Source organism: Meles meles, chromosome 9 (assembly GCF_922984935.1).
Source record: "Meles meles chromosome 9, mMelMel3.1 paternal haplotype, whole genome shotgun sequence".
Taxonomy (NCBI): Eukaryota; Metazoa; Chordata; class Mammalia; order Carnivora; family Mustelidae; genus Meles; species Meles meles.
In genome coordinates, this window is record NC_060074.1 from 49436188 (window position 1) to 49508276 (window position 72089).

Genomic DNA, 72089 nt, shown 5'->3' on the forward strand with positions numbered 1-72089 from the left:
GGAGACCGGCGACAGTTTTTCAGGTCCTGTGAAGTTTGGCTGTACCCCTCAAACTTTGTTTCTGTAAGATGAACCATTTTCTTTATGATAAGATTCCTTTACCTTAACAAGCTGGAATGGGTCTCTATTCCTTACAACCCAATGATTCCTGACCAGAAGATCTCTGCCCATTCTGTGAAAATGTACAAAATCACAGTAGATTGTAGCTTGAAGAGATGAGATTCCAGACCCCTCGGTCAATGTATGATCGATTTCAACGTTGCCCAGAGAAATTAAATGACTCACACTGAGTCCCATATTAAACAAGTAATAGAGCTAGTCTACAGCATGCTTCAGCTGGATCCCCGGTAGGGCCATGCCCCTCGGCAGTTCTTTAGTGGTATGCTTTCAGTTTTGGACGGGCAGCACACTCGAAATCCTCTTGAGAGTGATACATTCTCAAAGACCAAATCTCAGTGTCTCTTTTTATGGATAAGGTCAGATAGAACAGAGCAGAGCAAGAAGTTGGTCTACTGAGAAGCAGGGTTAAAACATGGGCTTCTTGATTTGATTGGCCCCTGTTCAAATCCTGACAAGCTATGGGACTATGGGAAAGAAACATGGCCTCCCTAAGCGCCAGTTTCTCCTCTGAACAATGGAGACAAAGAAAATTATCGAATTTACAGAGTCATTGGAGGATTAAATAAATGCATGAATGTACTTAGCATATTCCCCCACCCCCCACCTGCCATGTAGTAAACATTCCCTAATGGTAAGATCGTTCTTGATCTTACTACTGTCATTTGGGCAGGTAGGAGTCAAGAACCAAGCCCAGTGGGTTCTGTGTCATTTTACCTTTGGATGCAATGATTTCTTTCCTTAACATAATGATGTAAGTTTATATAATTTCCATGACTTAAAGAGGTAGGTGTATACACTCAGCAACATTGTCCACACATGCATATTTCTACCTGATAAAAATCAGTCCTTCAAAAGTAGTTATTTAGTAAATCTTTTCTTAAGGATGGGAATGACTTCAATCCAGAATAGCGTTGAGATTTAATATGCTTTGAAAATGGAAACTTTTACACTGGGTGATTAAAAATGTAGCACTAAATGTAATAAACCATGGATGCTAAGAGTCAGCATTAAAAGCAAGAACTATGTTTCTTAGCGCTCCTAGGAGGCAGAGCTAACAAGAATTACTAAGCCAGCAGCTCAAATCAGGAGACAGTATGTAAGCACAGCCACACTTCATTAATGCAGAAGCACCAAACTGTTTTCAGCCAGAAGCAATGTAGAATGCAACGTAATTAAACAAGTGGAGATGGATCAACCTAGGAACTTTACAAGTCACGATTACAGCTTTAAAATTCCAGGATGCAGTGTTTATTAGCAAAAGCAGGGTAATCTAGGGCAGCAATTCTCGAGCTTCTGTGGCATAAGAGTCAACATGAGGAACTTGTAAAAAATGTATTTTTTTTGGATCCAACTCCTGGACGTTCGAGTGTAGTGGATCTATAGTGCTGAGCAGTTACCTGTACTTTTTATTTATTTATTTATTTATTTATTTTTAAAGATTTTATTTATGTATTCAACAGACAGAGATAACAAGCAGGCAGAGAGGCAGGCAGAGAGAGAGAGAGAGGAGGAAGCAGGCTCCCCACAGAACATAGAGCCCGATGTGGGGCTCGATTCCAGGACCCTGAGATCACGACCTGAGCCGAAGGCAGAGGCTTAACCCACTGAGCCACCCAGGTGCCTCTTACCTGTACTTTTTAATTGAGCCCTCTGAGTAATTATAATCCAGCTAATCTTAGCATAATTCACTCTGAGAAACATTCACGAAGAATCTTAGATAGAATAACTTATTTTAATTTATTTATTGGATAGACTGAGAGAGAGAGAGACAGTAAGTAAGAAAGCACAAGCAGGCAGAGAGAGAGGGAGAAGCAGACTCCCCGCTGATCAGGGAGTCTGATTTGGGGCTCGATCCCAGGACCCTAGGATCATACCCCAAGCCAAAGGCAGATACCACCCAGGCAGCCCTCAAGTAACTTTTTTGACAGGAAGGAAACAAAATTCTGCATCTTCTCAGCAGTCCTAGAATGGAGGCAGATCAGATCCCTAAAAAAAAAAAAGAAAAGAAAAAAAAAAAGAAAAGAAAAGAAAAGAAAAAACAGAACAACTCAAACTATGCAAGTCTTTCCAATTAGCTGTACCCTGACTCTCACTGAACCTTAGAGGGCAGGTTCTGTGGAAATACCAGGTGTTAGCAATAGCTCAGTCTGTCTCAAGGGAATCAAATGACTCATGTGGAACAGCAGAAGCATAAAGGAATCTGAAGTTCAATGAATCATCCAGTAGACAAGAGAGGTATTTTTCAATAACCTGAAGATATAAATAACCGAACATACATTTCTGCAATAGTGATTACAAGGGACTTATTTTAAAAACATCTCAAACATGAAGGGATTCTAAATTTTAACAATAATATGCTTCGCCTGATAGACTCTTGCAACAATTACCCAGCTAAAGAACACAGCAGCAAAGCGGGTCTCCAATGGTCTCCCGATGGCTATTTCGGACATTCGAATTCTAATCTCATCTCTGATGTCAACTCACTCTGCAATTTGCGGCAAGTCATTTCACTTCTCTGGATCTCAAAGTAGACTTTATATGTCAAAAATTCCTTTCTTTTGCAACGATCCGTAATAAACCGTTTACTGTGTGCAGGAACTGTTCCCCATTCTTCACTTAAAAGTCAACCTAGTTAATCCTCCCAGTCATCCTGTGAAGTCTGTGCCCAGACTTGAAGGACTCCTCTATTTTATGGGCAAGAATACTGGGGCACAAAGAGGTTAAGTAAGTGGCCTAAGGTCACCATGCTGGTTTATTTTATTTGTCAGCTTGGTTGGGCCACAGTTCCCACATATTCTGGCCAACATGACTGTTGTTTCTGTGAAGGTGTTTTTGGATGAGATTTACACTTGAATTGGCAGACTTGGAGTAGAGCAGATTACCCTCCCGTAATGTAGCTGGGCATCATCCAGTCAGCTGAAGGACTGAATGGAATAAGAGCTGATCTAGAAGTCCCAGGCTGCCAGCAGACAGCCTTCCGAATTCATCTACAGCACTGGGTCTTCTGGGAGAGCCAGCAGAGACTGCCTTTGGACTTGAACTGCAGCTCCTTCCTGAGTTTCCAACCTGCCAGCCTCCCTTATCAGATTCTGGACTCTGCAAGCCTCCAAAATTGTGTTAGCTAATACGTTAAAATAAATCTCTTTGTATCATATGCACATCTGTCCTATTGGCTCTGTTTCTCTGGAGACCCTGACAAATACAGTCATACACTATGCTGCTGCTCTTAATACTACTAGTGGTAGAGCCAGGTTGGGGCCCCAGGTGGCCTGGCCCCTCAGAGGGAGGATAACAAAAATTCTAGAATGTCAGAGGTTGGCCAAGCGTCCCTTCTATGAAGCCAGAGCTATCAGTGAACACGGACTCGTAAATAAATTTATTCTTAATGGTTTTGCTCTGCATGTCCACACTAATGACCTCATTGAACTGGGCATAATAAACCCATGAAATAGGAAGCTCCAAGCAGTGATACTGAAGAACCTAACATCAAAAATATTTGATTGCAGAAAATTATGTGTTTGGGGCACATCCCTAATCTCTCAGAGTTTGATTTTAGCAAGTAACTGCCATCTTGCAAAAATTCCCTGATTAACAGGAAAAAACAAACAAACAAAAAATTGGCAGAAGATAGTCTGACCCAAAGTGGCAATTTGGGTTTTTTTGTTTTGTTTTCTTTTGTTGCATCCGCCCCCCCCCCCCCCCGCCCTTATTTGTTAATCTTGCTCTCTCTTCAGTAGATGCTGTCCTGGAAGATTCTTGGACTACTTGTAGGTGGTAGGTGAATTTAAAACTGTTGCTATAAAATTTCAACTCATTTAGTTCAATTAATTGATAGGAAGCCCTTACACTTTCTTTGTAATGGGTACATATATGGTAATAATTGTTTCTCTTTTCAAGACCCAAATTGAACTCTTGACCCTTAAATAAAGGTCACCTTGGAGACAGGGCTTCAAACTAGTCCAAGAATGGATATCATTGACCAATCAATCATCACCACTATCCAAATATCTGGTAAGGAGAGAAAAAGCCATCTTCTTTTCACTAGGAGTTAGTTTTAGGTTTCTAGGGAGAAATCAGCAGAAGTTTCAGACACTCAAGAGAAACCCCTGCCTTCAAATGTGCTCAGCAGTAAGGCTCATGGGGCTTCACTGGTGGGGGTTAGCTGTCTCCACCAGGCATATCTGGTTCAAGCACCTGAAGGCTGATAGCTCAAGAAAGACCGGGCACTCCTAAATGAAGGAAACATTTAGCTAAGGTTCAGGATCACTGGGCTTTTTTGGTTTTTATACAGGAATCAAATGTTGTCTATAACTATACCCTGACCCCAACTATAAACTCTGAAACTTAGGTAGCCACGGAGAAAGAGGGAGAGGAAGCATGAGCTGTTCTGCTTAAGGCAGAGCCTAAGCCATTGTGGCCAAATTCAATCACTGCAGGAGAGACAGGTTTGGAACACTTGGTGTTTCCTTCCTTCCAAATGTCTAGGCACCCAAAAAGGTGTGCAGACTTGCCTCTGATCATTCTCGTTAAAGGCCTCTCTTCACGTAAGATGTCACCAGTTGTAGGGGTTTGTTTGTATTATCTTTGAACTTGATGTGTATTATTCTACCTTTTTCAACATCCATTCCCACTTTCTATAAGCTTTAAAACTCTCCCAGATGCTGAGCAAATGTGAATTCTTTGGAAGGCAGCAGGCCTCTGTAATCTAGTGGCACAATCACTACTCCCTCTCCAAATTCTGTTACTGTCAATTTTAAGCATGCATTGTCTGGGGCATTTTATATGCTGTAGTTGAAGACAGACGCCAAACGTGTAAAAATGTAACCTTGACCAACCGCTATCGGCGTCTATGTTGTTTAAAAGGAAAATGGACTCTCAAGGCTGAATGCTTATCTGCCTTTCACAATCGCTTTAGTGCTCCAAAGTGTATGCTCCGGATGTCAGCTCTTTAGTTACCTGTCAAGGAACTTCCCACTAGGCATGTAGCTTCCAGTATATTCTATACAGGATAGAGCCAGATCTTTAAGGATGTTGATATGGATATTAAATAGAGGAATCAGGATCAAAGCCATGTGTTGCTCACTTTTCCTTGGCACAATAGTGTGACCAACCTCTGCACAGACATGGTGTCTTGCTTGGTAAAATTCTGTGTAGTAAAATTACAGCCCAAACTGACTGCCCCATGCAGACTTGACATGGGCATAAAACAAAACAAAACAAAACAAAAAACGCATGGCTCACGTGACTTCTGTGGAGATTTTGACCTGCTTCCTTATCCCCAAACCTCTGCTGCACTTCTACTACTACTATTATTATTTTTTTCTTTTTTATCTTAAGCTCTAAACATGAAAGGAGGAGGGATAGTCACCAACAAATGAGAAGAAAGAGAACAAAGCTAACACAGAGAAGCAGTTTCCTGGTCTCAATAGACATTTTGCAACAGGGTTTTGTGTATTATTTATGAGGCTATATTAACAGACCAAGGGAAGAAAGAATATTTTTAAAAAATAAATCAGATAATTTTAGAATACATAGGGTGGGCCTAGGGAAAATATTATCAGCTTTTGTCCAAAAAAAGATCAATATCCTCCTTTTAAAGGAAGCTTTTGGAAAAAAAAAAACTCTGTATGATATATAAACTTCCTGAAGCTTCCTAACATCAATGACTCTGTCTCTAGGCCGGTATTTGTACTGATTTTCTCCCATTCTTTGTTTTTCTTTTTGGGGGGTCTTTTTAATGAGGAATTTCGTGCAGTTTGGCCATGTAATAGATCTAATTCTGCTGATAAAGAAGACTAAAAATAAATATGTTTCTAAAAATCCAGCAGAAACTATTAAATCATTGATTAACCAAATAAAAACCACATCACATCATAAACATAAGTTTAACCACTTGTTTAAGTTATGTGTGAGACTTACTTCTATAGGGGTTGAAAAACTTGATTAATGAAAGCTGGCCTCTGTGGAAAAAAAGAACTTAGCTGTTCCATATGTCATAAAAAGGCTTGATTGGAGACTGAGCAGACTATAATTTTTCCCTTCCTGGAGAAATATGTGAAATTCTTTCCACAGATTTTAGACTCTGATCGTGAAGCTAAATGAATTATGCTCACCTTCCGGATTTTTCTTCATGTGAGCCCAGCCGTTTCAGGGTAGACTCATGACAAGTGGAGGCAGGCAAATGCAAACAGTATAAACTTCAGGCTCCTGAGCTTACCCCACTCCTCTGAGTAATACCCCACTGGCCTAATACACCATTATTAACAAGGTAGTGGGTCTTTAAATCTTTTGAGTCTTCAAAAGCTGAAATCATCGGTTAAAAACTAGTTTGATCAAAGCTTTGTGTGAAAGGAAAAGGGTGTTAAAAAAGAGAAAACTTTTTAGAAAAATATCATTTTGCCTTGGGCAAGCTCTGGAGCACTAACCTGCTCAGCTATCCTCTTGGAGTTTAGGAAATGGCTAACTATGTTTTCATCTTGGATACAGGCAAGTGGTGGACTGCATTTGATCTCTCCATGTCCTGATTGGAAGAAAGCAATTTCGAGAGTCTATTCCAATTGTAATCCAGCCAGTACCCAGGAAGGAGATGCCCATTGAACTCCTCCACGTTCCGGATTTCTTCACTGCCCATTACTGGTTTGTTGGACCAGGAGGTGTAAAGTTGGGAGGGGTGGCAAGCAGGATTGTATTTGACAGAGCAGAGGGTTGTCTATCACTGGAAGAGAGATGATTAGTATTGCTTCTAAGTATCTTCTTATCCCAAAACACTGCGATGAGAGAGTGATGGTGGATGGGGAATGTGGCTGGGAACATGGAAGGTAAGACCTCTCAAGACTTGAGGAAGAAGGGGCTCCTGGGTGGCTCAGTGGGTTGAGTGCCTGCCTTTGGTTCAGGTCATAATCTCAGGGTCCTGGGATCGAGCCCCACATCAGGCTCCCTGTTCAGTGAGGAGTCGGCTTCTCTCTCTCTCTCACTCAAATAAATAAATAAGATCTTAAAAAAAAAAAAGGCATTGAGGAATGGATCTAAGGAATGGATCAGCTACAGCAACGCTTCTAATATTTGCCAAGCATTACACTATATACTGGGATAAAACGATGAGTGGGCTTTCCTGCCTTAAATAGTGACAGTATTGTCAGAGAGACCTATATGCAAATAGATAACTTTGCAAACATACACAATGTGTGTGATAATATTTAAACTACAGAAGAATGACAAAGACAGGAGTGATCACTTCATTTCCTTGAGAACAAGTTCAAGCTTCTCATACTTAAGGTAAGAGAGAATCTTTATTCAGAATGTACAGTTGACAAAAGATCTTAACAGTAGATATGCTGCAGCTTTTATCTGGACACCAATGTCCTCATTTTCAAGGAGTAAGTTATAATATTGGGGGGGGTGTTGTGCATGTACTAAGTGAAAATGTTGATTGAGCAAATGTTTTTCTTCCTCTGCTTCTTGTTCTTCCTAAATGGGCCAAATTGTCCTTAGATCTCTTTGCAATTACTTCCATTTGTGGGTGAAATCTGACTTTTACAGGCTTATGCTGATAACTAAGCTGGGATAAGTAAAGTGGGAGCCATATGGATTCATAACTAAGATATGTAATGGATTTGCACAAAGTCATACAATTTTTTGTTCAATTTCTTGAAGAAAATATCATATGCAAGGGAGTCATTTTTTCATCATCCCAGCTGAGAAGAAATTGAAATAAATTCTGAGAACATGGAAGAAATCAAGCCAGTTTATAAAAAGGTCTTTGAAAAATCATTTGCTCCTTGTTATTTCTGATGTAGCACAAACACCAGAACTGACATTTGTAGAAGCAAGTGAAAAGAAATGACAAAAACGCCAAAAAAGAAATATAAGATGTCCTTAATGAGGAATGTGTTATCAAGTATATCCTACAAAGGGAATAAAACAGTGCTGTTGAAAAGAACTTTCTGTGATGATGTAAGTGTTTTGTATCAGTGCTATATCATTGACTCTGTTCCCTATGCTATGCCTTTTATTCTGATGATTTATTCATGCCACAACTGGAAGCCCGTAACACACACCCCCTTTCACACATTTTGCCCACGTTTTCCCACACCTCCCCTCTGGCAACCATCAATTTGTTCCCTGTATTTATAGTTCTGATTCTGGTTTTATTTGTTTATTCACTTGTCTTGTTTTTCTGAATTCCACACATGAGTTAAATCATATAGTATTTGTCTTTCAGTCTGATTTATTTCACTTAATAGAATTCCCTCTAGCTCCATCCATGTTGTCGCAAATGACAAGGTCTCATTCTTTTTTATAGCTGCATAATATTCCATTGTGTATATGACATTTGAATAGTTACATTTGGCTAGTGGCTTCTGTCTTAGATATCCCAAGTCTCAAAAATAGCACTAACAATGAAGAGTACTGAACTCTATTCCAAAATCTTTCACAATTTTATTACTTTTCACCAAATATTTACTCTGTATCCCTATTCTCTTACCTCTAAAATGGTGCTAACAATTTACAGTCCCAAAGTAAAGATTTCAGTGACAATATGATTTGACCTGAGCTCCATAAATATAGAAGTCTTAGTGATAGATTTCTAGTTCAAGATATAAGAGATTTTGAGATTGGAAATTTTATAGAATTACTTTAAGCAACATAGTTATAGAAATGATTATGAGAGGTTTCACTGATCAAAAATTCTGAAAAGTGATAGAAAGATAGACTTTTATGTGATTTCAGCTAAATATAATGGAAGATAAATGAGAGAGCAACACACTCTGATTGGGAAAGGTCCAGGGCACTGGATTTGGGCTGACAGGGATGGGGTAAGGAAGGAAGGCCATCCTGAGCACAGCAGCACAACATGAACAAGACATAAAGATTGGGACAGGTTGGGGCCTTCAGGGTTTTTGAGCTCATCTGGCATGACTCCAGTGTAGTCCATTATGATTAGGACTGATGAGAAAGGAAGACCGGCCTGATTCTTCTGAAGGTCCTAAAATGCTTACTCAGGACTTGCATTGTTATTCTACAGGCAATAGGGTTTGTGAAACTAGAGTTTCTGAGTAAAGGAAAAAATAAGACCAGATTTGAGATTTGGAAAAAATATGGTGTCAGCGCTAATGAACTTGCAGAAAGATGTGAAGGAATGAAGACTAGGTAGAAGGTTGGAAGGGGTCAGGCAAAAGGTGAAGATGAACTAGGATTCTAACAGAGGGTTGATGAAAAGGGGAGGACTATGGTTGAATAGAATGCACAAAATTTGGCGACCTGACAGATGTGGTTTCTTAGGGAAAGACAAAGCTAACTGAGAGGCTTTACATCTGAGAGAATGAGTGATAATATTCATCAAGCTATGAAAGGAAGACTGGGCTTCTGGGTTTTCAGTTATTAATTTGACATCCACTTAAAGATGAACCAACTAATACAGAGATGAGTCTGAAGTCTTCAAATGGGTATTGGGTCAGCATCTGAAAATCAACACGTCCAAGCCTAAGCAGGCACTGATTGGATGTCCAAATGGGTATTGGGAATGCAAGTCTTGAGCAAAACTGAGAGGTCAGCAAGAGAGACATGATTCATCCGAAAATAAATGATAGTGAAAGTTGTAAAGGCATAAGCTTGGTTGGGAAAACACTGTGTATCTCCCAAAGAAGGATAAAGTGAGATAAAGACTCCTACTTGGGGTATGAGTCAGCAAGGGAGACTGAAAAGTCAAAACAGAGTTTGGAGAAGAACTCAGAAATAACATGACCAAGTTAAGAAATAAGAGGTCTCGTGTACTGGAGTGTACCAAAACAAATTGTTAATTATTCTCCACATGAGTAGGACAAAGATGTAGAAGCCCCATATAAACAGGCCCTGTTTGACAGAGAGACCAATGTCTGTGGTTGGGCAGGTGGGCAAAGTTGCAGATGCCGTGGACACAACAAAGGAAGCATTCCCTATGGTGTGCATTACTACACACTGAGGGGAAGAATGAGGAGTGGAGCCAAAACTCTACAACTGAGGTTTGGGATGAGCCTGTGATAGTTACCCACAGTGAAGTATGATCTAGGAACTGCCACTTCTTTCTATATAGACCCTGAACAAGTAGCTTCAACTCTCTGAATCTCCATTTCCTCTCATCTGAAAGAGGTACGATTATAGGATTCATAGGACAGTTGTATTGAATGAGATGATGCATCTGGCATGACTGGGGTTTGGTAAACGTTAGTGTCCTTCCTGTCTTGCCCTCTTCACGGTTTGCTCTCAGGTGTGGCCAGCCATGATCTTAATGTGTCATTTGAATGCATCTCAAGGTACTTGGACCAGATCCCAAGCTCCTGGAAAAGGCCAATTTCATCTCATCCAAGGCTTACCTCACCACAGTCCTTATACCCTTAAATCATTTCAATTCCCTGGAAATCAAAACTGTTTGACTCAATGTCACTGTATCCAGTTTGAACCTTGTCAATTCTGGCTTTTAGGACACAGAATTTTTAAAAAAGGGGGGGAGGGATGCCCCAAATAAGTAATTATCCATATCAGAGAAGTTTGAAATTAATCCATCTTGGTATCCATATAACAGCAAAGCTATCAGTGACTATTTTCCAGGAGAATAGTAACAGGATGGGGGTGTGGGCAGAACTGAGAATCTTTTTTTAAAAATTTTTCTTGAGTGGTCATGCAGCCTGGATAATTCAATGAGGAAAAATATAGGGTGTCTGGGTAATCGAAGCTGATGCCTGGTTGGCGGTTAGGGAAGAGAGGAAACTTATGGGTTGGGTTGATCTGTCAGTCTGATTTGTATTTCTCCACTGAAGGTTAAATATAAGTATAGACTTAAAAGGTATGTTCAAAGCTTATAGCTGAAATTAGTGCTTCTCTGTAATGAGAGAATGAGCTCAAAATATGTGACTTACTTCAGAAAATTGACACATCAGGACCCTAAACGAGCAGTCTTGATTGGATGATTTATTGATTCATTCATCCATTCATGCAAAAAAGTATTGAGCCATACTGTGTTCCACTCCACTTACTAGGTGTGGATTAGATCCAACAGTGTCCCTGTTCTCATGGAGTGTACATTTGAGTAGGTAAGATTGGCATTGCACAAATAATGATAACTAAGAGAAGAAAATCATCATGGACACACACCAAGGGGGACTATCAATCTTGTGGGTGTAAAAGCGATGATAATAAGAAATAGCACTTGTAACAGGGTACACTATGGACTGCTCTAAAAACACTTTACATATGTCATTTCATTTCATCTAATTACTCCCACTTAACAGGGCAAGAAACTGAGTCACAGAAAGTTTCAGTAATTTGCCAAAAGTCACACGGTCAGTGTTGTGGTAAAGGCACGATTTTAATTCGGGATGTAATGCCTAAGGGCCTATGAGCTTAATAACTGCAAATTAGAAAAACAGATATACCTAAGTAGCCTACAAAAGTGATCTATTTCTTCTTGTTTTAGGCCAAGAAAAGGCACAGAAATCCACTTTTTAGTGACTTTTCACTTTAAGTCTGATTTATGAGGTTGTAATTGGCAATACTTTGACAACCACAAATCTGGTATTTTTTGACCTGTGTTTCCTAGACTGGATCTAGTGTTGGTGTCTGTCTCCAAAGTCAGGCTGCTCGTCGGGCGCTAGCGTGCTCCATTACCAGTCTCTGGCCTGTGTTGGTTCTCATGGGAACAAGAAGAGCAACAACAGTAGCTGTAGCTCAGAGCACAAAAGAGAAGATAAGCCAGAAAGATAGACGGTGTGAACTTTTCATCCTTTTCCGGCCTTTCCCACACCTGGCTGGTGCCATAGAGGGGATGCAACCTAAGGCTCAAGTATAATATCAATGCCCGGTTGATGCTGCGGAAATTAACACCCACCCTTCCAGAGACGCCGCAACAGGTGCTTCTGGGGCTTAAGTCACATCCCAGGACCCACTTCTGATTCTAGGGCAGTTGTATGGGCAGCTCAAAGCACGCTCTTCACTTTTTTGCCTCTGGGCTTCCATCAAAGTGAAGGAAGCCTCCTCAACTTAAAAAGGAAGCTGCAGCTGGGGAAAGCTCCCAGGGGCAACATTCAACCCATGCGGAGTGCGTGTGCAAGTTTATTTAAGTCTGCACAGGTAAGTAACAGAGAACGATGCATATTTAAAGACATATGATCATCCATTGGTCATGCCAAGAAAAGGGGATAGGCAACAGAACAATACCTATTCTGACATTGCTAATGCGAGGGAATTAAGAGAGACTTTCAAAAGGAGTAAAGGATTAAGGACATTGTATAAAGCTATATAATGGTAATCACACAGAACAAACATGAAAACCTTACAAGTTTTAAGAATAAAGGTACACACATAGCAAGGGAAATACAGATTTTAAAGAAAACCTCATTAAGTAAGAAGGAAAAGAGAGATGATCACCTAAAATGTTACACACACCTACAATCAAACATTATTTTCATATTAGTAAATGTACTAGGGGGTAGATTGACCTATTAAAAGAAAAAAGGCTTTTATTGGATTACAAAGCTAAACTCAATTATATGCTTTATATAATAATACTTCGAATGATTCAGAAAGGTTGACAAGATATGGGAACACGCATGTGAGAAAAATGTAAATTGGTAGAAAAGCAGGGATCACAATCTTAGTATTTGAGAGAATTGAGAGAAAACTCATTAGATGACAGAATTATGGGCAACTTAAGTTAAAAATGAATTTTGCCACTATTTTAGCAGTTATGAATACCCATATACCAAATAATCTAGCATTAATAATTTCAAAGCAAGTAGTACAGGAACTGCAAATAAAAATAAGAAGAATTACATTAGGAGAAACAGAATCTGATTTAGTATCATTCTATAATACATATCTTAAAGAGAACCATATGAAGTAAGAAAGAAAAGAGAGATATTCACACAAAATATACATATCATTCAATCCTTAATCAAGTTTAACAATTAGAGCCCAGATGTCCATCAACAGATGAATGGTAAAGAAGATATGTATACATATACAAATGGTAAAGAAGATATGGTATACATATACAATGGAATACTATTCAACCATCAAAAAATGAAATCCTGCCATTTGCAACAACGAGGATGGAACCAGAGGGTATTATGCTAAGTGAAATAAGTCAGAGAAAGACAGTTATTGTATGATCTCACTCATATGTGGTATTTAAGAAACAAAGCAGAGGACCACAGGGGAAAGGAGGGAAAAATAAAACAGGACAAAATCAGAGAGGGAGACAAACCATAAGAGACTCTTATTCATAAGAACTGAGGGTTCCTGGAGGGGAGAGAGGGGGAGATGGGGTAACTGGGTGCTGGACATTAAGAAGGCACTTGATGGAATGAGCACTGGCTATTATATAAGACTGATGAATCATTGAACTCTATCTCTGAAACCAATAATATATGTTAATTAATTGAATTTAAATAAAAAATAAATTTTTTAAAAAGGGGCAAATAATTAAGGATACGGAAGACCTAAATAACATAATTAATAAGAGAATTCTACCCAACATTTAACTTTGAACACAGACCATATTTTTCAGGTCCTCATGGAACAGTCACAAAATCTAGCCACAAGAAAGACTGTATAAATTTGTAAAAGTAAACAATAACAGAGGCAACATCCTCTGATAACATGTAATAGTACTTAATGAACAAATTAGGTAACAAACAAAAATATCATGCTACTTCTAAATCAGAGATCTCTTCTTAAACCAACACTTGGAGCAAAGATTTGAGTACATTCTACAACTGTGGATTTGGTTAGATGGCAGTGAAATCTTAGGTCAACCAACAAGAAAGAATACAAATGCGTAAGTTAAATATCCAAATAAAAAAGCTAAAAAACAAAAACAAAAACAAAAACGAAACAAAACAAACGAAAGCAGAAATAAATAAGGGAGAGACAAATGTGAAGGGGATTAAGAGGTACAAACTTCCAGGTATAAAATAACTAAGACACATGGATGAAAATTATAGCATAGGGAATGTAGTCAATAAAAAAAATAACACAAGAAAAGCTTGGGTGGCTCAATTGGTTAAGTGAACTCTTAAGAGTTGAGTTGAACTCAACTCTTGGTTTCAGCTCGGGTCATGATCTCAAGTTCGGGAGATTGAGCTCGCACTGGGTGTGGAGCCTGCTTAAGACTCTCCCCCTCTTCCTCTGCCCCTCACCCTCAGCCCTGCTTGTGTGGTGCAGGCACACATTCTCTCTCTAAAAGATAGTAAGATAAATGCAAACACTTCTATTAAAAATTATTAATAATAATTATAAAGCGACTGGAGCGCCTGGGTGGCTAAGTGGTTTAAGCCGCTGCCTTCGGCTCAGGTCATGGTCTCGGGATCCTGGGATCGAGTCCCGCATCGGGCTCTCTGCTTGGCAGGGAGCCTGCTTCCTTCTCACTCTCTCTGCCTACCTCTCTGCCTACTTGTGATCTCTCTCTGTCAAAGAAATAAATAAAAAAAATTAAAAAAAAATTATAAAGCGACCAAATTCATGAGCTGTTTCTTAAAATAGTCTATAAAATGTGAGTGTATTAGCTAGCATAATTATTAAAAAATGGAGAACGTAAAAATACATGAACAAAAAACCACAATGTGGGAATAACCAAAGAGTTTATTAAAAGAAACGCTAACACAACTTAAATGTTTTGCAGTTCAGTTTGAAGAGGTTAAGGGAATAATGACCATCCAAAACTATCAAGTTCAAATCCCTGGAATTTATAAATGTAACCTTATTTGTAACAAGGGTCTTTGCAGATATGATTGAGTTAAAGATTTTGAGAAAGGAGATTACCCTGGATTATTCAGGTAGGCTCAAAATCCAATGAGAAGTGTGCTTACAAATGGAGCACTGAAGAAGAAGGACAGAGGGGAGAAGGCAATGTGGTCACAAGGCAGATATTACAGTGACGTGGCCACAAGCCAATGAATGCCTCTGACCAAGAGAAGCTGTATGAGGTGAAGTGCATGTCTTCCCCTGGAGACTTCAGAGGGATTACCGCCCTGGGGCACCATGCTTTCAGACGTCTGGCCTCCAGAACTGTGACAGAGTAAAATTTATGCTATTTTAAGCCTCCGAGTTTATGATAATTTGTTACAGCCGCCCCAGAAAATTCATATGTGTAGAATTCAATGTATGAACCTTAAGTGCACAATTCTCAATTCATTTTTATTGTATTGTTCCCATCTCTTCCATTCCCTCTCCTATGCCATCTACGGCCATGACAGTCTCACCTTTGAGCCCCAAAAGATAGCACATGTCAAGGCCCTGGGGCAGGATAGAAAGTGTCTGGTTCAAGGAACTGGAGGAAAGCCAGTATGTCAAGAGCCTGGTGAACAACATGGCACCTAATGAGGCTTTTTCCTGATAAAAGAGCTTCTACTTTAAGAAGACTTCTGGTACCAGCTATTAAGATAATATATATTTTAAGTCATTTTCACACCTTTCATCTGAAGTGGTTCCCCCAAGGTCTGGCTGAGTTAGATCATGAAAGAATCAATGATTCACACAAAGGAGGAAGAAATAAGGACAAATTAGCCAAGCAGAAAGACTTTTTAGGTATAGAACAAAAGTAGCTATATTGACTTTCCATTCTTTAGCCCCCAAATGGAATTAAAACACACACACACACACACACACACACCCCAGTGCTACAACAGTGCTGATGATCTCCAAAACACTAACAGTTATTTTAGCATCTCAACACACTCAGTGTATTCAAATAAAATGGAAGGAGTTAGAGCAAATGATTGCTTCTGCCTGTTTTCATTTCATTATTTGGCTGTTTGCATTACTGTACACTCAATATTTTTGTCATGGATTATTAAAAGAAATCAGGAACAGCTGCTGTCGGCTGTAGGATTATTTGTTTGAAGTACCATACCAGTCCTCTTAAAACACTCTCTCTCCCCCTCTCCCTCTCTCTCTCAAACACACACACACACACACACACACACACACACAATTAGCAATAAACCATGGCGGAATAGGCAATATCTAATTAGAAAATATCTAATCAGAAATGATCTGCATCCCAATCTTCCCCTGACTCCAAGATAAATACATCAAGTTTCTAAAGGGCAAAGAATTAATAATTGTTTCCATCTCCTTCCATCCTATGCTCTCAAAATAAAGGATACCTTTATTGTAGTCTAAGATTTTGTTGAATCTGGAAGAGCACCAAGCCTGCTTCTAAATTAACAACCCAGAAATCAGTTGCTTTCTTATATACTAACAATGAAAATATAGAAAGAGAAATTAGAGAATCAATTCCATTTACTAAAGCACCAAGAGCCACAAGATGCCTAGAAATAAACCTAACCAAAGAGGTAAAGATCTGTACTTGAGAAACTACACAATACTCATGAAAGAAATTGAAGAAGACACAACAAGATAGAAGAGTATTCCATGTTCATGGATCGGAAGAAAAAAAATTGTTAAAATGTCTATACTGCCTAGAGCAATCTATACTTTCAATGCCATCCTGATCAAAATTCCACTGGCATTTTTCAAAGAGCTGGAACAAACAATCCCAAAATTCGTATGGAACCAGAAGAGACCCAGAATTGCTAAGGAAATGTTGAAAAAGAAAAAAAACTGGGGGCATCATGTTGCCTGATTTCAAGCTTTACTACAAAGCTGTGATCACCAAGACAGCATGGTATTGGCACAAAAAAGACACATAGACCAGTGGAACAGAGTAGAGAGCCCAGATATGGACCTTCAACTCTATGGTCAAATAATCTTTGACAAAGCAGGAAAAAATATCCAGTGGAAAAAAGACAGTCTCTTCAATAAATGGTGCTGGGAAAATTGGACAGCTATGTGTAGAAGAATGAAACTCGACCATTCTCTTATACCATACACAAAGATAAACTCAAAATGGATAAAAGACCTCAACGTGAGGCAGGAATCTATCAAAATCCTAGAGGAGAACATAGGCAGTAACCTCTTCAACATTAGCTACAGCAACTTCTTTCAAGACATGTCTCCAAAGGCAAAGGAAACAAACGAAAATGAACTTTTGGGACTTCATCAAGATCAAAAGCTTCTGCACAGCAAAGGAAACAGTCAACAAAACAAAGAGGCAACCCACAGAATGGGAGAAGTTATTCGCAAATGACACTACAGACCAAGGGCTGATATCCAAGATCTATAAAGAATCCCTCAAACTCAACACACACAAAGCAGATAATCACGTCAAAAAATGGGCAGATGACATGAACAGACACTTCTCCAAAGAAGACATACAAATGGCTAACAGACACATGAAAAAATGTTCATCATCATTAGCTATCAGGGAGATTCAAACAAAAACCTCAATGAGATACCACCTTATACCAATTAGAATGGCCAAAATTAATAAGACAGTAAACAATAAGTGTTGGAGGGGATGTGGAGAAAGGGGACCCCTCTTACACTGTTGTGGGAATGCAAGTTGGTGCAGCCACTTTGGAAAACAGTGTGGAGATTCCTTAAGAAATTAAAAATAGAGCTACCCTATGACCCTGCAATTGCACTACTAGGTATTTACCCCAAAGATACAGATGTAGTGAAAAGAAGGGCCATCTCTACCCCAATGTTCATAGCAGCAATGGCCACAGTCACCAAGCTGTGGAAAGAACCAAGATGTCCTTCAACAGATGAATGGATAAAAAAGATATGGTCCACTGGGTGTGGTGCATAAACAATGAATTTTGGAACACTGAAAAAAAAATAAAATAAAGTTTAAAAATAAAATAAAATAAAATAAAAAGAAGATATGGTCCATATATACAATGGAGTATTATGCCTCCATCAGAAAGGGTGAATACCCAACTTTTATATCGACATGGACAGGACTGGAAGAGATTATGCTGAGTGAAATAAGTCAAGCAGAGAAAGTCAATTATCATATGGTTTCATTTACTGTGGAGCATAAGGAATAACACGGAGGACATTGGGAGATGGACAGGAGAAGTGAGTTGGGGGGAAATCGGAGGGGAGATGAAGGATGAGAGACTGTGGACTCTGAGAAACAAACTGAGGGTTTTGGAGTTGGGGGTATAGGGAGTGAGCCTGGTGGTGGGTGTTATGGAGGGCACGTATTGCATGGAGCACTGGGTGTGGTGCATAAACAATGAATTTTGGAACACCCACACACAAAATTTAATTAATTAATTAATTAATTAATTAATATCTAGTATTATTTTTCAGTGTCTACATCTGCCTTTTGTCAGTTAGAACTGTCTTGTTTTAAGTGGTTGTTTAATGAGACATATAATAATTTATCTGGGACAGACTATTCCTCCTACATAATTCTGCAGGTGTAACTACTCCCCCTTCTATTAAGAGCTTCAGCTTTTCAGATCCAGAAGTTTCAGATCAATAATATCTTTTGTGGTCTGGAATGCTAGGATGTAGTTCCAGGAATTTGTTACTTATTTATTATAGTTCTTATCATTTTGAAGGTGTATTTGGAAACCTAGATCCTTTCCCTTCAATACAGTTTGATTTTGATTATAAGTATGTATGGGAATATGACTTTAATTAAAAAAGAAATTGACAACATAATTAGATTCTATAAGACGTTCCAGACAACCTTCATCTTCATCACCTTACTTCTGATATGATTTTATGAAGAGGTGAAAGAGATATTATCTCATTTTACAAATAAGAAGTGTAATACACATTGAAATAAATTGCCTTGGGGAAAGCCACCGACCTGGATGGGGAGCCTGGAAGAGAGCAGGGTGTCTTTGCTCCTTACCCAGGCCTCTCTCTACTTCATCATGAGGCTCTGCTTACAGCTCCCACACCAACTGAGTAAGAAATATGTGCTTGTGCTCATTTCACATTTGAGAGAAACTGGTCAGGTAGCACAGGGCATGGGACTCATTGGACAAGCAAATGAATTGTCAATAAGAGAAGACACAGGGGATCAAAGTGACATCTTCCTCTTTTATTTAAGTATTTATTGAATGGTTTTATGTTCCACAAGCTTGGCTTGGCACTGGGAATTGAGAACGGAATAGGCAGACACAATTCCACACCTAAATGAATTGAGAAGCTTGTGGGAAGGGTATGAAATCACAATCACACCAGTAACTAAATAATTAAAAATAGTAAGGAATTATGTCAAAGAAAAGTGCAGGTTTTACAAAAAAAAAAAATGAGAAATCAAGTCTGCAACCAGGGGCAATTTCCCAGAAGATGTGACATTTAAATTGAAACCAGGCAGCAAGTTGGAATAAAGGGACTTCAGGCAGCTTGTGCAAAGGCCTGCAGGAAGAAAGAAAGTTGCATGGGCAAGGATTCAGAAGAAGGTAAATGTGTAGAGAGCATGGGGGACAGAGGTGGGTGGTTCCTGATGAGGCTTCAGAGGTAGACCCAGGCCAGTCCATATGGAGCCTTGTGGGCATGTTACAAATTTTGTGTATTTCCAAAGTGAGATGGGAAGCCACTGGAGAGTTTCAGGTAGGCGAGTTATGTTTCCATGTGTAAACCAATCATTATAGCTGCTAGGGACAGAGAAGGATGAAAGTAAGGAAGAGGGTGAGTCGGGGGTTCTTTCAGTAGAAATACTGTAATGATGAAATAGGAACACACACACACACACACACACACACACACACACACAGAGAGAGAGAGTTCAGTGGCTGGCTCAAACTAAGGAAGCAATAGATAGCTAGTTTCCCTCTTCCTTTCCCACATGACTTAATCTCATTTTGCTAACTTTCATAATCTGAGCTCTCAAATACCTTGAAAGATGTCCGTTTTGTCCTTTAGCTACAGCTGATCTCTTTATTAATGTAAAGCCTCAATCCAACTGGGTTTCACAACCATTCCAAGCTCATTTTTTTTTTTTTAGAAAACACGATGTTTTTTTAAAAGCTAAGCTGTACATATCACAGGGACATTCATATCACATATGATTTATGCAGAGACATTTTGGTGGCTGGAGATAATATCCATTTGCCAGGATCTTTGATTGACTTAAAATGATGCAGGACTCACATTTTCACAGGATCCACACTTCTTTCTATTGTACATTTTCTCAAGAAGCTGTCTGGTAACTTTGACTCCAGATCAGTGACAAGGATGACAAAGATTGTTGCTATGGTAGTTCATGCATACACCAGATGAAACCAGCAGGGAAGAGGTTCCCAGAAAAATAAAATGTGGCTTAAGAAAATAATTCTCTTTCCACTTTGAAAATGACATGGAGGAAATCTGGTCTCTGATTTTAAGAGGTGGGATTTGTAAGAATCATTATTTTAAAGCATCCCACCCCCACTCCCTTCTTCAGGGTTGAGTGGATGGATATGGCTTGATCTACAGCATTTGAGCTTCCACAGTGATCCTTTTCTCCACTGGGTGTCTCCTCTGGGAATATGACAGCTTTGGGCCAAAAAAGCAGTAGCCATTAATTGGACCTTTGGTTACTGAGCACACAGATAAAGAAAAACATAGCTGGAGATTGTGTTTGTTTTCCTGATACATGCCAGGTAAGATAATTGAGTTGACATATAATAAAAATAAAGTGTGGATTTCCCTGGAAATACTTATTATTTACAAAGTTCACTCGAATGGGCATGAAAAAGCTTCCACATGATGCTCTCCGCCTGGGAGATGAGATTTGTTACTAGCGATTTAGTGGAGAAATGCATACCACACAGATTTAGAGGAGCAGTGCCTCTCCATCTAGAAAAGAAATCTTCCCTTTTCTCTTCCGTTGGCACAAGACGAACAGCGGGGTGTGTTGGCTTTGTTTGAGCGTTTGCTTTCCAAATGGTTGTCACTCAAAGAAAGTCTTCCCTTTCTCAAAGAAAGTCTACTTATACATGACCAGCCTTCTCACTGGAATTCAAGTTCACAATCTCTTACTCAGAATTCCAAAATTGAAAACTCAGAAACTATACGTGTTTTTGTAAGTTTGGCTCTAAAGCTCACTGAGTGTCAAAGTCTGACCTGAGGTTATTAATAGACTTTATCCTACTAAAAATATTCATTTCATTGCAAAAATATTAATAGATTTGTTATGTGGCACTACTAATGTTCATGTACATATATATATCTACTTATATATATAGTATTCAGAATATACATTATATTTTTTTCCAAAACCTAAAATATTTACAATTTTGTCCAAGAGTTTTAGGCAAGGGAATGTGGATGTATGCCACAAGGAGCAGAAAATTCAGCTTACAACGTCTGACCACTTCCTAGCATCTATCATTTCAGACCAGTCCTTATCCAAATGACCGGAATCATTTCCTTGCTTTTTCAACCAGTTCGATTTGCTCACAGGTTACTAAAAACAAGAGTCAAAGAATCACTATGTTTTAGAACAAGAGTGCTAATCTGAATTTTTTAGACTCTAAAATATGCCATCTTCATGAAGCTATAACGTCCAAACAAAGACAATAACAAGAAGACTTATTCATTCAATGAGTATTTATTGAACACCTATAACAGAATTGCAACATGGAATGATAGAAAAAGAACAGAGATACAGGTCGGGGGCTTGGGCTCTAACTGGTTTAGCCATCTAAATATTGTATACAGTTTGGCAAGTTATTTAACTTCTTTGAGTCATTTAATGCTCATTTTATAAAAGAAAAAAGAAATGTCTCCTCTGACTTTCTCTTCGGACATTTGTAATAAAAAAAAAATCTTTTTTTAAAAATTTAAAACGATATTTGTCATAATTAAATTTAGTAATATACCAAAGAGCACATTTGCACATTTCATTGATCTTATTTACCATACAAAGAATTACTATGCCCAGGGCATGAGATTATATGAGAATGCTAGGATGGGTAAGACATATGACCTATCCTCCAAGAGCAAACCAGCAGAGGAGTAATGTGTGAAGTTACAGGATTATTGCAGACTTTTTTTTTTTAATCACTCATATCCAGAACCAAGAAAATTAGGAAGAGAGTCCTTGCAAGAAAAATATAGAAGGGGGAAGGGAGAGAGAAGCATTTGGAAAGAATTTCATTTAAAACAGCTGCCTCGCTAAATCCCTGTTTCAAATTGCCTGTTAGCTGATCTGACTTAAGACTTTTTTTTTTAATCAAGAAACCAAATCTGTGGGGTTTGCTAGTTTAATTCATTTGCACATTCCACACAGCTACATACGGCAGGCCTGGAATGATCAAGTTTCCTTCAGCTTTATCGTAAATCACAGAGATTCCAATGTGTCCTTCACAGCTTTAAGTTTTCAAAACCATCATGACTAGTGAAATATTTATTCTAAGACTTACAGCCACTCGCAAGGAGTCACGTTCCTCAGAAGGGAGATTCTGACAGAAAGCCCATCAGGAAAGCAGCTGGAGGCCCCTGGCCCCCAGCCCCACCGCCACCCTCCACTGTTGGCCTTCACATCTGCCACCTTCAGGTTACCAAATGGCATCCCTCATAAACTGTGAACACAGGCTTTTTGCTCAACTTGACAGCTTTCAGTTGGAAACTAATCAAACTTTAAGGATTCTACTTAAGAGCAGAGAAAGGCTTTCTCGAGGTTTTATTACTTTGTAAAGTGTATTAGGTTTCAAATCAATTTAATTTTAAAAGAGAACCTAGTTATTTTTACTAGATGGTTTTAAAGTTTTCGCTAATCTACAAAACCAAACAATCACAATTAAGAAGCTCTTTCTCTACAAATGGGATGTTGGCCAAGTGTTTACAGACAGACACGGTCACACACATTCTCTGTGAAAGCAGCAATGATCCAGATGGCGAGGGGGCTGGACTTACCCAGAATGTTGTCCTTACCTATGGAAACTGACAGCCTGGTGAAGTGCCCTTTCGAAGATGGCTCTGGCAATGTCTCCCACCTCCTTGGCAATGGGACTCGGCTATTTCTCCCATTAAGAAGTGAACACATTTCTCCTTCTTTTCCCTTATCTGTCCCTATAGCTAGATTTGACCAATGGAATAGGACAAGAAAGACACTGCTATCTCTGAACCTAGGTCTTAAGAAGGCTTGCAGCTTTGGCTTTCGCTCTCTCAGACATTGATTGAGATTGTCATGAAAGGAAATTTTTCCAGCTCCTTTGATAATGACAAGCTACACAGATCTCAAGTGGCCCAGCTGACAACCAGTACCAACTATGAGGCAAGTGAGGAAACCCATTGTGTTCCATTAGGCCCACGTGACATTGCAGCTAAATGCAACTATGCATGTAAGCCCAGATGAAACCAGCAGAAAACCCTCCCGGTCAACTAAAAAAATCATGAGAAATAAATCATTGTGGTTCTAAGTCCCTAAGTTTTGGGGCGCATTTTAAATCAGCAATAAAGAGATAATGGAAATATCTCCATTCTGGTCTGGGCCTCGCCCTAATGAGTTGTGTGATGTGGACAAGATCTTTGATTGAGTCTATGTACTTCAGTGACCTCACATTTAAGATGTACAAATGCTCATTACGCAAAGCGGAAATCCCTTCTTGCTCCAATGTTATGGGAACTTCCCTCGAATCTGCTAGCTTGAATCCCTGAGCTGTGAAGTTGTTTCATCAAGAATGACCAACTGGATTCTGATAAACGTTTGTTATTATTTGGGGCACCTGGGTGGCTCAGTGGTTTAACCTTCTGCCTTTGGCTCAGGTCATGATCTCAGGGTCCTGGGATTGATCCCCACATAGGGCTCTCTGCTCAGCAGGGAGCCTGCTTCCCGCCCACTGCCTGCTTCTCTGCCTACTTGTAATCTCTCTCTGTCAAATAAATAAAATCTTAAAAAAAAAAAAAAAAAAAAGAATGACCTACAGGACAAATCTTAAAGATGGATAGACAAAGTGGCTACCTTGGGGTAAAACAATATGCTTCAAACACACGCAGGCAAACAAATATAACAGTTCTTTTGTGCCTCATTGATATGTAAATTAGAAATTTGTATTTTGAGGAAAAACATGGGTTCTGGGCAGCCAAAGTCCAAGAGAAATAGAATCCATTTAAACAATCATTTCTCTGCTTTGTTCACCATCCCTGTGGTTGAAGAGCATTTTGTAAACGAATGTGGGTAACGATGAATGTCACAATACAAGCTGGTTGTTACCACGGGTCATAATCTGTTTGAACCTGTGTATACAGTTTGGGTAAGTCAACTGTAAGGAGCCAAAAAGGGGCCATCTGCTTCCTTTAAAATCCCATCGAGTTGTTCACTTCAGCACTTTTATGAGCTAACTCCATCTCTTGCAGAAACTCTGCATAATTGGTGATTTCTGATTGCCTGCCTGAAATTCTCTCTTGATGTTGGTTGTAATCATTGCCTGATGGGAACATTTCATTCTCCAGCATGCGTAGTCATAATTATTTCAGAGTCCCATGTAAAGTTAATCAACCCTGAAGAAGATTCCCCGGATGTCACCATGAAGGTAACATCTAACACTTTTGCTCTTTTACTTTGTTTGATCTCAGCTGAATAAGTAATCATCTTCTGTTTACACAACTAGCCTAGCAAAATTGGACATGTTATGTGAAATACAATCTGCATCTTTGGCAGATATCTACACCTGGTTATTGATATGTGTTGAATGTCATGATCAAAGAAATGGGGTTATTCTGAATGAAAGAAATACGCACAAAGTAATGTATTTCATTTTTTTAAATTGTCTAGGAAGGCTAAGTTAAATGAAGTATTAGCGATAGCTGCGTTCCCTACTTCTTTCTCAGATTTTTCTTACCTGCCGTGACTGTTACCAAGAAATGTTGAACTGAAAATCTGTGACATTTTCTATAATAAGACAATTTCAACACTGACATAACATATAATCTCAAAGATATTTCCAGCTTCAAATACCTGCTGCTATGGCAACTTTCAAAGAACTCACTTTTCAAAATATTTGGATGTGCTGAGAGCTCTTTAAAAATTTACTAACTTTTCCAAAACTCTCTGCTAGGAACTAGGAAAATGTTTATCTACATGTTAAAAATATTTCTGTTCATTGTAAGTTTTGTCAACTTGTTTTATAGAGGTTAAACTCTATGGGATGAAAAGCAAATAAAGCAGTGTTGTGAGAAGTAAAATACGAAATGCAGTTATGATGCAGTTAAGGTCCACTTTTTTCTGGGTTCTAGGTTGCAAAACAGGCCCAGTACATGTCAACTGGTAGGATTTATATTAAGTTTTTCAAGGCAGTTTCATCTACAAGGGAGATTAGCCCTGACCCACAGCTTTTTCTCAGAAGGCATAGAGCAATTTTGGGAAGAGACACATGAGCCACAATGTTGCATTTGAATGACACTGGGCAGCATCCACTGGTGGGACAGTCCATTTCTGTACAGTGGGAGTCTTCTCTCTCATCCCTTGGAAGGAAACTGTGTAGTTTAGGAGAGGAGGCAGTCACTATGATGTCACTGCCCCGATATGGCTGTGTTTGCCTCCAACATTCACAAGAGATCAAGCCCAAAAAAAGATATTCCAGAAAACTTAGTAGTCACCATAACTTATAAAGATAAGTATTTTTGTGATGCTTTCTGCTTAGTAGATGAAGCTTGCTGTACATAAGTGTATCAATCAGATGAAAAAAATTCACTGTGGGGAAACTTTCCCCATCCGAGGAGAACTTAATGGCAATCTGCTAAATTCTATCTTGATGTCCTTCCTTTTAAGCTTCTAACCCCCACAATAAATCCAGATCAGATATAATAGTTGGCCTTGATATTTAAAAAATAGAAAGGGTTTATATGATGTATGTATAAAGTCATTATAAAAAGACATGGGCTTTAAGAAGAATTTGCTTTATAGACAGAATCTCTGTGATTTTTCTTCCAAAGTTCAGGCAATGTTATTCATTATCTGTGAATTGTTACTACTTTAGAACTGAAACTGAATTGAGTTGAAACAGAACCAAAAAAGTCTTTAGAATGTTCCACTTTTAACACTGTTTAACAACTTCGTCTTCATGGAAAGCCTGGCCTCTCAGCGTATTCACATTCCCATAATGCTAACTGATAGCCGGTATAAACCTGAAAACAAATGCAAAAACACAAAACCCACAAAGAAGCTCAGACACAAAAGGCAGGTTCTAGTCTCAGCTCCTTCACTCCGCACACTCTAAGTCTAGGTGAAGCTCCTGAGATCGCACGTTTACTTTAAAGAAGGGCTAGGACCCAAGGCCCAGTTTTGGGGCCTGCTTTTCTCATCCATAAGATAAAGAGGTGTCTTGGATGCACTTGAAGTTTCACTTTATTCTATTGCATTATTTCTGCACACATTCAGTGCTGGAAGAGACCACCAGGAGGTGGACATCACAGTGCCCCTGCTCTACTTCTCCGTTCTACCTAAGGGGAGGGGGGAGGAAAATGCAAAGTGCACATTATGTACAGGCAACTCCTTTTGTAACCCACTACTGCCTTAGTCAATGCCCAGCAGGCTTCTCCTGAATATTCATGAGAGAGTAACTCATGAAAATATAACCCCAGCATCCCAGGAACAGTAGCCAGAAAAGCCCTCATTAAAATTGCATTTCTACTTATGCAAATGGCTGGTTTTGCTTCAGAAAGTGGCCGGTCCATGCAGGGTATCAGTTTGCACCATGGCTAAGTGATGGATCATGGATAAGGGAACAAACTTCAGCTTTCAAACCTCTTTGGCGGGAGTCGGAAGTTACAGGACAATATGGTACAGAGAAATAGTTGCCCCTCCCCCATGTCCATTCTACCTTTTTTTGGTAATAAAATCCTTGATTTTTAAAAACGCAATTAACCTCTCAGAATATAGACTACAATTTTCTATGTTCCTGGCAGCTCAGTGTAGTCATATGATCAACTTATAGTTAGACTTTGTAGGGTTTCTCAACATTTCTGCCATCGGCAATTTAGGTCAGATAATTCACTGTTGTGGTCACTATCCTGGGCAGTGGGCAATGTTTAGCAGCAGATACCTACCTACCAGATACCAGTACCCCCAACCTTCATGCTATCCCAGTCGTGACAACCAAAAACATCTTGAAACATTGTCCAATATACCCTGAGGGCCAAAATTTTCCCCAGCTGAGAACCAATGAGCTAAAGAAATGTACGTGGCAGTATCCTGTTCTACTTCTAGCAAGTATCCTTAAATGGTTCATCCTTTGCTCCTTCCTCTGTCCTGCTGTGATGGCTCAAGCTTGAGTAGCTATTCTGCTCTGAGGAATCACATTATTAAAAATAGAAGGGCAGCAAAATAGGAGGAGAGAGCATGCCTTAGATCTGAGGAATCACCCATTAGCCATCTCTGGATGTGTTACTTAAGAACAGCATACAGGTCTATCTCCTTTACTTCATGGTTATGTCGGATCCACTAAAGAAGACATAATTCCCATCCCTTACCTGTAATGGCCTATTTAGCCAGAGTGGCCCCACCTCGGTTGAACAGACACTTTGTTGTTTATGCAGTAAAACTTAAATTGACCCTGCCCCCCCCTGCCCCGGGGAACTTACTTAAAAGAAAGTCTGGGAAACCAGTCCCAGGTAACAAAGCCCAAATACAAGGGTGGGTCAGGTCAGGTAGAGATAACAGCCCAAATGCAGGGATGAGTCAGGTCAGGTGGAGACATCCAATCAGTAAAGTGTGATCAGGAGGAGGTATCTAATCAGTAGAGCACGCATACTGTCTCCCTGGCTACCAACGAGTGTGGGCCCCGCCTTTTGGGCGCCAATTCTCACCAAGGTGATAGGCTAGTTCAAATGTCTACTGTAGGGTAAACTGTAATTCAATTGGTCACTTATGTGTGACCTAGCATGACTGTGCAGCTTTCTCTGTGTGTTACAATCTCATTCGCCACCTGCGTGTGGCCAGGCTCAACCACATGGCCTTTGCTCTATAAAAGTTAGTCTGTGAGGCACGAAGGGGTCACATTCTCTGTGAGAAGCGTGGCCCCGGCCAGTAGGTTTGATTCTCGATGCTTGGCGCGAAATAGAGCTTTGCTTGACCTTCGCTTTGTGTCAGTCTCGCTCCTTTAATCACGGACCCAGTATTGGGGGACCCAACACTGGGGACCCAACATTACCTTCAGTTATTTTCTGAAACACAGTCATCTAAAGAGGGAAGTATTTATGATCATAGTTCAGAAACAATTGATTTGTCATTAAGGAATCTAAATTTAAAGCCGCTTCTCCCCTCACAGAATTTTTTGGTAAGTGAACTTAGAGGTGCACAGATGTAGATCAGCAATCCTCAAACGTGGCTACCTATTAGAGTCACCTGGAGAGGTTTTAAAAATCTAATGCCCGGGCTGCATCTCAGACAACTTCTAGCAGAACCTTAGGCAGCTGGATCCAGACATCAGTATTTTACAAGCTCTTCAGGTAGTTCCCAGGCACAGCCAAGTTTGTGAACCACCCATACAGAGCATTTTTCGAATTCTGTTTGTAATTAATTAAACGTGGTTGCTCTTATTTGCCTTGGAAAGGTAAGGCATGTGTTACGCTCTCCACAGGAGACATTCTTTTGCAAGATATTATGTTTCCACTCCTGGATATACTCATGTTCAGGGTGCAAATGGCGAGAGGGAATCAGTTATAATTTTGTACCAGTCAGCAAAATCTGGCTGGAGAAATATTTTGATATCTCATATTGCAGAAAATAACTCAGTTCATTAGAGGTAAGCTCCATTCTCCATATTCCCTCAACACACACACACACACACACACACACACACACACATGCACGCACACTTAATGGAATCAGTAAAGACAAATGGATGACTTGGAAGGAGCTAGTTTTGTTCTGATCTTTAAAAAGTAAATGCAGAGTATGAAAATAGAGTGAAGCCCCCTATAGGTGGGTGTTGGGCTGTATTGGGTTTAAATGTATTTTAACACCAAATTAGACTCCTTAATTTCTATCAGAATAAGCAAAACAACTCAAAATGGGGGTCAGGAACCAGCCATAAGGCAATCCTGGAGTAAGTCGAGTCTTTAACACCATCAACCACCCCCTATCCCAGTGATGAGCACCTTGACCAGGAGAGCAAGGACAATTGATATTGTTATTTCCTTTCTGCCCATTATCTTTAATGAACAAGCCCTATTTCTTTTCCTGTTCATTGCTAAAGGGCTCTTAATTAAGTCGCAATACGTGAGGGATCTAAGAATTACAATAAACCATCATCACAGAAACCATTTTCCAATAATGGGATTCCTCTTAATACCAAGGGAGGTAAAAAGGGTGAAGAGAATCAAGAGGAAGAAAAACCGACTGCATCCATACTATAACCCAGGTCCTGTGGGAGACCATTTATTTGGGTTATACCAAAAGATGATTTCAAAGACGTATTCACCTATCGATATGTTTATGAGAGTCACAGCAGACTGGAGGTGAAATAAACCTGAGAGAGATATCTACAGGCAAGAAAACTGGTGGCTTTTCCATGCTCATCCTGGAAAAGTTGGGACAAAACTGGGTCCAGAATAATGATCTCCTACCTCAAGTTGGGCGTTCTCAGTTCCTGCCTCTCTTTCCCCACCCATCCCCACCCGATCACAACTCCCCCGGGGGCCTCTCCTCTTGACCAAGAAAAGAATAGAGAAGTAGGTCCAAACAGCAACACAAAAAGATTTAGGTAAGATGGAGACAGTTTCCTGGTGCTGGCATCTGCTTGTCATAAGAGGAAGTTGTGGAATAGACTTTTCCAGATCTCTTTCAAGATAGAATCCTTTGTCATCCACTCACGAGACTGAAGCACAGTAAAGCCCAAAGATAAAGGGTGGATGATCCAGTGTGATGATTCCTTGAAAAGTCTGCAGCATCTAAAGTAAGTACAGAAAATGTCCAGAGTTCTACCTTGACTTAATTTATCACTACTGGCCTGACACTGGTTAAAGATGGCCTCAACAGAGTCTATCCAGAACTAATTAAAGTAATAGCGAATGTTCAGTTTACGTTTGCCAAAGGCAAGCACTGTCCAGGGCACTTTACATGTCTTTTTATTGCTTTCATTTTATTTATTTTTTTCCAAGATTTTATTTATTTATTTGTCAGAGAGAAAGAGAGAGCACAATCAGGGAGAGCAGCAGGCAGAGGGAGAAGCAGGGAGACCCACTCAGGACTCGATCCCAGGACCCTGAGATCATGACCTGAGACAAAGGCAGACGCTTAACTGACTGAGCCACCTAGGTGCCCCTATTCTCATTTTATTAAAAAAGAGGTTTAAGTAACTTGCTTAAAGGTCATGCAGTGCAGGGGCTTCTGGATGGCTCAGTTGGTTAAGCAGCCAACTCTTGATTTTCACTCAGGTCATGATCTCAGGGTCCTAGGAACAGGCCTGCATCGGGCTCTGGGCTCAGCATGGAGTTGGCTTCAGCATTCTCTCCCCTTCTGCCCCTCCCCTGCTGCTCATTTGCTGGCTTCCTCTCTCTAAAATAAATAAATAAATCTTTAAAAAAAAAAAAAAAAAAAAGGTCACTGGCAATGCAGCCAGCAAGTGATGGATGCAGGCTTCAAACTCAACATACTCTATTCAGCTTGGACTTTACACTGCTCTGCAATTCTGCCTCCTGGATGTGAATTCCATGCCATAAACACAAAGATTAGTATTAAATAGCACCAATGTGGTTCTAAAAGAGACATATGTCCCAGTAGCATGAGATCATTTCCAAAATCACAGTAACGTACTTTTCAGATACAGTCTGTTAGAGTGAAGAAGACTGTGGCGACCACCGTTTGTACTGTCCTGCTAGGGCTATGGTAGTACAATCCACCCCGTGGCCTTCAGCCAGCCAGCACCCAAGGCAGGGTGATCCTACAAGGACCAAACCTTTTCTTGTTTGGTTTGGTTTGGGCAGTTGGCTTGGTGGGCACTGTAGAAGTTAACCTCTGAGAGGGTAAAAATCTACAGAGAACTCTACAGAGATGGCAAGAAGCGTTCTCTGCATATCAAAGGCATCCATTTCTAGGTAGCCTCAATCTGGGCCCCCTCTTACCTGGCTCACAGAGAACTGGGACTTACTGATAATTGAAAAGTCCAAGGTAAGCCAATAACAGAGATATTTATAGCTCATTTAATGCGTTTCCTTCAACATCTGCTACTGCTGGGGAGATTGGGAAATGCCAAGGGGGTGCACAGACTTGGCACCAGCTGGTAGACTGGACAAAACAGCTTCAAAGCTTCCTTTGAGCCCAGAGTCCTGTAAACCTAAAGGAAATGGAGAATGAAGGTAATAATGCAATAAATTCTGGGCATGACACAGCAAAACCACAAAAAAAAACCCACGACACTTCTACATGCAACTTCGGAAACGGAGTGGGTATGTTTCCATAGTCCATGTTCTTTCATCGCTGTCAGTGTTTGTGAGCCGTCAAAGCTCATGACGAAACGATGGAAAGCTCATGCACTTCAGCACTATTTTCCTGAGCTTACTGCCTACTGATTTAAACACATGTTCCAAAAGTGCTAAATGAAATCCTATTCCCAAATTATGAAACTAAATATTTTCCTTAGACATATCTCACATTGCTCTGTATGCCATGGAAATTTCCCATGACCTTTGGAGTCACCTCCATTTATTTGTTCCCATACACACTTCTTCTGGGATGTAAGACAATCCAGTGGAAGGCTAACGTGTAAGTATCCGGTAGCATGCCCAACAAAGCTGTTATTTTATCAGGAAGAAGTGAAAGCTCATTTCAGAAACTGAAGCTTCTCAGGAATGGAGTAAATGGTTTGGTAGACATGACTTGAAGACTATCAGAAAATTAAGAGTATTGTTTAGTTAGAAGATAGGAGTTAACTAATGTTTCTAAAATGTCTGAGTTTTAGATCAAGAATTTCAGCAACTTGATGCATTCAAGATGGAGAACTCAATTTAAAAAAAAATTGCACCTACACGGAGTTTTCACTGTAAGAACAACGAATGGGTTTGAGCTATTATATTAACAGGGATTTGAAGATATACCAAAGAAGGAGATTGCATTTCAAGCAGTTAAATTTGGTTTAATTGTTGATTGCTTGTCAGAGGCAGAGGCAGAAAATTAATTAAAGTCAATACTCAGTAGACTTAGTTGCTATTAAGTAGCATTTGGAATCTGATTTAATTCACCAAGTGACTGATGGGAAGAACAACAGTCTAATTTTTCAAATCAAGCAAAATTTATTATTTAACTCGCTGATAAATGTTTAGATCTAAATGAGCAGAGAACATGAACAGGCACAATTGGCAAAACTAATTTAAAATCCACAAAGACCCACAGTAATTATCAGAGCAAGTGACAATGGTAAATATTTCCGTGACATAACAGCAAGGGGTTATTTTCCTGACTTCACCCATTTCAAGCTACTCCAGTCATTTAAATTCATCCTGTCTCCTCGAAGTACCCAACCTTCTTTTCCTTTCCCTTTCATTTGCCTTTTTTCTTCCTTTCTTTCTTTTTACATTGAGAAATAAAGGAATTATTTCATCTCCATGCTAGAGCAAAGAAACCAGATTGAGGGAAATGCTAATAACTGTAACAACTTACTTGGGCTTGGGGGTAGAAAACATTTTAAAATATTGGGTCATAGCTTTTGTCCTTATTAAATTCTTATTTGCATGTAACATGTTGGCTGACAAAAGTATCTGTCTTCAAGACTCTCTAAATGTCCACATCCAAATGTCTGAAATTATTCTTCTAATGTTTTATGTGCTGAATTTTACTATTCCAAATGTACTTCATCTTTGTCTCGTTATTTCTACAACTATTGCCCTGAGTATGTACCATGAAAAAAACAAAAAAGAATACATAGATGTTCTGAATTTCAACACTAAATTTTCTATTTAATTTGAGTGCAATTAGTGATGAGCAAAACATGTATGCAATTCCTATTTTTATGACTTTTGGTCTTGAAAATAGGCTATAATTTTTCATTTCATTTTACATGATGAAATTATACTCATTCAGCGTTGGGTTTTCTTTAGTATATTTGATTCTGTATTATTAGATGACATGGATTTCTTGAATATTGCTTGTTGAAATACTGATCTATAGGAATGTAGGTGCCATATATTATTCCCTCCAGTCTATAAACTCACCTCTCTTTACTATTTATCTCCATTATTAACCATTGCTAGATATGTGGCAATCATTCATTTTGTACATACAGAACCACTCACCACCCTTCTCCACCTTATTCTCTGCCCCTTGACAGAGGCTGGTCTATTGGGACTACATCATTAGGCTCCCTTGCCCTCCATCCATCTTCCTATTGGGTTTGAATGCTGGCAGGAGATCAGCGAGCCAAAAAAAAAAAAAAAAAAAAAAAAGAAATGTTTAGGTGTTTGTTCCTTTTTGGATATGCCATTCTTCATCAGGCCCTGGACTGACAGAAAATCAGCCTGGTATATTTTCATTCATTTGAATATTTTAAAAATATATGATAATTAACCTTTATCTAGTCCATGAATCTTTCTACAAAGGATTTGGTGTATTTTTAAATAATGCATCAAGTAGACAAGATAAGATGAAATTAATATTGTTCAGATAAAATGAGGCAAAGGAAAAATAAGGGGCAAGGAATTCATTGGATCAGGAGCTCTATGAGCATATAAAGCAGAAACCATGAAATCCTGTGCATGTGCTAAACTTGTCTTTGAACTTACTAGTAGTAGCCAAAGCAAAAGAGAAAAAAAAGTTGAAAAAGCAGGTTATAGAAGTACAACATTCTTCATACCTAGAACAGAGAAAATTACATTAAGAAAAAGAAGAAACTGTAATGTTATAAATGGCAGCTTTAGCACATTCTCAATGACCTCATGAATCAGATGAAAATATGTTTTCTAATACCTTATTCCCCAAAGCATCAAAATGTTTCTGTCTACCCTCTATGGTTTTTACTAAGAAAAATCTGTATATAATGTACTAATAAAGTGATGTTTTCAATTTTAGGGGGAAGGAGGGCAGGAGTGGATGGTTAGGGAAGTAACTTTTGATGGAATGATGAGCAAGTTTAGAGTAATAGGATACGTGTCCATTTTTTGTTTAAAAATGTGTTCAAAATATTAAAAAATTTGTTAGATACTATCAAAATGATCAGGCATCAAGATAAACAAAGATAGGCTGAAGGCACATTGCATTAAAACTATTTATTAGGGACGCATGGGTGGCTCACTGGGTTAAAGCCTCTGCCTTTGGCTCAGGTCATGATCTCGGGGTCCTGGGATCGAGCCCCGCGTCGGGCTCTCTGCTCAGTGGGGAGCCTGCTTCCCTTCCTCTCTCTTCTCTCTCTCTCTGCCTGCCTCTCTGCCTACTTGTGATCTCTGTCAAATAAATAAAATCTTTAAAAAAAACCTATTTATTAATCAACCCAACATTAAAATGATCATAGGCAAAATTGTGGTATGGGATTGGCATATAGATAATGAATTAAGAAAACTTAAAAAGCATTTTTCCCTTAAAAATTTGCAATTATTACCACAGCCCACAGCTAATCTGGATAGTTAACACTTCTAGAATATAAACCTGTACTCAGCATCTTCATAACAGAGGCATATAATACTTTACAATGTAACACTAACTGTTTTAGCCCCACCACATTTGGTGACATGGACACAGTTGTCCTTATTTTATAGATTAAGAGAATGAGGTACAAAAAGGTGAAGATGGCATACCGAGGAGCTCAAAGTAGAATCCAGAAAGTCTATCCTCTTTGAACTAGAATCTGTTTACAACATCATGGCTTATGACTCCATGCTTAAGGAAATTAGAAGGAGAAAGTCTGGGTGTGGAACAACAATGTGCAAAGAAAAGAACTGAGTATATAAATTCTAGCAAAGTTTAGGAAGAACTTTAGAAACCATTTAGTCAGAAAAGGGGGGGGGGTCTATGTAGTCCAGCTCCACGTTTTTCTATAGAAGCCCCAAAATGTCTGAGACTCAAAATGGCTTCTCGTCATGGCATTTCCACTGATTTCTAACACTCATCTCTAAGGAATACTAAACCAAATGAAAGAATCCCTCACTTAAATATATATAAAGCTTTGAATTAATGAAGCTGGCAACATTGAATATAATTTTATGCTATTTCTTTAATTAAAAATAATCACAATTCATTCCTCTACTGGGTCCTGAACTCAAGTGGCAATGTTCCTCCATAAGCCACAGTTCCCAAACTGCACTGAGATGCCCCAGAGTTGCACAGGGAACTCACAGGGGCTACATGGGGTATTTTAAATTTTGGAGGGAAACACAGTAATAATTAACATCTGTCGACACTGTGAGAACTGCTAGTTTGAGGTAGTTCACACTTAAACATTAGATCACGCTATATTTCTTTCAATGATAGCTTATTATTATAAAACTGAGTTTTTGGCAGTTGCCATAATAAAAAGTGGATGTGGTGCTATAATTGATGGGAATCCAAAATAAGGGTTGCGGTGATTCCAAGATTTGAGAAGCTGTGCCATACCCAGCATGTGCACACATCACATTAGCAAGAATCGTGGCTACAGGGCACCTGGGTGGCTCAGTGGGTTAAGCCTCTGCCTTTGGCTCAGGTCATGATCTCAGGGTCTTGGGATCCAGCCCCGCATCAGGCTCTCTGCTCAGCAGGGAGCCTGCTTCCCTCTCTCTCTCTCTACCTGCCTCTCTGTCTACTTGTGATCTCTCTCTGTCAAATAAATAAATAAAATCTTAAAAAAGAAAAAAGAATTGTGGCTACATAAGAATGAACTAAAATATCTTTCCTTTCACCATACTTGAATTCTTTTTCAAAACAGCTAGCATATTGCATGGAGCACTGGGTATGGTGCATAAACAATGAATTCTGGACTACTGAAAAGAAATTAAAACATAAAAAATTTAAAAATGGCTAGTAAGTTGTTAAGACATAAAATTAGTTTTGTCTCAACTATTTAAATAAAGGAGGCCATTAGGTTTTTCTTGTAGCCTTGGGGTAATTTTAAAAATATCCTGAAATACTAAGGTCACTGTGGAACAAGAATGTTTGAGAATCTTTGTCCCAATGGGTAAGAATGTGGACTCCAGACTTGGAATCCCAGTTTCATAACGTATCAGCTGTGCTACTGTGAACTTATCCTCCATTCTTCACCTGTGAAATGGAGACCATACTGGGACACACCTCTGTAGGGTAATTGTGTGCATTCATTAAAAGTCAGTTTATGTAAGTGAGGGAGATGAAAACCAGGTACAGAGCACGTGAGTAAGTATTAGCCATTCTGCTTGCACGATAAGCCTTAACCACAGTCAGTCTGGTTGCCCTGTGCCTGCTGCTGCTTCAGTCAAATGCAGATGCCATGAGGTTAGGGCCCTGTGCATGAGAGCCCATGAGCTAGGGACTTCTCCTCCTCCATTCTTTTTCTGCTTTATAGAAGAGGAAACATGCCAGACATTTTAGGAGGCATTTCAGCTAGGATTGAGTGCTCTCTTGGTCACAATTTCAGAAAACGTAAGGAACTTCAAGTCCCACATGTATTTCCAGGAGCTCTTTATGTGCCCCTTGGCTTCGTAAACAGCTGAAATTACTTCAGACCCTTAAGCTAGCGTGGCAGAGTGAGGGCCTCTACTGATCATTCCTTAGAGAAAGCAGACTTTAAAACTATTACCTATTTCCACATTCAAAAGTTAACCTTAGCTTTATTCTCTTTGGATCTTTAAAGCGACTCACAGCGCTATTTTGGAAAGGTCGCATTGCTTACATTGTGTTTTCTCTGATTTCTCCCTGTAATGATTAGTCTCTAGAAGAGATGTTGATTTTAATTTCCCTTAAAAGTTTCTTTAGTCCTAACAATTACTGTGTATCTGTTCTTTCTCCTGAAGGTAGCATCATGCCTTTCAGGCAACCAATGTTTCTGTCCCAAACACTACACAAAATAGGGAAAGATGCATTCTGTTTAGGAATATGTAAATTAGGATGAACTAGGCTATGGGGATGAAGTGTACACTTGTTGCAATGAGCACTGGGTAATGTCCGGAGTTTCTGAATCACTGTATTGAACACCTGGAACTAATAAAACAGTGTGTGGTAACTATACTGGAATTAAAACAAAAAGATTTAAAAGATGACTATGCAAATTAATTATGGCAATTCATATAGTCAATCAGGTTTTAGAAAATTTTCAATGACACTCCAAGACAATACAACGATAATTAAAAAGCAGAATACAAAACTACATATTAATATGATACTACTTTTATAAAAATAGAAATTAAATATATTTGTATATATGCATAGGAAAGTGAAAGGAAATGTGACAAATATTTTAGTTATATCTGATGGGAGATACTTACGGACTTCTTTTTTCCTTACATTTTGGGTTGGATATAATTATTTTGACAGAAGGAAACAGAATCTACAACTAGTATGGCTTAAATAACAATATTTTATTGTAACAGGTATCTGGAGATGTGTGATTCAAGTAGTTGGTTGAGTAGCTCAATAATGTAAGCACTCAAAACAATACTTCTGAGTTTTCTGGGCCTGTCTCTCATAAAGCAAGGTGCCTACAGCAGCTCCAAGCATCATATTATCAACGTTCAAAGCAGGAAAGAAGGAACACACAGCCCTTGGGATCAGCCCTCTCTTCATTGAGGAAGAAAAGATTTCCCAAAAGCCTCTCACCCCTATTTCACGTTGGCCCAAACCAAGTCATATGTCCTCCTGTGGACATAAGATTACCCCACATGGCACAGGTCAATTATGATCCAGCCCACGAAGCTTAGGCGCATAACCACTGGGAGAAAACCAAGGTTCCATCACCAAAGAGGAAGAGGAGAACTGCCATTGGATGAACAATGAACAGTATACCCTACATCCTTTAATATACTTCCTGAATAGACTACCATGGTCAAGTGTTTTATCAAAAAAAATTAATATATAAATATATTTATACATATTTCATTAAATTATAATAGTTTAATATATAATAACATGAAATAATAAATATATAATGACATAAATTAAAATAAGTAATAAATAATATAAAATGAATATATAAACATGTGCTATATAAATAAAGCAAAAGGCAAGAAATATCAACTCCAGTTCTGAAACAACCCATTTTAGATTAAGAGAAATAGAACACAGGAAAATATGAATATTGTTCATCTTCTACAGGTACATCTGGCAGTGTAAGAGAGGAAAATTCTGCGATTCTATGCAGGACACCCACCCAATATCTGTGATCAAACTGGTTCTTATAAAAAACTACAAGAGCTTGAGCATCTCAACGCTTGACAAAAGCTGGCCCCCAGATAAAAAATACTCCCAAAAATTCTGAAGGAAAGTGCTACTTTTCAAATAATAACATGACAGGAGAAAGACCTCTCGGGCACAGTAGACTGTCATCTGAGGAGATCAGCTTACTGGGCTGCTGAAGCCAAAAAGATGAGCAGAGTGCTGGGTGTGGTCAGAAAACACTGTACAAGGGCCTTGGAATAGAATAGTGCAGGGAACTCCAGTCAACGGACTTCAGAAATAGACAGTGGATACAGAGGTAACTGACAAAAAAGGGTTGGGATCATTAGTAAGGTTCACAATAGTTTAGAAATCTGTTTCTATAAAAATGGTGGACTAGAAGGAAGACTATACCCCAATTCCAGGATTCTAGAACAATAGGCAGTCCTTGGATTGGCCATGACTTACAAATTTATAAAGGACTGAGAGGCTGGCTCGCATGATGGCCTCCATGACCGGAGAAAGAGCCAGTCTCAGAGAGATTGCCACTAAAACCACCAGATGACTCGGAGAAGCGAAGGTGGAGGGCGCCTGGGTGGCTCAGTGGGTTAAGCCGCTGCCTTCAGCTCAGGTCATGATCTCAGGGTCCTGAGATCGAGTCCCGCATCGGGCTCTCTGCTCGGCGGAGAGCCTGCTTCCCTTCCTCTCTCTCTCTGCCTGCCTCTCTTGTGATTTCTCTCTGTCAAATAGGTGGATAAAATCTTTAAAAAAAAAAAAAAAAGAAGAAGAAGCGAAGGTGGAAGTTGGAAGAGAAACCACGGCCAACCATAAAATGCTCTTAAGCCAGATATTGTCGGGAGGGGAGAATATCAAAATAGAATGAGATCGTAAACACAAAACTAGAAGAGACAAATTATGTAGTCAGAAGAAAAGTAGGACCATATGAAAATCTGACAGGCATTACTCTTCTAGTTCACAGCTTTCATTAAGGCAGAGGTTCCTGGCTTTGCTCCTACACTCCCGAGCATTTCAAAGGCACTTTCCAGCAGCATCTGAACCACAGGAGGGAGGCTTCAGATCATTTGATGAATGGATGGTGCACAACTGGGGTTGGTTAGGATCACGGTCCTCATTTTGGTTTCTGTTTTAAAAACAACCTTTCACAGGGTCCCTATTATTTGTTCATTTAATAAGTAAAAGCAATACTGTTTCAGTGACTATTCAGTGTTATGAGGCTAGTGTAACAATAAATCAAAGTTCCTGTTGAGGACCAGAATCTGGATGAAGAACCCCATCAGACCCAATGAGGCTCAGTCCATAAGTGTTCATGCAGCAAATGTCCAAAAATACATAGGGTCTTATTAGAGTTCTTCCCTGGCCTCTTCGAGATAAGAATTAAACATAGGGAGGGCATTTAATATTTACAATAAGAAAGTCTACTACTTCCTACAAGCTCTGTCATTCATACGATTATTTATTTATTATATTTATTTGTTCTCTATGAACAAAGTAGCTCCCCAGTTGGCTTATGGAGGTAAAATTAAAAAAGGAGAACATGTTTTTGTCCTGTAGAGACTTAAAATCTAATGGGAAGACATTTCTGTCATGCAATTAAAGAAGACTTAGAAGTATATCAAGGAATTCAAATACGTCTTTTTACTAAGCTCATCTTAATGATATACAATGTATGTACATGTGAACGTTTGATTTCTTAAGAAGTTCCTCATGTAAGTTCATGAGTTTGGATTTGTCTAACATATAGACTATAGCAAAGTACTTGCTCTAAAAATCTATCAGGAAAATGTATAATATAATAGAATAAATGAATCAGTTTATAAACTAGGCATTTGTGTATTTATTCTCATATAAAACCTCAGCCAGAGGGTGCCTGGGTGGCTCAGTGGTTAGGCCGCTGCCTTCGGCTCAGGTCATGATCTCAGGGTCCTGGGATCGAGTCCCGAATCGGGCTCTCTGCTCGGCGGGGAGTCTGCTTTCCTCTCTCTCTCTGCCTGCCTCTCTGCCTACTTGTGATCTCTGTCTGTCAGGTAAATAAATAAAAATCTTTAAAAAAAAAAAAAAAAACCTCAACCAGAATTAATCCTTTTATTCTATTTGAACATTGAAGCATAAAAGCAGTAAAATTAATGGCATGTGCATGATAAGGCCTCATGACTTGAGATTTTTGTCAAATTGTCCCAACAGATGTTAGTTAATTTTAAAAATCGTGGAGATTTTAATAATTATTTATTTGATTCATTGGACATTGTGTATGGTAACATTAAACTGGTAATATTAATTATATACTTTAATTATTTCTAGGCTCTTGTAGCTTTTGTTGTTACCTGGAATACCATGAAAATTCAAGAAATTAATTAAATGTGAGCTTTGATATGCTCCGCAGGCAGAGACCTTGGGCAGCATGTGCTTATAAACGATAATAACAATTAATAATACAAATAATGAATTATGCTAAAATCAGTTAAAAACAATGACTGATTTTTTAAAAATTTCTCAGTTTAAGAAATTATAAAATAATTCCTAATCATTGGGTTAATTAACCACTACTCTGATTTAAAAAGACAGGAAAGGGAATTAGAGATACAAAGAAAAAGAAAATGTATTCAAGGGGCACCTGGGTGGCTCTGGTCCGTTAAGTGTCTGTCTGACTCTTGGTTTTGGCTCAGGTCATGACCTCAGAGTCCTGGGATCCAGCCCCCTGATGGGCTCCACCCTCAGGGCAGAATCTGCTTCTCTTCCTCCTCCTCCCCCGCACATTCCCCCTCTCTTCTCTCTCTAATAAATGGATTAAAAAAATCTTTTAAAAAAAGAAATGAAAATGTATTTAATAAGAATAATTAGTAAGCTAATAAGTAAATAAACCTGAGATATATAGTATCTCGTGTAGCTATATAATTATAAGTAGTTCATAGGGAAATACCCAAAGCTTGGGCTAGTGCAATCAGATGAAATTATTTCACTACCACATTCTATTATGAAAATTTTCAAAACTACAGAAGACATTGAAACATACAAAAAATTTGAAAGACTTGTACAGCAAATACCAATATACTCATCATCTAAATTCTATCAAATAATATAATTTTATGCCTGAAAGATGCATGAGAAAACATTAGAAAAAAGGAGAAATCACTCAAGGTGGCAGTTAAAAATATAAATACAGTGAATAATTGTCCTTTATAAAAAAGGAAAAAGAAAATTAACCATCAGATCCCATTCAAAATAAATGTTAAAATACCAAGAAATCAACAAGATAAGGATCTATATGAAGAGAAATATTTCTATTTTACTGAGTCACGTAATGGAAGGCTTGAGCAAATAGAAAAACATACACTTGTTCCTGGGTTGGGGGGAAATCATTCTCCAGAACAAAGACGCATATTCATCCTAAAATAATGTTGAAATTATTTGTAATCTTGGTTAAAAAAATGAATTATTTCTATAAAAATATTTTAAAATTTATTAGAAAGAATAAACTCATGGAAAGTAAGGAAAAATGTAAAAACCTAATAAGGGGAAGAATAATATACAAATGTTAAAATATATTAAAAAGAGATAATGTTTAAATAATGATACAGGTATAGATAAGGAAATCAGTGAATGAGAATGGGAAGCCTGGAATTATATTCTTAGAAAAATGGAAATTTTTATATATGTTAAAATGGATTTTCAAAACAGTTGGGTAAAGATGTACTTTTCAGTATATGTTGTTGGTTCAAATGTGTAGGCATCTGAACAAAATACAATACTTGCTCCTTACATCATAACAAATTCTAGAGGGAATAAAAGTTTAAACATGCTTTAGAAATGTAAAACCCTGAGGGGAAAAAAAAATGAGCTCTTTTTTGGTAATCTTACACTAGGAAATACATTTCTTAGCATGACAATAAATTCATAAATATACCAGAACCTACATAAGTTGATGACTAAAATTTAGTAGTTATTAATAGAAAACATAAATAAAATAAAACAATAACATAATAGCCTGGATAAATATAGTTGCCACACATGTGACTCTTAAGAGTTAAATTGAACAAGGTTCTTATAAATCAATAAGAAGACAAATCATCCTATAGGAAGTTTGACAAAAGATATAAGGATGCAGAAAAACAAACAAACAAACAAACATTGAAATTGCACAGCCTAGCTCATAAACATAACAAAATACATTGCTTAAGTCTTTTTTTTAAGTTTTATAAAAAAGACTTTATTTGAGATGGAGGGAGAAAGGGATAGAAAGTGGGTGTGTGTATGAATGGGGGGAGGGGCAGAAGAAGAGGAGGAAAAATATCTCAAGCAGACTGTGAGCTGAGCCCAGAGCCCGTTGCAGGCTCCATCTCAAGATCATGACCTGAGCCAAAATCAAGAATCAGACACTAAAAGAAAAAAAAAAAAAAATTCAGACACTAAACTGAGTGAGCCGCCCTGACGCCCTTTTAAGCAAGTAAGTTTAAAAATTGTACGATGGTTAAAAATTAAGAAAATTTAAATGTCCTCATGTAGAAAGTTGCCCAAAACACATGCTAAGGGAAAAGGTAAGTCACTGAACAGCACGTGTCGTATGAGATAGGTTATGCAAAAAAAAAAGGTACATATAGTCATATATATGCATGTTTACGTATGGACAGAAAGTGTCTAGAAGAACAGGACCAAACTCTTTATCGTGTCTCCATCTCCAGAGTGGGGGGATAAAGAGTAGGGAATACAGTTCATAGGGGCTTATATTTTTTACTTTATATAATTTTATACTTTTGAATTGTTAAAACTTAGCTTTTTATTGCTTTGAGATGATTTTAGATTCATAAATTGTTTTAACACTGAGCATTTGGTTTATATAATAAAAAAACTTTTTAAAATTCTGAAACATTTCAAGAAAAAAAGGAAGATAATAATAAAAATAATTGGAAGAAAAAAAGAATCAACTCTATAGCTTCTTTAGTGAGGAGAAACTACGTGTTAATATCGCAGCCACAGTGCTTATTGTATCCTAATGTATCTGAGTTAACTGTGTAGTGACTTGTATATAATTTTCATTACATTGGGTGGGCCCCGTCATTTTCAGCTAATAATTTTTTATCTTCATAAAGTCCTCACTTAAAAATCATGCCAGGCATTATTATAGATAGGTATCTGGAATAAGAGGTCCCTACCTGCCAATTGTGGTTGAGATTCTGTTGCTCAAGAAGGGTGGAACAGAGAAGTGCTCCTATAGCATGATTCTTTCCTAAGCCCCATTTATGACTGGCTGGACCACACCTTCACCTTACAGCAGATATTTATTAGAGGTTATTATTGATATTCACAAGAAATACCCTTTGCCGTGTACTTACTATGTGTCAAAGGTGCTCTAAACTCTTTATATCACTAATTTGAAACTCATTAATCACCCCATAAGATTATTATTCTCTTTATTATTTTCAGTGTGCAGATAAGGAAAGTAGTTAAGAAGGGTCAGTAACTGCCTTGAGGACACTTGTCTATAACAGAGCTTATCTCCTGAACCAGGACTTCCTAATTCAAACATTCACACGTTGCCTCTACGTTATATTCAGGGTAGTGGGGTACCTGGTGATAGGAGTAGGAAAACAACTGTTGAGGTATGAACTTTTAGGATGACTAGGGAGAGCTTCGGCAAATTTGCACAGAGCCACGGCTCTTCTTACATTTCTGCTCAATTTCAAATCTTCTGTAGCCAGTCACAGTGGTGTTACCAATGCCCAGTGGCTGGGAAGGGCAACAAAAGCTCCAGAGGAAAAAAAAAATTCTTGATAGTAAGAAAAAAATAAGATCGATGATATGAAACATGCGCTGAGTACCTGAACACCAGAACTTGCCTTGGTCTTATTCATATTCGTTGGAAAGTGCTTCTGGGAATACAGAGACTTGGGAGCAGACACTATCTTGGAATGCAATGCCCTTGGATGAAATGTCAAGTCTTTTTTTTTTTTTTTTAAGATTTTATTTATTTGACAGATAGAGATCACAAGCAGGGAGAGAGGCAGGCAGAGAGAGAGAGAGAGGAGGAAGCAGGCTCCCTGCCAAGCAGAGAGCCCGATGCGGGGCTCGATCCCAGGACCCTGAGATCATGACCTGAGCGAAAGGCAGAGGCTTTAACCCACTGAGCCACCCAGGCGCCCGAAATGTCAAGTCTTGAAATCTTTTGGGCCTGGGCAGAGACTTGCCTTAATGGAAGGGACTCAATAATGAGTTTCAGATTCACGCAGTTCAGCTTCAGGTATGAATGACACACATTGACATGCTGCTTGTGACGTGGCACCAGACCTCTTTTGTTTGGGTCTTTAGATGCCTGGTGGTTCTCTAGTTGTCAGCAACAGTCGTGATAAGATGGGTGGGATCCCCTCTGCGGCAGCTGGTCTGTAGAGTTGGCTGATGTTCTCCAAATCTAGGAGTGTGTGTGGGCATCATATTCCAGGGGCAATCGGGTGCAAACAGAACCAACCCTTTGATACACTGAAGTACATCCTGGGTCATACTTGGAAAGATTGAAGGGGGACGTATCTAGAGGAAGGAGCTTGGGTTGTCTGCTAATCTGGACTAGAGTTTACTCAGTGATGCACTCGGGGCAAATGATTCATAAACCACATTGTAAACTAGCATGCCCCAGATACATTTTCCATGGCAGGATTTTTGAAGGCACAAAAACTGCCCTGCAGAAGATCTAAAGTGACATTTTTCCAAAGAAGACATATAGATGGCCAACAGGTACATGAAAGGGTGCTCAACATCACTAATTATCAGGGAAATACAAATCAAAATCACAGTGAGATATTGCCTCATACCTTTGAAATGGAAATAAACACTGGCAAGGGTGCGGAGAAAAGGGAACCCATGTACATTCCTGGTGGGAATGTAAATTGGTGTTGTCCCTGTGGGAAAGAGTATGGAAGTTCCTCAAAAAAAAAAAAAAAAAAAAAAAAAAAGAAAAGAAAAAAGAATTATTGTATGATCCAGCAATTCCACTTCTGGGTATTTATTCAAAGGAAACAAAAACACTAACTTAAAAAAACATATCCACTCCCATGCACATTGCAGTGTTTTTTATAATAGCCAAGGTATGGAAACAACCAAAGAGTCCATGGATAGTTGAAAGGATAAAAAAAAATGTGGTATATATACAATGGAATATTATTCATCCATAAAAAGGAAGGAAACCTTGCCATCTGTGACAACATGGATGGATCTTGGGGGCATTATGGTAATTGAAATAAGTCAGGCAGAGAAAGAAAAATACTATATGATCTCACTTATACATAGACTCTTAAAAAAACAAATTCATAGATACAGAGAACAGACTGATAGTTGCCAGAAACGGGGGTGGGAGGTGGGCAAAATGGGGGAAGGAGGTACAAGGTACAAACATCCAGTTATAAAATAAGTAAATCTTAGGGATGTCATATATGACATGGCGACTGTAGTTAACACTGTATTACACATCTGAAAGTTACTAAGAGAGTAGATCATAAAAGCTCTCATGATAAGAAAAAGAACGGTAATTATATGTGATTATGGATGTTAACTAGACTCCTTGTAGTGATCATTTCACAATATATATGAACAACAAATCATTATGTTGTATCCCTGAAACTAATATAATATTATCTGAGTTATATCTCAATTAAAAAAAAAAAACCTGCTGTAGATTGGGGCACTCTCCTATACATTTTGAGGAGAAAAAATGGTATCTGATAGTCAGGAAATGTGACTATTGACTTAGTTCCCAAAGATGAAATACATTTCTAATTTGACAGGAGTTCCAGAGTATTGAACACAATGGAAACATCACACAGAAGTAAACGTAGGTGGGATTTGACCTAAATCATGGAGACACTGGCAGATACTGAACAGTAAGTAAATAACACCCACTGCCTAGCATATAATATGGCTTACAGAGTTAGGGTAAAGTGGCAAGTAATTAAAACTCATTTCCGCGATTGAAGTATAAATGCCCCCATAGGAAGGATATTTTCCAGCAGGCCACATAAATCTGAAGACTGCTTTCACAACTGATATACTCCTTTCTTCCTAGCCATTTCCACTGATTCGCAGTCTGAAGATCTGATGTGGTGACCCCTGATTCAAAGCCTGCCCTGGCAAGCAAGTCACAGAAGTGAAGACTTTCAGGACATAGGTGAGCAAAGGAAACAGAGCCTCCAAAGACTCTGGCTATTTATGGCAGGATTGGGCCTGTCCCTTGTGGCCGTGGACACTCACTGTAACCTGCTACACTCCACACCTTCACAAGCATGAAGAAGGCTAGTTTGTTTTCATAGTTGACTAATGTAGATAGCAGCCATCCCAAATATAGAAGGGATTTACTAACTTAACTCACTTCCTGGGATTACCATAGTGTTGAAACTTGCAATTGACCTTGACGCAGGTTTAAGTATCTAGCCTTTGTCTTTCACCCCTCACTTCCTTGTAGCCCAGTCCTTATCGTCATCAATACGATGAGATTCCACTATGCACGGAACATCTCCTTCTGTGGCAAGTGCGGTGACAAATATACCCATCACACCCAAGGTAAAATGACCCATTGTGAAAATCTGGTCACCCATGAGGTATCCACATCATAAACGCATACAACCTGGACATTCTTTTTTGACAATACTGTTTACTTTTTTTTGGCTTGTGTAAGTCTTTCATAAAACCTTGATTGCTTTCTGACCTTGCCTCCCCCTCCATCATATCACATTTAGGGAGACATCCTCCAAAGTGGAATTGTCAAACATTATTGCATTTCCCTCAAGATTATCAGGGCTTCTGTTATCCTGGCCCATGTCAACCCTATGAAGCAGTCTCATCTCCTATTTTCTACAGCCCCCTGCCCCAGAGTCTCTACCTCCCTACCCCACAGCATTCTCTTCTCCTTGCCATCTACCTTGCCATCTTGAGTCTCCGTGTCTCTATCATGTACTGTCATGTGAGCCCAGGCTCCCAGGCTCCCGGTCCATGCAGCGACCCCGGGGGATTTACCTTCTTTTTAAATCCATTTTCTCACGAAAATTCGACTTCTAACCTTCCTCAGTGGTAGGAAAAGCAAAGTGCTCAAAGGTGGGGAAAGATATGAACACTAGTCAGGCTAATGATTGTTATCCTATGATACTCATTTGGGATTTTTTAGATGTTATTTTGTTGATAATGTTGTGGAGGGTTTTTTGTTTATTTAGGTTTGGGCCACATTATTAAGGTTACTTTGCAACAACTGTTCGTTTGTGGGTTTTCTCAGAATATCAGCCTTTTTATCAGCCTATGCTAAATCTTTAGGAACTGTAGCATACCACAGGAGTACAAGATATTGTATTTCTTTTGTCCTGTATAAATGGTTTCTCACTCGTTTTGCATCTGACTTGTTTTGGTTTAGAAAAAAGTGTTGTAATCCTGTCCCTTTGGAAATACCTCTTCCAACTTCGCTCCTTCTTTTCACTTTGTTGGGTCCCAGGGTTGCTAACGAACTGCACGCTTAGGTCACATAATGCAAATCATTCCCTTAATGGCTATAGATTTCACATGGAGAACTCAGACATATGTTTCCCATTTCTCTCCCTTTTATGCCGCATACTTGTGCTGAATAGTTTTATTGGTAATGGGGGAGATGCCAGAATATTTACAGGATCATGGTCATGGGAGTGTGCTGTTATTTGGACTATGTCTGGATAATGCCAACATAATCAATCAAAATGGAAACATTTGGTAAATGAAGTATTTTTTTAAATGATTAACATAATGCTAATAGCTTTGGCTATTTAACCAAACTTACAGTTATTTTGAGACCATACAGAAACAAGTTTATTAGCAGAGTGCCCTGTAAACACTTCTATTTTTTAAAAATAAAGAAAACTTGTCAGAATTTTGTGTGTTGCAACATCGCTCAGAGTTCCATGTCCAGTATGCCACTGCTATTCTGAAAGAGACACAAACAGATCACTTAACCATGCTGTGATTTGTCTTCCTCCTTTTTAAGATGAGCGTTACTTAATCTTCTTTATTTTTAGACATCTTTGAGAATATAATGAAAGCTATCAATCCCCCTCCTCAGTAAATACTCCTATGAAATATGCAAATGACCCCCCAATAACATAGCAACTTCAAGCTCAAAATGATATAACAACTTTGGGTTTAGGGTTTTGTTAAGAACTCTTAATGACAAGTGATCTTTAAAGACTTGTTTAGCTTAAAATTGTATGGTTCATGAATTTCCCTTTCCAAGGCAGAAGGACTGGTCTTTCCCCACCCATTCCTCCATCCCAGGTTCTCTGATGCCCATTATGGGGAAGTCATGGATATGTGGACACATTAGGTCTTGTTGCCATACTAGTAATGCTTCTGTATTCACTGGCTCCTTTTCTTGAAGGGAACTCTTAAAGAATCAGGCTATGTTTTAGTCCTTTCTAAAAACCATCCAGGGGTGACTGACAAGCACCACCTTCTGGAGAAAACGTGTAGTTAAATGTCAAAGTTGACATCCCCAACACAGCCCTGCTGTTCTCCTGTATCCACCACCAGATCTCTTCCCTGCTTGGACATCAGTTTGACCTCTCATTTCTTGAGCAAGTCTCATGTTCCTTTATCATAACCAATGGTGAATCTGTCACTGGTCTCTGGGAGCCTTGAAAGTTAAGTCTGAAAATTAACTCTGCTCCTTGGAAGAGTTCTACTTTTCATCAGAAATCTCTGCAGCAAAGTGCAGGTCATTTAAAGACATTACATTGGGCTGTTGTTCTTATGAGAAGTTTTATGTCAACTAACTTAAAAATGACTTATTAAAATGTTGGTGAAGTGGTTTAAAGTACTTACTGAGAGTAAATGAGGAAGTATTAAGAAGAGAGCACACAGTCTTGGTGGATGGAACAATGATGAATTAATGAAAACAATGCTTCATCCTAGCCCCATGCATAATGAAGCATTGAAAAGGTTATCTGGCTTAAAAGACTTACCTTAAATATGTAAAATACATTTTTTTGGTAAATAGTTAAACTTGCTTTTTCATGTGCTTGGTACCTTTTTATACATGCTTTGAATTTAATTGCCAAATGCAAAAATTTTAAGTAGCAGAACTGCCAGAAAATTGAGCCATCCATGAATATCTTTATTATAGCTCACAAACTTAATTTTATGTTATGATTTTTATAGAACCCCTTTTTGTCTCAATTTTGTTTCTCGGGTTCCCTAGGGTCAGACCAATGCTGACATGCAACCATTTGCCTCATAGGAATTCCTAAAAGAGCTCTATAAAATTTTGTTCTGTTGCCAAATGGAGAGATCCTTAAGCCATTCACATATTTTGGTTTTTAAACTAGACAAGCAAGAATGATTATGTTCCCTGAGAAATTAAAATTCTTTAAAGCTCATTCATGATGCATCTTAGAAAACTTTTGAGAGTCGAGTCAGCAAGTGGAATATTCCTTCAGACCCATCATATCCCAGAACCGGGTTGGTTTTCCAAGGAGATAAACGGAGTACAGTGACGTTTACTGTGGGGGAGTGGCTGAAACGAACCCTTGGAACTATAGACTCTGAATACATTAATATCTTTTTCCTGGCATCTTTAATGAAAAAGTAGGCGTTGATTGTTTACTCCCAGACAAACTTTCTACGTCCGATACCTAGAAATCCTCAGCCTGCCAAGTGCTGTGCTCTTCCCAAAGGGCCATTAGTCATCCTGTAGAATTATATTTATTTTTTTAACTTACTTTCCAGATGGACATATGCATGGTTTCATTAAAGCCAAATGTGGTTTATGAAATTCAAGAATAATAATTAATCATGCCAGTGAGAGCCCTTGAGTGAGGCAGACTGCGGGCATTTTCAGAAAAATCGATAATACAAGTAGAAGTAGCTACTATCGGGAAGGTGCTTATTACATTCTAAGCATTTTTTATGTATGACTGTATCTTAAATACATCTTACACAGTAAAAGTTATTGTTCCCATTTTCTTTATGTATTTTTTAAAGATTTTATTTATTTACTTGAGAGAGAGAATAAGCAAGAAAGAGCACAAGCGGGAGGGTGGGGCAGAGGGAGAGGGAGAAGCAGGCTCCCCTCTGAGCCGGGAGACTAATATGGGGCTCAGTCCCACAACCCTGAGATCATCACCTGGGCCAAAGTCAGACACTTAACCAACTGAGCCACTCAGTCGTCCCTATGGTTCCCATTTCGTAAATGGGGAGATGGGTCTGTGAGTGCTATGAATATGACCTGACTCCAATTCTGTCCTCTCTCGAGTCTGCGTACTCTCCATTCTGCAACACTGCCTCTTGAAGTTAAGTATTCAAACCTGGCAATCTTAAAGCCTTACCAAACTGCAGGGGTTCTTTAAAACAGATAACTGGAAAGTAAAGAATGATTAGAATTCTGCATAGTTTACCCATTAACAATATTTTGTCTTTAATTAAGTAATATGCCTTTTTAGTAGATGACAAATACCTTTTAATCAGTACTATTCGTCAATAACCTCAGATTTTGGGGGGGGGGGCTGAAAAATCATAGAGATAAACACACCAATATAAAACCCATTGTATCTTTAGGAGTCCCTAGAACTACCTTTAGGAAAAGTATGGTGACAAAAAGGGAATCGTACGTGCAGTGAAACTGACAGGTCTCATGCATAGACAGTGCACAGAACAAAGCAAAGGCTGCTAGACCAGTCCCAGACAAAGCACTGGTTCAAGACAATGAAAGCAATGGTAGAGATACTTGAAGTCATTTCAGAGAAAAGAAAATGCCTTCCATCTATTGGGAAGAAATCCCTACCCTACTCCTGTCAGCATGCATTTGGGAGAAGTGTTGATAATTACTTCAGGGCAAATTGTGGAGGTTGTATTGTTTTAAAATCAAGACCTAGCCAAAGAGAAGGAAATCGGCCGCATGCCAACAACCAGTCTAGCACTGGGTGCTCCTGAGAAGAAACAGATGTAAACATAGAAAATTGTTCAAATTTGCCAACAGAACCTATCAGTCCATCAGCCAGCAGTCAAAGTCTAGAAAATAACCAGACATCTTTCTTATAAACAAAAGGGATGGGAAATTAACACCCAGGTTTGAAATGGCTGGGGAAAGGTGTGCTACACATTCAGGCAGAACAAAGACACACGTGTCCAAGACGGGCGTGGCAAACGCTGCAGAGAGGGGCCAGGTGCAATGTCCTTCTGTGAAGGGATCTGGGGCGGGGACCATATAGACTTGAAGGAGAGAGCGTGTGAAATTAATAGGCAGCGATGCCAGAATCGTTCACGCACTTCATCACAAACAATGAGGAAATGTGGCTGAAATGCATCCGTGGGAATGGCCTGTAAAACCTCCATGTGCCTCTTTCTGAGCTAAGAACACAGAATGTTCACGAACTAGAAAACAAAATACATTTTTTTTTTTGGTTGGGATATTTCATGCTATAATGTTGTAGGTTTCAGTTTCCAAGTTTACGGCTCAAAGACTGCCTTAGGTATTCTGGTTTGGTTCTAGCTACATGTTCAGAATTGCCAGGATTCCAACCAAGCCTTGGTTAAGTAGAAAAAGATCAACAAGCCTTTTTAATTTGCTGTTTAAAATTCAAAAGAAGAACTACTTAATAGAGTTCAACAGTCCCATTAAAGAGCACTTTAAAAAGATGTTATAAAAATATAACTAATAAAATTGTGACCTATCAAAGCATGTGTCAGACACAAAAGAAACATCCTGGGAGGTACTGAAAAGCCATTGAAAACATGGGGGAGTCTCTTGAAGGTCTGCCGTTCACAACACAAAACCAAAACTTCCTAAAAATTCTTTCCCAAGAGTGCACATAGCAGAATTGATGCCCTAAGTAGTTTTCTCCATAGATGATCGCACCACAATTTGTAATCTTAATTCACCCAACTTTGGGTGAATATGTGCACATTTTGCTGAATTTCGTTATGGACTCCTGCTGCCCCTGATGCTGCTGGGGGTGTGGCATAATTCACGATATGTGCATCATACTGCCCTTATAAAATCTGAAAAATCATGCGTTCTGAGACTCACCTGCCCCGAGAAGTTTTGAAAAGGGACTGCAGACATGTAGTTTGCAGATTTTGTCTGAACTTTAATTCACGCAAAAAATAGAAATATAATTTAAAATTTAACTTTTCCTCTTGTCTTGGATTTTCAGAGAGAAAAATGCTGTCGCCTAAAGTGGATGCTAAACCACTTGTGCAGGACACATTGGAGACTGTAATACTTACTCTGTCGTGATTAGCCCGTCACCCACCTCCAGGCTATAGATGATACGACCAAGAATTCATTTGAGGGCTAGAAAGATTAATAGTAAGATTTTATTTTATTTTTGAAAGATTTTATTTATTTAAGAGAGAGAGTGAGAGAGCACAAGCAGAGGGAGAGGGAGAAGCAAGCTCCTCACTGAGCCGGGAACCCGACGTGGGGCTCAATACCTGGACCCTGAGATCATCACTGAGCCAAAGGCAGACGTTTAACTGACTGAGCTACCCAGGCACCCGAATAGTAAGATTTTAAAGGGAGAATTATTGGTGTGCTGGACATTCATCCTTCGCCACTTATGAAGGGCATGAGGGCCACTTACCCTTCATCTCAATCCAAGTGAGGGATGGCTTTAGGAGGAACTCTGAGAGACTCTGTCCCATGAACACCTAGACATCCTGGAATTTGATTCATTCCCAAAAGGATGTCAATGAACAAGGCTCTATCTAGAGTTTCTCCTTGTTGGTGGCAGAAGGAAGGGACAGATTCAAGGTGGAACCAGATACTTCCATAATGGAAGGGAAAAGGAAAACTTTTCCTTGTGGTCTACCTTGGGATGTCCTTTGGGAAGGACATCTTTGGGAGGGACTCTGCAAGGGTGAGGAGACCAGTGCAGAGAGAAGCATTATTCAAAGCTTGAGGGCTGCCAGCAAGTGAAAGGAGGAGTAGAAAACACTCAGTGGAGATTTGTATTTGAATACTGTACCCAGAGGTCTCCAGTGAAACTTTTCCAGTCACATTAGACTTTTTCTGACCTTACACATTGTAACTGAAAATAGGGAAAATCTAGAAAATAGGAGATAAACATGGAATATGTAGCAAGAATATAAAAAAGAGACCGGGGGCGCCTGGGTGGCTCAGTGGGTTAAAGCCTCTGCCTTTCACTCAGGTCATGATCCCAGGGTCCTGGGATCGAGCCCCACATCGGGCTCTCTGCTTGGCAGGGAGCCTGCTTCCTCCTCTCTCTCTGTCTGCCTCTCTCCCTACTTGTGATCTCTGTCAAATAAATAAATAAAATCTAAAAAAAAAAAAAGAGAGAGAGACCGAATATACCTTTTTTTTGTTTTGTTTTTTGGACGGCAAGTCTCCTAGCCTGAAGGAGGCCCAAACAAGGCAGAGACTTAAAAGTTGTACGAAAGGATAAAGCCGATATTGCTCTAGTTTAGGCATTTTAACACTGGAGGCAAGAAGAGATTACTCGTTTCAAGTAGGTACGTGAGTAAGTGACAATAAGCAACATCCCATAGGGTCCACCTACTCGGTGTATGTGGAGGCTGCCTGCAGCCCTGGGTTGAGGAGGACGTGAGCAGCGTTCGGTGGGAAGGTGCGTTATGACCGCCTGGCGTGAGAAGCAAGAAGTGGAGGGAAATCCTACCACATTCCTGTCATCTATAGTTTAGGGAAATGGTGCAAATGCACTTGACGTTCTCTCTCTGCCCTGTGACAGTCCTTGAGAGAGGGATGCACACAGAGTAGACATTCAGCATATTTTTGTTGAATGAACATAACACGACTAGTGGAGCAAATCTATGTACCTCATGTTTGAGAGGATTCTTTGCATATCTGACCACAAGCTTGTGTTGAAGAGGAAATTGCCTTTGATTTGTGAGTGGAATAGCCATCACTGCCATGCCAAGCATACGGTCAAACAGGCCCCGTTCAGTAGAGACCCGTGTTCCCGTGGACTAGAGGAATTATCACTGAACGACTAACTTCATGACCATGATTTACCTAGAAAGCTGACCCCGTGATTTACCAGTAAGACTGGCCTAGTATTAGACAGAGTCCCTAAGACAAGGCAACCATGGTTGGTTCTTCAACTAGAAGCAATATGTGGGGGTTGGAGTTCCTTAAAACCTCATACTTGGGGTGCCTGGCTGGCTCAGTTGATAGAGCATTGTCTCTTGATCTTGGGGTCATGAGTTCAAGCCCCATGTTAGGTGGGGAGCCTACTTAAAAAAAAAAAACAAAATAAACAAGCAAACCAAAAAACTCCATCCTTTATGGCCAACACCAGTTTGCTTTGGGGGGATTGGGAGCCTCTCTCTTCTAATTTACACACTGACAGACCAGTGCCCTGAATGTTGCCAGAATTACCTAAAGGGACAATTTCCTTCTCTCTAATCCATCCTTACCCAGTCATCACATTATCTCCCTAAAACAGTGCACTGTCCGTATTTCTTCCTGCTTAAAAAATATTCAGTAGCCGTTCACTGCTTAGCAAATAAAATCCGAAATTCTTTGTCCATTATTCAGAGACCTCTATGAATGATACTGGCTCAACTTCTGCTCCTCCCATCCTGCCCATGTGTAATCATGCTGCACGCACTCCCTGACTATTTCTTATGCCTCTTCTTTCTTTCCTTGGCTCATGCTATTCCTGTTACCAGAGATACACTACCTCCTTCCACCTGTTCTTTCTCCATCATTCAAAGCCTTTCTCAAAAACTGCCTCCTTCCGGAAGTTTTTCACACCAAACTTACTGGCATCCACAAATCAGAAATTAGTGCTCCTTTACCTGGTGTCACTTTTTAAATAGAAATTATCATATATTGTCTTACAATTTAAAGTAAAATGGCCAATCTCCCTACTGAAAATTTACTTTTTAAATAAAGTTTTATTGCTTTATTGTTCTTTTTAAAGTTTCTTGTTGTGCTTGGCACAACAGGGGTTGTATATAGGGTAATGGATAAATATTTAAAGAAAAATTAATGTTCAATTGTTAAAAATGTTCTAGGATTAGGTAGAGGTAGTGCTTGTACAGTATTGCAAATGTAGTAAATGACATGTCACTCTTCCTTTTTAAATGCTTAATTTTATGTTGCTGCAATTTCACCTCAATAAAATCTTTTTAAAAGAATGAATTAATGGGGGTGCCTGGGTGGCTCAGTGGGTTAAAGCCTCTGGCTTCAGCTCCAGCCATGATCCCAGGGTCCTGGGAATGAGCCCCACATCCGGCTCTCTCCTCAGCAGGGAGCCTTCTTCCTCCTCTCTCTCCTCTCTGCCTACTTGTGATCTCTATCTGTCAAATAAATAAATAAAATCTTTAAAAAAGGAATGAATTAATGATTGAACAAATTATTATACCTTTCTAGCATTTAGCTGGCAAACTGTAATCACTTTTTTTCTCTCTGCTTCCATCTTGCAGAAGAAAGCAATAGGAACATGTCATTGTACGTCCGTATCAGCAGCATGAATATGTGCTATAACTAACTTCTCCCAATTTCTCTATCTTCTGGCCAGATTACCTTGGCAGAGTGGTGGCTTCCGTGACCCCACGGTCTCTGGTCCCGAGTGAACGGATGGGATTTTTTTCTATATTCCCCATCTCTAATCTGACTGAAACAAGCCTTGCTGGCCTCCAGCCAGACTATCTGAGGGAGAAATGCATCATCTAACATAAAAATGGAGAACAGGTTTGTATCTGCATGTCTCCTTAGTCTGAAAGAAAGTTAATCCCAGGATTTATAGACAAAGTACTTTCCTTAGCTACAGGTGCAAATCACTGTCACTTAGAAATCTTCCTGCATAGAAACACATTCTGGGAGTATTTTATCTTTTATCACAGAAGACATTTTAAATGACATTTTAAAAAAATGAAATAAAATGGAAAAAATAAAATAAATGACATTTAAACAAAAAATTTAATGGGGTCTACACAAAGACTTGTGAGTGGCGCCATTTCACCCACAATGACATTCCAGCCACCATGAATGATCCTCCCTCGAAGGTTGATGCCATTAGATAAACCCATGTTTTCTGCCTCCATTTTCTCCACTCTCCAATATACCTCGCAAAATGTCACCAGATTTATCTTGCTCACACACTTCCCAATCCAGAAACATCACTATTGACTCATTACTTACTTTAAAATGCCCTAAGTGCTTGGGTCAATGGTTGTTAATGTTGGCTGTGCCTTAGAATCACCTGGTGAAGGTCTTACCTATGCTGACGCGTGGCCCATCTGAATTAGAAATGCTGTGCAAGGAGGCATGGGTACAGGGGTTCTTTTTAAGGCACCTCAGGTGATTCGAATGTACAACTAGGGTAGAGAACCACCATCTGAGATAACCTTTCGGGAGCTCTGGATCAGAAATGGCACAGGCAGAGGTGGGGGATGTAGGATAAGAAACGAGTAAGAAAGAGAAGACAGACTAGTCACCACAGAAGAGAACCAAGTCAACAGGGATGTCTCTTGCAGATGCCATGTGTTTAAGGCAGAAAAGAGTTTGGACTGTGAGTACACGTAGAAAATGAGGTGCACACCAGCCCCTGCCAGTTACAGTCCCTTTGCCGGCTCTCTATCTGGTTCTGGAAGAACTGCCAGCCTTACAAGCTTTTGTGGGTTCCCAGCATGTCCTGTCTTGGCTGGCTGCTCTTTCTACTCCGGACCCCTGTGTCCCACCCTACCCCTTCCTAGGGGTCTGGACCTCTGACAGGCACAGATGCAAGAGCGAGGCTTTATTGGCTGCTGATCTCCCCCCCATCCCCCCACCCCCCATATAAAGATATAGAGGGCAACAGTGTATTATCTGCCATAACCACTCAATAGGCTCTTTCCTCCCTGGGGCAGGATTAGATACAATCTGTGTCCATGGTCTCCCGGCCCGGATCTCTGCCCCAACGTGAAACAGAGACTCTTAAAGGATATAAATGACACTGCCTCAATGGCAGACACATCTGGTGCCTCCAACTCCTGTCGGGAGGCATTCACGTCCAGGTTTTGCTACAAGACCTAGGGAGGGCTTTATCGAAGCACTTTATGACTATGCTTTTTGAAAATGTTTCCCTCTAGTCATCATTATGAGGTTATGGATTAGGTAATGTCTTGAAAAATGGCCAGAGGGCCAAAGTGTCAGCTTTACAGCTCACATACCTGAAAATAACAATGTGGGTTTATTATTTTTATTCAACAATATCTTTGGAATGCCTCATAAACAGAAATTAACAGTGACAACCCTGTCTGTGTACACAACCCTAACCAGCACATAAAGCTAAGGAAAGCCAAGGCCATGACTGAATACTTTCCAGACGTCCTCTCCCTAATATCTCAGCCGAGGTACATTCCTGGTCTCTTTGGCCTCAGCCATCAGAGCCAACTTCAGTTACCCAAGGTTTGCTAAAATCCGTAGATAATCCTCCACATATATATATATATATATATATATATATATATTTTTTTTTTTTTTTAAGAATTTCAACCTCTCTGCCCATCTCTTCACCTACCAAAATTTCCAAAAGCAACAGAGATAGGACTTGGTATATCTGGCTCCAAAGACAGAATGACGGGCTTGAAATGTGACAATGCTGGCAAAGAAATGACGAGGCATTTTGAAACCACATACACACTTTTAATTCATAACTTTGCTTTCTTTTTATCTAAACTTTTATATGTGTGATCCGATTCTAATTGCTATGTTTTAGAATTTCAGAAGTTATTAGCAAACGAAAAGACAACATATTGTCTGCATGGTCCGGATTTAAAAAGCATTCATTTGGATTGGTCCTAGACGGGAATCACTCCAACAAGCATTACCGTCAAACACAAAGTCTGAGTGCTCGCTTCGGCAGCAGGTACACCGAAGTTGGAACAGGACAGACATGATCACATGGCGCCTGTGCAAGGATGACACGCAAATACAAAGTCTGATCGCTTTTCCAGAACAACGCATTCCAGATATTTTAAACTAACTGATATTAATCAACAAAATATAAATTAAGCATATACTAGATACAAAACAATATTCTGTGTTTGAAAAATATGAAGTAGCACTACTGTAGTCCTAGGTTCTCTAATTGAGAAGACATATATATACTCTCCCGTGCAATTTCCCGGGACCCTCAATAAAACTGTGATAATGCTTTTCTACTACACTAACCAAATTATTCAATTTCATGAATGTCTGTCTGCTGGAGGTTAGGAATTAGATTATACTCTTTTTTCCTATACCCAATGCCTCATGTAAGTTGCTGATTCACATGAGGTAATTAATATATGTTTGTTGAGTAAATGACCACTCATATAATGTGTGCGTGCCTACATGCACACACACACACACACACACACACACACACAATAGGTATTTGTGTTCAATGCATATGTACATAGGTATGTGCAATATTTACATACATGCGCATAAGAAATTATTTATTTATGTGAAATTTTGTGTGTGTGTGTAAAATTAGAATGACAAGTGTAGTATAAAATTTCCATCATGCCAGTGTTGAGAAGACAAGGCCACACCCAATCTGTGCTGTGATGTTATAGGACAAGTGGTAATCTACAGAGAATGTAGGTGGGAACTGGTTTAGTCAATATTTCAACCCAATTCCTGGCATAATAATGACCTTTATTGCATTTTTCTGGACACCTTTTCAAGGAGTTTTTCCACGAAGCAGATTTTGGCATAGCTGCTTTTTCATGAGGTCCTGAAAAGACTGTATAGAAAAGAAAGATAACTTCCACCCTAATATCTATTACATAGAAATGTGCAATAAAACATGTGATATATATTTTATTACCTGAATTATATATTTCAAGGTCCAAAGACTGAAAAGGAGGTTTCAATTTATTTTTTCCAGCACTCTTGAAGGCCAATGTCCTTTAAAATTTGCACATTATGGGAATGGAATATGCTCAAGGATCAGCTGGAAGTTTAACACAGGAGAACTCTGCAGCTGTGACTACTCTGGGCTTGAGCTCAGCAGGAGAGGATAGGTCCCTTCTGGCCATTCTGTAAGTTCTGATGAGCTCCCCAGAGAGTCACAGATACCCTGTCCTGACCAAGTTACATGGATTTGGAGCCAAATGATGCAGATGAACAGTAATAAGATCTTACATTTGTATAGCACAATATAATCTGCTTCTCACTGCAGTCTTTTGAAGAAAACTACTTGTCTCCAGGTTATAGACAAAGGAAACCAAACTTCGGTGAGGTTTAGGGTTATGAGATAATAAAAATCACATCATTGGTCTCTGCCCTGACAGAGTTCCTAAAACCCTTGTAATTTCCTAAGTGATATAAGCACCAGGAGCATCTTTTGTTTGAGTATTTGTTAAAATTTTTGATTCCTGACACTGGGCTCTTAAATCCCTTGGACTTTCCTCAGTGATAGGAGTGGACCTTGTTCTAATGCGGTGACTCTGAGAAGACTCCTGGATGGTTCCTGGATGAGGCTGGTCACCAGAGAGACCAAGCCATGATTAGAGGCTCGGAACTTTCCGTCCCATCTCCCCATTCTCCAGAAAGGGAAGAGTGGTTGGAAAAGAAGTTCGTGATAAACCATGCTTACATGATGAGATCTCCATTGAAAATCCCAGAAGTAGGTGGTTGGGAGCACTTCTGCTGCTGGATTGGTGAACACATGGAGATACTGGGAGAAGGCATGGAAATTCCGTGGCCCTTCCTATACACTTTGCCCTCTGTATACCTATCTGGATGTTCATATGTATCCTTTATCATATCCTTTTATAATAAGCTGATAAATAGTAAATAAACTGTTTTCTTGAGTTCTAGGAGCCACTCCAGCAAATAATCAAATCTAAGGAGGGGGGTTGCAGGAACTGCCAATTGCAGCTGATCAAGCAGGAGCACGGGTAACAATATAGACTTGCGATTGGTATCTAAAGTGGGGGGACACTTAACCCCCTTTAACTGAGCCCTTAACATGTGGGACCGGATGTTATCTCCAGGTAGATAGTGCCAGAATGGACTTAAATTGAAGGGAACCCGGCTGGTATCACATAATGGCTTGGTGTGGGACACCCTCCCCCACATAGCTGGTGTCACAAGTGTTGGGAATGTGAGGCCAAAGAAGAAACTCGGAGGAGGACTGGGTTTTTCCTACTCAAGTGGCTGTGAGAACCCACAATACAAAAAGGTGAAATTGGAATTAGAATCTATAGACCCAATCAGAGGTATAGAGGTCAAGGATAAAAGTGATTCCAGGCCCACTGCTTCCTGGCTATGTGACCTTCTAAAAGATTCTCAAGCTCTCTGAACTTGAACAACCTCACCAATAAAGTAGAATAAAAATCTCTCACACTGTTATTCTATGGGTGAAATAATGTGTGGAAAACAGTTTTGTTGACAGCAAAGTTATTACTCAAGGTTCATGTCATATTTACTCTTTTTTCCCTGCAAATAGTAACAGGATATAGTAACAGTAATAGTTTCCTAGAAGCATTAAGCTTTTGAGAAACAGGTAGAGAATCCATTCTCTGTAATTCTGACCTCTCCAAATCTCTCAGCCAAAAGTATTTCTAACTCGTTTAGCAGCAGAGTCTTACCTGAACTGACAGGCCTATTTATTATCTTGTTTTCCCCTATTCGGGATGACTATTCATTTGTTCCACAGCAGAAATATCAATATAATTATAAGGTTACAAGTTGCTGTCTCACACCTGTAGGATGTGTTCTGGGATAATTGCTAACACAGCACATGACCCTAGAGATTTTGGAGGCATCATGGGGCTTGTAATATGGAGTGGTGCCCCAGTGACCCAGCTTACAGACGTCCCGATGACAGGACTCCACAATTCTGGGTGAATTTTGCTGGTACGTCAGAGGCTGGGTGATTCTGATGTCAACTACAGGTTGGGTCTGCTCCCAAGGAGACTAAGGACAGTCTCAGAGATGTTGCACATCTCTAGTCCCACACTTCAACCTGATCCCTGGTCCTGAAACTAAGGAGGCTATTTGAATGATTCCTCTCATAGCAACACATCCGAGTGCTAGAACCGGAAGCCATGGTGGAAAACGGATGTGCAAAGATGCCAGGCAACACATGAGTCTGGATCCCTGAACTACTGCTTACCGGCTCTGCAGCTGTGACAGGATTACCAAGATCTGTAAATCTGATTCTCTCATCCTTAAAGTGGGAATTTAAATAATGTATCTGAGGGCTGGAGTAATTTTAAAATTTTTAAAATACATAAAAGTGCTTTCTGCGGTGACTGATAATAGGTGTCCAGAAAAGTGTAGAATCCCATTCTGTTTTCCTCTGTTAGCATGTCTGTGGTATTTCCATTAACAGAAATTTCTACCATAAGGTATTTGTGACGTTTTCTTCAAGTTGCTGATTTGTTGTGGTGGTGGTATGTTAATTGAAATAGCTGAGGGATGTTATTATTTTTTTTTTTTCTGAATCTTGGTCTGGATCTGTGCCATTTTTAAGTCCAGAAAGTTGAATTTCTGGTTTAATTCCAATATTATTTTGCCAAGCTATTTTTTTTAAAGAAAACAAACTGTTTTAATAATGTATGAGGATTATAATGCACGTGTCTCACAGTTTGCAGGAAATAGAGCAAAACACCCATAAGTGATAAAGTGTGTTTATTGTAGGTCAACTAACTGCATTTCTCAAACCTGGAATATATGAAATTTGGTGGCTGGCTCTAGTCTGTAGAGAACTATGGGACACACACTGTATCTTGGCTATGACTCATTCTGAAGTTCTAAAGGCTGGAGCACATGATAATAGCACATGAGCTTTGGCAGGACTAATGCACTGAAATTTTTAAAGAGGTCTTGAGTCAAAAAGTTCTCTCCAAGTTTAATTACCACAAGTCATAAATGCACGAAGAGAGACTCCCTCCAGTGCTGGAGTTTCTCTGCTGTGTTGGGCAGCGCAAGAACTGACTCTCAGGCTATCAAGGAACCTTGTGGCAAGGTGCTAAGTGTTGCTCTTAGGCTCTTTATCTCAAATAAGGGAGCATACTTGGCAAAAAGAAGGTGTGCACGTCTGTGAAGGTGGCCTGTAAGTCAACAGGGAAATGAAGGACAATTCATTAAATGGTCCTAGGACCAAAGATTACCATAAAATACAATAAACGTCACTAATGTGGATCTCAAGAAATCAATGTCAGACAAAGTTCAATGGGAACTTTAATGTGAACAGGAAAATTTTCATAAGAAAAGATGGAAGACTACCATATGACCCCAAGACAGGGAAGGAATCTGAAACAAGGCAAAAATGAACAAACCCTAAAGGGAAGTATTACCAGATTTTACTACATCAAAGTTCAAGATGTCTGTGGAACAAAAAGTACTAATAAAAAAATTAGAAAACAAGCCACAGACTGGGAAGTGATATCTGCATACAAGTGACAGAAGGTTAGTACCTGGATTCTAGAAAGTAGTTCCAGACATTCATAAGAAAAAAAAAAACAAACTAATGGCCCAGTAGAAAATGGAAAAAAGATATGAATCCCAGAAGAGGAAACAGCATTGACCAATAAGTATATGAAAAGGTGTTCACTGTGACAACTAATACGGGAGATGCCAATATAAACAGACGAGACAAAATTTTCAAAGCTCATATTGCCACATTCTGTTGCAGTGATGCAATGGCAAATCTCATGTGCTATTGAAGGGCAATCTGAATTGGAAAAGCTACTTTGGGAAAGAAACACTTGGCATCATCTCCTATGGTTGAAGATGCCCCCACTCATTTGTCTGGGAATTCCATCCTAGAGCAGGACTTCCCACCAATGGCACCATGAGCTCTGCATGGGTCATTCGTGTAGAGGGACTCTGATCCTGGAGGCTTAGAGACAGGTGGGGAGGTAAAAAAGCCTGTCAAAAAACTGCATATATATACATATGTATATACATATATATCTGTATATATAAAATATGCATGTGTATCATAGATATTACAGTATCGTTTTTATAAAAAGTAAAAACATACAAAATGTCGATAGATTATGCATGCATATTGAGCATGTATAATAATATAAAATATGCTCAGGGAAGATACACGCCAAATGCAGGAACAATTGGAGTTACCTCTGAAAGCGGAGCGACGAGAAGACAGTGATACACAGGGGGGCTTCAACCATATCTGTAATCATTTCTTTTCTCCAAAAATGACACAGGTATGGCTGATGTGTTAGTATTCCATAGGTTTGCATAGCGGATACACAGGACTTTGTTATATATTCTGGCACATCCTTTTATGTGTGAAAAGTTCTGTAATATATATTTAATGTAAAAATGCTGTTCACTTGATAAACAATTCACTTTGTGTCTATAAAGGCAAACATTCGGAAGAACTGGGAAACTTTGGAGTCCCTAGGATTTTGGCCTCTTTTGCGGCATGATCAAAGCCTTTTGTCACTTCACTTACTTTTCCCAAGTTTTACCCCAGAGCATCAGACCGCACATTTTCAGAGGTAGAAGGAGGATGGGTGTGGTGGACCAGCAGCAGCACGGAAAGTTTCCGCCTCCCCGCAGCTGTCTTCCAGCTCTATAAAGAGTGCTTTGTCCCGCTTCCTGCCCCATTGCCACATCCTGGAAGTCCTGCCGTTTCCTCCTCTGACTTCTGGGATGTGCTGGGGCAGGGCAGCCGTGAGGACTGTCATTCAAACCGGGCTGCAGCTGCTGAGCACCATGTCCCACTCCCTGATGCTAAACAGCCCTTTGAGTCTTTTAATAGATTCTTGGAGGAGGAGGAGGAAGTGGAGGCTGAGGTTAGCTAGCTAGCTTGTGTGCCTGTCTCAGCCGGCTTGCATCTGGCACTAAGCCTACCATTTAGTCAGATGGTCTTGTTTTCTGTTGCATAGGCACACACGCACACAGAGCAGGAGCTCAAGCCCCTCAAACTCGATTTCTCCATGCCCACAGGTTACATTACCCTGGCCAAAATTATATTTAACCACACGCTGGGGTATAAGCTCAAAGTACACATTCGTTGGCATCTACAACCATGTCAAAAGAGGTTCAGTTTGTCTTCAGCTGGCAGTAGGGCAGCGATAGTAGGTGAGACTTCCTTCAAACGATTTCTACTATTTTTAGTGAAAAGAACTTGCAGAATGTGGTAAAAGGATCAGTTCAATCAATTCCCTCACACACAGAGGATTTGGGACCTTTCTGGGGGCCTTGGTGGACCATTAGTGTGACTAGAACGTCCAAATATCTCCCTCCCCAGACTCCTAATGGTGAATAAAGCATAAAATTCTGACCAATTTTTCCACCCTTACATGGTTCTCTTCCATGCTGAAAGCGTCTTAAAACCCATCAAGATCTGCCTTCTCATTCACTATAGTAAGTCTAGAAACTTCAGAACTGTTAGAACAGAGGTTGTCAAACTATGACTCCAAGGGCCATATCTGACCAGCTGCCAGCCTTATAAATAAAGTTTTATTGGAACACAGCAATACTCTCTTTTTTTAAGATTTTATTTATTTGAAAGAAAAAGGGAGAGAGAGAGAGAAGGAACGGGGAAGGGGAAGAGGGAGAGGGAGAAACAGACTCTCCACCAAACAGGGAGCCCAATGTAGGGCTTGATCCCAGGACTCCTAGATCATGACCTGAGCTGAAGGCAGACGATTAGCTGATTGAGCCACCCAGGTGCCTCAGTAATACTCATTTCTGTACAAATTGTCTGTGGCTGTTTTCATGCTAGAATGGTAAGGATGTGTAGTACAGAGAAGACAGTAGGGACCCAAAGCCTAAAATATTTACTCTCTGGCCCTTTACTAAAAAAGTTTGCTAACCCCTTGGTAATAGAATCCCATAGCTTAGAGGACTGACTAGATTACATGTTATGGTCAAGAAATACTAGGTCAAAAAGATGCTTAAGTTCAAGGTTATAAGTATAACCTTATACCAAGGTTATACTAGAGAAGCAGCAAAACTGGGAACCAAATATGCCCACCTCATTTATTTATTTTTTAAATAGAACCAAAGTTAAACAAATACCCCTCCAGAAAGTAGTCCTTTCCTTGATTAGAAATTGTTTCCCGTTGACCCATTACCATTCTCCACAACACCAGCTATGCGATGCCACAGAACTTTAGTTGCTCTTTGACTCATCCTCTTTATTCAAGCTGTGGTTGCTTGCTGGACTCGTCACCCCACACTTGATGGCTAGAGGCCAAGATGACCCTGACACTGGCATAGCCCAGAGTCTGGAGAGACTGAGAACATATGATAAACCTGCCCTTTAAAGGCCAACACAAACAAGCTTCCCCAAGCTCTGGGCCATGGGTACCTCACTGGTCTGTGACTACTACTGCTCTTTTGTCTTATAAGAAGATTCAGACAGATGCTGACTGGACATAGAAGGCAAATGATCACATTTTCATTCTGTGAGTTCCAAAATCACCTGAATGATGTAAGAAAAATGACTATCTTGAAGAACTCCCATCCGAAACTTACTGTAGTACGTTGTTGTTTCCAGATAGATTATAATTACCAATATTATGTGCACAACAAGGTACCTGACAGAGTTAGCTAAGTGAAGAAAAATCTGCTCTGTGTGTTTTTCGATTTGTCTGCTTTGTGGTGACTAGAGTGAAGGCCAAGAGACTGGAAGTCATGGGCAAGTCACTCGCCCGCTTGGGGTGTCAGTTTGACTCTGGAAATGAGGAGTTTGGAATAAAGAACAAGGAAACGCTCTTCCAAGTTTAGAAAGATATAAGTCAAGCAGAGAGAGTCGATTATCATATGGTTTCACTTACTTGTGGAGCATAAGGAATAACACCGAGGACGTGGGGAGATGGAGAGGAGAAGAGGGTTGGGGGAAATTGGAGAGGGAGGTGAACCATGAGAGATTGTGGACTCTGAGAAACAAACTGAGGGTTTTAGAGGGGTGGGGGGTGTGGAAGGTTGGGTGGGCCTGGTGGTGGGTATTAAGGAGGGCATGTATTGCATGGAGCACTGGGTGGGCTGCATAAGCAATGAATTCTGAACAGTGAAAAGAAATAAAATTAAATTAAACAAAGCAGTTTCCCAAGTGTCATCCTATGTTGTTATTTCATGATTTGAGATATCATGCATCTCTTCCATACTTAAATGCTATTGGAAATGCTGGAACCAGCTTGGCAGCCTTGCGATGGTCTAGAAAGAGCAGGTCAAAGTGTGATTCTTGTTTTCCACCATGTCGTTCTTTATAGCAGAGGTATTGCTCAAACAGCAGAGTATGTTAAAGGTTTGGATTGTCTTTGTATTCCAGTACTAACCTGTGCCCACCGCTTTCTCCATCCTCTTTGTACAGTCCTTCCAAGTAACCAGTCTCAGTTAGTTGATGCTATAGGCCTAATATTAGAGCAAAGCTAAGAAACTCTGGGAGACAGCATAAAAAAATCTCCAGCCTCAGTGCACCAGACCTTGCTGAACTGAAGCCAAATTCTGAGAATTACAAAATGGCCAGTAAGACACTGCCGCCTGCATGAGTCTTAGGGTCCTTCCTCCCCTCCCACTAACCATGCTCAGTTAAAATTTGTCTGACATTTCTTTCCCAGGTGGAGTCTTTGCGGTGTTAATCCTGGAAGAGTCTTTGTGGTGAAAACCTCAGACTCTGGTCTTTGTTTTCAGAATCTCTGTGCTGAAGAAATCCACTGTTTCTGACTGTGTGGACATAGGAATGTAGTTTTGTGGCTCACAGTGTGTATTTCTGGGGCAAGGCTTGGGGTGTATGAATTTGTACCATATTTAAGTGATGGATGGAATGTGGAAGGGTTAGGATACACTCTGTTGAGTCCTTTCCAAGTTGCCAAATATTTTCTGTAAAGCCCAAGAGTACAGTCAGGCTTGGATTTCCTTTCCCAACATTCTCAGCTGGTTGCATTTGTACTTCTGTGGGAGTGTACCTGAGTGCTCGGATACTGAAGAGTTGGCATAGAAATATTCTCGGACAATGATGAAAGAAAGATATAAGATCTTCTGCCCAGAAGCTGAGTTTGATGTGGAAAGAAAATAAAATAAATTCCCAACTTGCCCAGTAATATTGTGCTGGTCAAACAAGTCATCCAAACCTGAACATTTAATGATTTTAAAGTAATTCTGGAGTTCCAGAGATTAAGCATAGGAGCCAACTCTCAGAAGGCATGGTGAGATACTAAATCCTACAAGAAATTAGAATAAAACTAGAAAAACATTAATTCTTGTACTATTGTTTCCTAATGGGTTAGTTTATTCTACATGTCCTAAAAGAGGAAAAGTGTTACACTTCAGTCAGAAAATGGTATAAGCTGCAATGCACATGTGTTTTGCCAAATACCAATTTTTAAGATATTTTTGAGACCTTAATAAAATGAACTTAAGTAGCACAGGAAGATGTTTCAGAGCATAACAGTTAAGTAGACACCATTGAATTGGTTTGATAGACTTTTGTTTAGGGATAATAATTTCCTAATTTATTAGCATCCAAGCAACACTCATCTGTTTCAACCAAAGTAGCTCCCTTTTATTATTCTTAAATGCCTCCTGATATTGAGGATCTCAGTGTGATTTCATGGAAAAAATAGTACCCACTATTAAAACATAAAAGCATCAGACTAATTTATTTCTGAGGATCCTTATGGCCTCTGTAGTTAAGATAGAATGAAAAAAGAGTTGAATCAGGGAAAGAATAGTGTGACAGACACTACTGGTGTTTTTGGAGAACCCACTCCACCTCACTACTATCTTTCCTTATTCACAGATCCCTGACTTTGTTCTGAGATTTGCAGCAACCATGGGTTCAGGTATAGAGACCATCCCTGGCCTAGAGATGATCTTGATTGGTCTATGCCAATCACAGTAGTCTTAATCACTAGATAGTCATTGGTTTAGTTACGAATATATGCTCTTAATCTGGGTTTTGTACAAGTATAATCTCTTGGGAGTGATTGCAAACGTCTTCCTTTGCTAGAAGAAAGAAACCCACAGTAAAGTCTGTTTCCTCTGCTGGAACTCAGTATTTAAGGCCAGCTGTATAATTTGTGGGGCTCACTGATGAATAGATAAAGAAGATGTGGTGTGTGTGTATATATGTGTGTGTGTGTGTGTGTGTGTGTGTGTGTGTGTGTGTGTGATGGAATATTACTCAGCCATCAAAAAGAACGAAATCTTGCATTTGCAATGACATGGATGGAGCTAGAATGCATTATGCTGAGCAAAATAAGTCAATCAGAGAAAGACAAATACTGTATGATTTCACTGATATGTGGAATTTAAGAAACAACAGATGAACATCTGTTGGGAAGAAGGGGGGAGGAGAGAGGGAAACAAGCCATAAGAGGCTCTTAACAATAGAAAATGAGGATTGATGGGAGGGAGGTGGATAAGGAATGAGCTAGATGGATGATGGGTATTAAGGAGGGCATTCGTTGTGATGAGAACTGGGTGTCATATATAAGTGATCAATCACGGAATTCTACTCCTGGAACCAATATTGCACTATATGTTAACTCACTAAAATTTAAATAAAAATAAAGATAATAATTTGTGAAGCTTAGCAAAGGCTTAAAATGGGAAGATCCTTGTTCCCTTCCTCACCTGTCTCTCTCCACTTGCCATGGTGTCTTTTACTTGCTATTTTGGCACGGGTAACCTCATAGACATCTGAAGCCTCTTGCTGCAGCTCAGGATGCAGAGCTCACATTACCCTACCCACATCTATGCTCAGAACCCCACTGGAGGCAAAGGGTGGCAGTATTTTGGGCAGGGGCCAAGGAGCAAGTGATCTAAAATCTGTTGAACTCAAATGGTGAGGCAGGCCTGCACATGAGCCCTCAGTCCTATGCTCCTTTGTCCCCATTTAACTTCAGTTACAAAACACAAATCCAAAGTAAAATTAAGAATTTCAAGATGGTGACCACAGAGCATTAGCCCCAGGCATGGCACTTTTCTGAGTCTAGGGCCCCAACCAAGCATACTGACTGCATACGCATGAAGCCGGCCCTCATCTTAATGTCTGCATGTGTTACCTGAATCTGCCTCAGCCATCTTGAGACCATAAGAGGAACATGGATGGCCAAGTTAAAGAAGAAAGACAAAAAGCACCTAGGTCTTTAACACTATTAAGCTACTAAATTAACCAACCTTGAAAAGTGCCCAGACTCAAGAATTCTTACTATATGAGATAATAAATCTCTTGTTTTATAGGGCACTTTTACTTGTGTCTTTCATTCGTCACAACTGAAATTATTCTGATAGGAAAAATTACACATTGATGAAAAAGTGTACAAAGGGACAAGAACAGTATTAAGCTAGAGGAGTTTTTATCTGATATTCAAATTTATAGCCAGTCCCCTAGTAGAATGCAGTTTCTGCTTTTCCCCCAATCACTCTGCAGGGCATGAGAGGGCCAGTGTGTTCACTGGAACCTAAGCATAGACAATACCCTCACTTACACACCACCCCCTCACATTCCTCCTCTCTTAGAAGACAACAAGTTCAAGTAGGGCAGATATTGGCAAACTATGACATGGGATAAACACAACACCCACATTGATTTTTAGGTGCACAAGAACTGAGATAATGGAAAGAGGTTACTGTGAGCTTCAGGAAAGTTTGAGGCAAAATTATAAAATAAATGAGGCTTGTTTTAGGCTCACCTACTCTCTTTACGATAGAGACTCTTCCCTAGGTAAAGTTCTTAGATACTATTCTTGGTCATTTCTATTGTCAGTATTAACTAAAAATTCAAGGTGACATCTTACATAAAAGTTTGATTGCCTGGCCCTAAAGTTCCTTCAGACTTGTTGGAGTTTTTATGATTCTTCATTAGCTGCTCTGAGCGTTCCGCTCTACAAAGAAATCCTGGCACAACAGATTTTTGGGGACTTCAAGAAGTTCCAAATCCATAAAACTCTTCCTTGAATTATGGGGTTAAAAGAAGAACTAATACCCTCTGAAAAAAGCAGCTACAGGGAAAAGGTATGAGAGGCAGACCTTGAGGGATGTGTGCTTGATAACATATCTGAAGGGAAAGCCACTCTGTCTAGGAGATCAGCAGACGTGCTGGCATGGACATGCTTCCCTCTGCCTGTGGAAGCAGGATATAACCCTTAGAAGCCTCTTCACCCCCTTTCTCATGAATGTTTAGGCATTAAGCATGCTTTTTTAGATATTTCTGGAGATAAGAACCGGGTTCTGCAAATTATGGGTCATTTTTCTACTTTCATAGGTTACACTGGGTTAAATAGCATCCCCTTATAATTGATGTTCTCATGGAAATTCAGAACATGACCTTATTAGATGCAAGTGTACTTAGTTAAGATGAGAACATACTGGATTCCAGTAGACCCTAAATCCAATGATTGGAGTCCTTATAAATAAGAAGGTATGTGAAGACACACAGGGAAGATGGAGATAGACTGGAGTTATGCTGCCACAAGCCATGGAATACCAGAAGCCACTTGAACCTGGAAAGGACAAGGAAGAAATCTTCCTTAAGGCCTTCAAAGGGAGCATGGCCCTATCAACACTTTTATCTTGAACTTATAGCCTGCAGAACTGTGAGAGAATACATTTCTGTTGTTTTGACCCACCCAGTTTGTGACAATTTGTTATGGCAGCCCTAGGAAACAAATACACAGGTAAACAATGGAAGCTGGTCTCTCATTGGGGCCACTGACTAAGTAGAATGATAAGGCTTGAGAGGGGACCACTGCCTGGGCCAGGAATTTCAGAAAAGGAAATGGAGGAGGTACTTCCTCAATAGAACATCTACTAACAGCTGTGCATGGGGGAGCAGGGCTCACCTTTGATCTAGAAAGAACCTGTGACGTGAATGCTACTGAATTGGATGTTGTCTCACAGGTCAGCATTGCAGACTGCCAGGCACTCACGCATATGCATCTGGGTTTCTCCCACTTCTACCTTTCCATCACAACCCTCTGCCAAACAATGCCAGATCACAAGGCCCTCCTGTCTGAACCAGTGAGTTTGTTCAGTGACATCAGACAAGAAGGCTGAAGCTGTTGGCAGGTCCCTCCCTACTAGATTAGCAGCACGTGGGTGAACAACACTCATACATTATTCAGAGGGGAAAAAATGTGGGCTTTGACTGAACTTTGAAAGCATCGGCAGCTATTCCAGAGGAGAGTGACCTATTGTTCTGCTTCACAGAACACAAAGAGCAAGTGGAATTCCTTACAGCATAGCTAATGGAGTGCACACAGACGCTGCGATGAACTGGCCAGCGGACATCTTTTATGAGCTCTGAGATCCTGCGCAGTGTTCCCTACTGCTCATCAGAGGAAGGATGTTCATACTTTTTCTACTTCTGTAAGGGTACAACCCAGTGATACCAGGGTCAGGAGTTTCTGGAAGATAAAATGGTGTCATCTGTGGAGCATGTACTTGTCAACAGCACCAAGGTCCCTCAAAAGGGCCACCAGACAGATGAGGTTGGCCTTTATGGTGCTTGTCTGGCAGATCCTTCCCTGAGAAATGGGAAGCCCTTCCTACGCCATGGAAAAAGAAGAAAAATGGTTGTGAAAATCACTTTTTTAAAAGTTTCGCACCACATATTTCTTTGAAACCAGAAAATCATTTTCCAAGAATGGAAGAAGGAAACTCTGACCAAAAGGATCAAATGAAGGCTAATTGGGCCTCAGTCCAGAGCATCTGCAAGGGTTCTGCACTTATTCCTGGTAAAAGTTCTTTTTCAGTAACTAAACTTTAAATATTCTGTGGAAAACTTAGAACAAACCCTGGTAAAGATATTTATTTATACCCTGCCCTGTGTTACCGTTCTGGATTTCAATAAAGACTGAGTGGGGGTTAGAGTGGGGAGAAGAGGGAGAGAGAGGATGATCTTGTTTATATTTTCCTTGGCAAACATTTCTCAATCTGTGGATTAAACTGATCTGCCATTATTAAATCTGCTGGATTTCAAAGGTA